The 72,089-nt window shown below is 34.2% G+C and overlaps 5 protein-coding genes across 6 annotated transcripts in view; 2 read left to right on the forward strand and 3 right to left on the reverse strand.

The window, feature by feature from the left end:
* The first annotated feature begins 2,765 nt into the window (after positions 1 to 2,765).
* Positions 2,766 to 41,551, forward strand: LOC129800422 (NADPH oxidase 5). The gene is made up of 10 exons (XM_055844775.1): positions 2,766 to 3,257; positions 23,334 to 23,894; positions 27,583 to 28,021; positions 33,393 to 34,419; positions 34,481 to 34,720; positions 34,784 to 35,007; positions 40,551 to 40,678; positions 40,735 to 40,810; positions 40,869 to 41,206; positions 41,267 to 41,551. Exons 1-10 carry the CDS (start codon positions 2,829 to 2,831, stop codon positions 41,462 to 41,464), a joined length of 3,660 nt encoding a protein of 1,219 aa, XP_055700750.1. The 5' UTR covers positions 2,766 to 2,828; the 3' UTR covers positions 41,465 to 41,551.
* LOC129800423 (U3 small nucleolar ribonucleoprotein protein MPP10) lies at positions 41,501 to 42,853 on the reverse strand. Its single transcript, XM_055844776.1, has 2 exons — positions 42,750 to 42,853; positions 41,501 to 42,685 (listed from the first exon to the last, which is right to left on the reverse strand). The coding sequence occupies exons 1-2, from the start codon at positions 42,821 to 42,823 to the stop codon at positions 41,548 to 41,550; spliced, it is 1,212 nt and encodes a 403-aa protein (XP_055700751.1). The 5' UTR covers positions 42,824 to 42,853; the 3' UTR covers positions 41,501 to 41,547.
* A 5,330-nt stretch (positions 42,854 to 48,183) lies between these two features.
* LOC129800424 (transcription factor grauzone-like) lies at positions 48,184 to 50,031 on the reverse strand. Its single transcript, XM_055844777.1, has 2 exons — positions 49,782 to 50,031; positions 48,184 to 49,719 (listed from the first exon to the last, which is right to left on the reverse strand). Exons 1-2 carry the CDS (start codon positions 49,953 to 49,955, stop codon positions 48,277 to 48,279), a joined length of 1,617 nt encoding a protein of 538 aa, XP_055700752.1. The 5' UTR covers positions 49,956 to 50,031; the 3' UTR covers positions 48,184 to 48,276.
* Positions 50,032 to 56,002: 5,971 nt separating this feature from the next.
* LOC129800425 (stress-activated map kinase-interacting protein 1) lies at positions 56,003 to 62,520 on the forward strand. Its single transcript, XM_055844779.1, has 2 exons — positions 56,003 to 56,912; positions 61,324 to 62,520. The coding sequence occupies exons 1-2, from the start codon at positions 56,301 to 56,303 to the stop codon at positions 62,152 to 62,154; spliced, it is 1,443 nt and encodes a 480-aa protein (XP_055700754.1). The 5' UTR covers positions 56,003 to 56,300; the 3' UTR covers positions 62,155 to 62,520.
* A 2,993-nt stretch (positions 62,521 to 65,513) lies between these two features.
* LOC129800426 (epidermal growth factor receptor) overlaps positions 65,514 to 72,089 on the reverse strand; it is a 197,486-nt gene continuing 190,910 nt past the window's right edge. For both annotated transcript variants that reach the window (XM_055844781.1, XM_055844780.1), the window contains exons 7-9: positions 70,208 to 70,686; positions 68,743 to 69,552; positions 65,514 to 68,681 (exon numbers count right to left, since the gene is read on the reverse strand). In XM_055844781.1, the coding sequence (XP_055700756.1) occupies positions 67,929 to 68,681; positions 68,743 to 69,552; positions 70,208 to 70,686 (2,042 nt within the window). In that variant the 3' untranslated portion in view covers positions 65,514 to 67,928. The remainder of the gene's footprint in view (positions 68,682 to 68,742; positions 69,553 to 70,207; positions 70,687 to 72,089) is intronic.

A 72,089-nucleotide genomic window follows, 5' to 3' on the forward strand; every position in this document is an offset into this window, starting at 1 on the left:
AAAGATATTGGAAGAATTCCCTAAGGGCAAAGAACTATGAGAATGAAGGTGGCCGAAATAGGGCACCAAAGCTATGTCTATATTTTTATTCATTTTAAAATGTATTAAGAATAATTTTAAAGTAAATAAAGACTTTAAACCCTTTACAAGGTTCCAAGCAACACTCTTTCAGAAGAAAGAATTAAAAAAACCAATTTGTATTTAAAATATTACATTTCCAACTTGAGACCTTGACGCTTGCATGCAACTATGCCGAAATTTGGCACTTTTACCCTATGTAATCAATTGGCAGTTAATAAATTGAGTTGTAAAGCCCCCGCTCTATAATGCAAATATTAGGTTCGAATTCCCCTTAGCTTTTGCACTGCATGATAAAGAAGGCCCGATGTACAAACCATTGAAGATGACCCATAATAAGATGAAAAAGTCCATTATGGGGTCCTCACCCTAAATCTTGCCATGTTACTTCTCGGATGCCAGAGATTTCAAAGAAGTTATTGTATTAACTTTCAGATTTCAGGTTTCAGGGTATTGTAATTTAAGGTCCCGGTCAAAATTCCCAAAGCCAAAAACCCGAAAATTCTAGAATCCCGAACGCCAAAATCCAGAATTCTTAAGAGTGTCATAACTACTCCTACGTTTGCACCCGATCTTGCTGGAGACAAAGGTAAATTTTCTGTGCTTTGGAAAATTACTCCAGACATTACTTTCCATGGAATATCATTCATTCCGGGATTTTGCCCATTCGGGATTTTTGATTTCAGGATTTTGGCTTTTCGAGATTTTGGTGTTCGAAATTTAGCTTTTCGGCATTTTGGTTTCCAGGATTCTGGCTTTTCGACATGTTGGCTTATTGAGAGTCTACCGTACAGGATTTTGGTGTTTGAAATTTTAGCTTCCAGGATTTTGGCTTTTTGAGATTTTGGGTTTTAGAAATTTTGGTGGTCAGAATTTAGAAATTTTCGGAATTTTGATCCATTCGAGAGAGATATCGGTCCATTCAGGATTTTCCTTTTCGGGATTTCAACTCAATCGGAATTTTGTTTCTTTAGTATTTTGGCTTTTCGGGATTTTGACCGGCACCCTTGAAATCCTTAAGATTAATTTTTAAATCGGTTTTTAAAAGGTGGTTCAGATTGTCCAATGATGATCCTCAAATTTTAAATTTTAAATTAAGTATAAAGTTTTGCAATAACTAAAGTGCAAAAGAAATATCGAAATTCTTAAAGTTTTCCTTTATTTTAAACATCGTGGTAATGGTTTTTCAAATATTCAAAAAGTAAAAAAGAGAGTAATTACTTTTTAACTCAGAATTATATATTTTTAATTTTAACACTAAATATTTAACTTAATTTTTCGATTTCTTTATCTTAGAATCGAGGGGTTAGGGCCCATTTAGAATTAGGGATTAGCCCGTAGACAGCTTAGTGTAATTAAAATCTTTATAATAATTTATTAAACTACATTTCCACAAGGGGTAACTCATATTGAGAAACCCTCGTCAATTGTCCGAGAAACGCTTCGCGAAACCCGAGAAACCCAAAAATTGCATCGCGAAACCCGAAAAACCAGAAACTCTTGTCAGAAAAAATGGGAATGAGTTACCCCTTGACATTTCCATTAATTTTCCGCTAAGTCGTTTCTCGATCCAAGACGTAGATTTACTTATGAGAGCACTGGTTACCTTTTTATTTAAAGATTTAAATAATTTTAAATGTGTGAAATTTAAATCTTTGTAGAAGAACTAAATCAAACCTTTATATAGAACTGAACATCCTTTAATTCTAAGGCTGAATCTTTTCAAATGATAAGTTCGATCTCTACTGTAAAAGCAGCAAGATTCGTGGCAAGCCTTAGTAGGGAATTCCGGAAGTTGTCGGGAAAGATCATTCACCCAGGGAAAGTACATCAACTTATTGACCTTTCCCGACAACTTATGGAATTCCATATTAAGGTATTAACTATACGTCCGTCGCTTAGTTCTTCCGTACAATTAGTGGCATAATTTGATCAAGGGGGTTGAAAGTAACGTTAAGACGGCGATGGAAGGCGCAAAGGATGGAAGAAACCAGTCATAAGAACTAAAACAGAAATGAAAAAATGACTCAAGCTCAATTTCCAAAAGCAAAACCTTTCACTAGTTCTTCTTTTAAGACTATAATGAAAATAAAATTATTGTTTGCAATTCCACGATATTTTGGGTTAAGAACATAAAAAAGTAGCTTTTCAAGAACTTATAGGTCATCGTTAAAGGGTTTACGTTGCAAAAAAGGTCACTGATACATCAAAGATTTTTTTTTAACATCTGACAAAGTTCTATTTTTAAATTTAAAAGAATATTAGGAATTTTCCAGACATGTTTTTTAAATAACAAGATTGATTAACAAATTTGCATAATGATAGAATTCTAAGAACTGCTCAAGAAGAATTAAGATCCAACTCAAAATCATTACAAAATTACAATGTTGCAATGTTTGAGATGATTGTAGGCTTGAGCGGATAATTCTTTCCTGCGAGCATCCCCTGGGGCACCATTGTACAAAGTTGACCCACTGGTTGAGCGCCTATTTGCAAGTATATCAAAGAGGTTGACTTGTCGATGTGTTGAATTTGGTGTCTTTCACTTTGGGATCACACTCTGGCGAGAACACCTGAGCTTCGAAAGGCACCCAGAGATCAAGAAAAAGTGAACGTTTGATTCTCTCACCTTGCCACCCAACCACTCAGTCTACATTGAGATCTCAGCCGTGTTAGGTAGGCTTAAAGATTCGATCGGAGCTCGTGACTGTCTTAAGTGTGGTCATCTTCGGGTGTTGGGGGCATTATATATGGAGAATCAGAATCAAGTGAAGAAGGTATCCTTTTCGGATGAACTGTGCAGTGATAGTGCCATGAGTGGACCAATGGACTTTGCCAGAAGGCAGAATCAGGCCTACATGAGTGCCATGCATAAATCGCCTGATCCTGCCCAAGTTGAGCTCCAGCGGAGCTCTTGTGGGGAAGGGAAGGCAGTGGATGTTGTGGATTCGAGGAGTGCTACAGTGAAACCCTTCAGTGACACGTACAAGACCTTCTTCTCATCACCCACGCACCCAGAGGAGGTCAAGAAAGACACCTCCTCCCCTCAAGAATGCAGTGTGATGGAGCTAGAGGTCAAAAGGGACAAACTCCGTTGGCTCCTCATATCTGAATGCAGTGTCCTGCTAGGTGAGGACAAGCTCACCTTCGAGGGCTTCCAGAAATGTTTCAAGAATCAGGTATGATGATTTCAGAGGCCCTCTCATCACCTGCCGAGCCCCCAAGAGAGATCAATTAGCACTGAACCATGTAATTTTTCGCACACTTCCAATAGAAGGGGCATAACTTGATATTTCAATAAATTTTTCTCTAGACGAAAGGGGACTTTTACAGTAGACTCTCGCTAATTCGGCTCTTTTAAGATCGGGCTACTTTTTAATTCGGGCAGCGGTTAAATTTGAAAAAAGTTTGTTGACATTTTTCAAGTTTGATTATGATTATCAAATGAATCAAATATAAGCAAATTTGGCATGGTTTGTCTAAGTTTTGATGTGATTTTGCATTATTGAGGGATTTTCATGCAATTTATGTTATATTTGAGTGTGTAAACTCAATATTTATATGCACATAAATAAAAAATCGTTGCATTTCAAAAAGTTTGTCGCCCGAATTTCTGTCTAATTCGGCTGACATTTCGATCCCATATGCCCGAATTTGAGAGAGTCTACTGTACCTTGCTATTGATAATGATTTATTTGAACGATTTGAACAATAAATGTTCTCATAAATCAAAATTCTACTGTAATTCGTTGTATAAAATGAGAAAATTGCGTTTTTTGCAATAACTAGGGAACAAAAACAAAATAAATTTAGTTTAGTTGGAATTCACGGTTTCTACAGTTTAAAAAATTGCTAAGTAAAATAAAATTTACGAAAACGCAAAATAAACAAACGTAGTCAAGCTCACTAAATACTTTCTAAACACCTTTAATGCCATACAATTTACATCGATAAGTATACTCTACCTTTTAACCCTTATTATTTGAGCCATTCTTACGTACAATTTTCAAATTACATTTGGTGCATTTTTAAATTACAAATTGCTTTTGGATTGACGAAAAGGAACGCTACCAATCTCTTTTGAAAAGAAGAAAAAATTCTAATATTGTATTTCTGAATTCAGAAAACTTGCTAAAAACAAAAGCTCGAACTTGAAGTAAAATTGAAATATTTCGATAATCATCTCAATTCGGAAATAAATTTTTAAGAGTTAAATATTTAAATCGGTCTTTAAACACTGATTCATACTCTCCAGTCAAGATTTTTATTTTTAAAATGTCAAATTTCTTTGAGCCTTTAAAATAAACACAAGGATCGGCTTAGGGATCAGCTTCAGTGTCGGATCTTTTATTCAAATCTCAAATTTTATTATTATAAATTTTATTATTATTATAAATCAATTATTATTATATATAAATTATTATAAATTTTATTCAAATTTTATGAAATTTTAAATATCAAATTGATTTGATATTTCCTTCAATATTTCTTAATGGTAAGGAATCTTCTTCGTTCAGAACATCACAGAACTACTGGGATTTCCTTGTTCATGAATGAAAACACATCCAAGATCAAAATCCAAGTCAGGACACATGTCTTCCTGCTGCTTCCTCCAGAAAATCCCAGATTCTTGGAATTTCGCTGTACATTTTGTCAAATTTTCCCAAGAACCCAGTTTGATTAGCACTTCTCACCTGCTTCCTCCAGGAAATCACAGACATTCCGGAATTTTCTTCTGTATTTTGTCAAGAACACCCAAAATACCCAAATTGGTCAGAAGATTTCTCCTAGTTCCTCCAGGAAATCACAGATCTTCTGGGATTTTCTTCTGCATTTTGTCAAGAACAACCAAAATACCCAAATTGGTCAGAAGATTTCTCCTAGTTCCTCCAGGAAATCACAGATCTTCTGGGATTTTCTTCTGCATTTTGTCAAGAACACCCAAAATACCCTAGTTGATCAGAAGATTTCTCCAACTTCTTCCAGAAGAAATTTTCTGACCAACCATTGTATTGAAAAAAACCGACGTTAGGGAAATTTACTAACTTGGGTATTTTGGATGTCCTTGACAAAATACAAAAGAAAATCTCAGAAGATCTGTGATTTCCTGGAGGCACCAGGAGAATCTTCTGACCAACATGAGTATTCCAGACATACTTGACAAAAGGTACTGCAAAATTCTAAAAGATTTGAGATTTACTGGAGGAAGTAGGGGGGAAGTCCTGACAAAGATGAGGTTCTGGGAAGAATTGAGCAGGATATACAGCAGAATATCTGGTGATGTCTACGATGATATTCTGAGATGTTTTCCTGTTCATAAACATGCTAATTCCAAGAGATGTTTTCGACATTTGAAAGGAACTGAATGACTAGAATAGTATTCTAATAAGTTGTAATATTGAAGTTTTAATATTGAAATCAATTTTTTCAGTGTGTAGGCAAATATTGAAATATTGGTTTCAATATTAAAGCTTTATTTCAATGCCACTTTGAAATGTTATTATTGCAATAATTTATCTAGTGTGTAGACTGCTTAAAGGTACATGGGAAAAATATGAAGTGTTCGAAGCCAGAGTGTGCCCTATTTCAATTTATAAAAGTCAGGATGTCTCTAGAAATTCCGTTAAGCCACTTCCCCTGCAACTGTGCGATATGAGCTTTCCACGCGCGCGTGCTCTAGCAAAAAAAGCTCTATCTCTGTCGTCTGTCCTGGAAAGCCTCCCCTGGACAGCGTGTACAATATATGTAAGAGTAGCATTACATTTAATCGCAATGTAATTTGCTGGCTGAACATTCTACTCTCGGCTCTTAATGTGTTTTTATTTGAATATTTTCCTTGACCCAGTTGCTGGCCATCAGTGCAAGCGATAGTTTTATGCCTCCTATAATATTAATAAGCAATAAGTGAGAGATGAAAAAGAATCAGAGAAAAAAGTCTGTCAGACAAAGAGATCATTGTACCGATAATTGGGGAGTTAATGTATAGAAATAAATAAAGTGTGAAAAGGTGAAAACAAGGAGAGTCTAATTATAAAAAAAGCTCCTTCCAATCGCACCTTTCAATTTGCAATACTTTTTTTTGAAAGGTGCTACTTGAGTCGCTTTTTTCCCACGGATTTTTTTTTAAAAATATTAATACACAATCTTGCTTCCAAGTTGCGAGATCAAAAGGAGCTTTTTTTGCACACAGCGGCATCTTCAAAATATTTATGCAACACCTCATCTTAAACTAATTATCCCAATGAAATTGAAAGTTTCGAATCTCACAAACGAGCTGTGATCTTCAACCCTCCGTTCAATAAAACCAGCAACATTTTTTTTTGCATTTTTTTTAAATAAACTATTTAACACTGAAATGCTTGTGCGAAATTTTGACGATAATTTGTCGCAATTAACATAATTAAAATCTTGTTTTAAAATTGCATTCATTCTTCTTGGAAATTTAATTTCTCGTTGAGTGGAATATTTATAAGATGAGCTCTGTAATTTATTAATAATAAATTGATCTTTTAACATAAGCGATATTTTACAGAAATTATAGGTCTGGTAAATTATATATTATTAGGTAGGTGCTTTATATGGAAAGATGATAGAAATACAAGGGTTTTTGTAAAATGTGTGATATTAATTCGACAAGATAATTGCAGGTCATGGTGTTAAATTAAAAAAAGAACTGACTTTGAAGGAATCAAACAAAAAACTATGTTGAAAACTTAATAATAGTATTAAAAAGTTCAGGAAAAAGAACTCAGAAAGAAGAGTTTTGTTGAAATTTCTTCTTCCGACAATGCAATGGAACTAATGAATGGAACACAATTACAAAAACTTTTCCTTCAAAATTTAAATAATAATTTAAATATTCTAAATAAATATTTTTCAAAAAGGTTGAAAATATTAAGTTTTGCATGAAATTAGCAGTTTAAGGCATAAGCGTGAAACAAGTAATTAACTGATTAAAGATATTTGCTCTAAAGCTCAGGTATATTCTTCAAAGAATCTCTGAAGTGTTTAGTTTTTGCACTTTTTTATTGAATGTCTGGTTAAATAAAAAATCTTTACTTGAAATGAAAGAGGGGAATCCATTCAAGTAATATTAAAGAAATAATCTTTTTTTTTTTATTAAATCAGTGATTTTCTGAAAGGATGACATAACTTAGCACCTTTAAAAAAAAATAGAAGAACGCAATTAGCGAGAAGATGTCTTGCTTTAAACAGATTAAAAGTAAACGGTATTTTTGAATGGATTAAAACTACTCTTTTTAAGGGATTTCGTGATTCTCTACACTTGAGAGAGAGAAATCCGAAAAAGTTAAAATAACATTCCGGAAATGTTAATTTTACCCTACAGTATTGATCTGAAATCGGTGTAATTATTATGCTTTTTAGGTGTATTAGGGGTTAAAGTTACCCTTTTCATGTTATTTTTACCCTTAAAAAGATGTAAAATCAACATTAAAAATGTTGATATATTTTTACACCGAAAAAGTGTTAAAGTTATGAGGAAAAAAAAAGTTAATCGCACCCCCGTTTTTTTCTCAGTGTAGGACTAAAAACCGAACTCAATTTCTCAAATTTCTATCAAAACAATAAAATTTTCTGCTCAAACTCCACAGAGATAGTAGAATTATAATCGAAAAATTTCCAACTCCTGGGAATCACTTTTCTCAACATTTCTTCGCGTTTTAGGTGATTTCTGAAAAGTTATATTACCCTTGCTTGTTTGTCTGATCCCTCTAGCAGTCAGTCTCTAGGTCTAGAGACCAAATGGTTAGAGATAAATTCTTCAGACCTTTAGAGGATCACCATCATAAGTCGATTTCCGCATTATTAACATATTCCCCAGGTCAAAGGTTAAAAAAGCTCTAGAGAACGAAGTCTGAGAAGTATACAGTAGAGTCTCGCTATAGGCCATCACTCTATAGTCCACAATTTATCGACCGTTGATTTCAAAACACTGATTTTAAGTTAGGTTATGTTTTTTAGTATGCGACATGTATAATTATTTTAATATTTTTGGCAAACTTTATTAAGTAGTTGTGATAATTGTGATCCATAATGAAGAGAGCGAGGACAAGTACCACAATCGCAAAGAAAGTGGAAGCCATCGAGCAATTTCAATACTAAAAATCGTTGATACTTTTAAAAAATTACATGGACTATAGTGCGACCCAAGTGTCAAATTTGAAACCAAATATGGACTATAGCGAGACTTTACTGTAGTTCAAATTTCAAGATTTCAATTCAATTTTCAATTGAAGATTTTTCAATTATTTAACAAACAAAAAATTTCCAACTTAAAATGAATCTCCTGAAAAGTTGTCATGCTGAGACAAGGTAGTATATGTAATTGAACCGGTGATAGTATTTATCACTTATGATAAGTGTATAAACCCGTTTCTGTTTGAAAATCACATGTATTATTTATAAATTATTTTTGGCGATCTTTTGAATGATTTTATAAATTGGTTCAAATCAGTTATGAGTTGATAAACGGTAGGGTAGAGTCAGCCCTTTTCGCCATGTAAGCACTTTATCGCCACCTAATATAAAACAACTAATTTAAGGCATTTATGAATAAGTAGCATTTCAACACTCATATGTTCTGTTCTAATATTCCAATACGTTATTACGTCTCTTAATTAATTGAAATTCGTTTTAAAACAGGTGGCGAAAAGTACTGAAACAAGCATAATTGGGAAAAATGCATATTTTTCAATGAGATTCTCTAAAATTCTCGAGACGTATCCTAGATGGGTCCCGGTCAAAATCTCGAACGTCAAAATCTCGAAAGCCAAAATCCCGAACGCCAAAATCCCGAAAGCCAAAATCCCGAATGCGCCAAAATCCCGAAAGCCAAAATCCCGAATTCTTAAAAGTGTCATAGCTACTCCCGCGATTTCACTCGCGCTTGCTGGAGGCAAAGGGAAATCTGTGTCTTAGGAAATTATTATAAACATTTTCCTCCATATAATTTCATTCCTTTCAGGATTTAGAAAATTCGGGATTTTGGCTTTCGGGATTTTGGCCTTTTCGGGATTTTGGCGTTCGGGATTTTGGCTTTCGGGATTTTGGCTTTCGGGATTTTGGCTGCCACCGATCCTAGATATAGATACACACAGAAAAATGGAAAATTCTTAAACAGAAACACCCAGGAATTTAATTTCAAATCCCATCCAATGAATGCCAATGCCCTAATTCTAAATCCTTGATCATTTAGTTTTAGTTGCAATTTGGAACTCCGTAGACATTTTGCATTTTACAGCTAATGCAGAACTTAAGTTCCCGATCTCTTAGCTTGAAAGAGATAGGGATTCTAGCCCATTTCTTTCGCTCAGAGCTTCTAAACTTAAACGCCTCGGGGATTCACATTCACGTCCAATTTAAGTTTCCAGGATGTTATATATTCTTAAATTTAGAGTCAAAATTTTTCTGTGTGTAGATATTGCTTCAAAGTATCTTTATACAAAAATTAATTTTAGTCTGACAAAAATATCACACCTTACGAGGCCCCTAAAGCTTAATGGTGGCGAAAAGTACCGACTCTACCCTAAATATTGCAAAAAATACCTTTAAGTTAATCGAGGTGGGGATTACGGAAATCTTCGGGAAAATGCAATTCATTCACGGAAAACTCATCAACTTTTTCCAGACCTTCAATTTAAAATATACCATCTTAAGTTACGATTTCGAGCATTTCGTAAAGCGTAGGACGCTTTGTCATTTTCTTAAATACAAAATCTTAAGGATAACAAAATATAACAATAGAAAAATATTTTTTTGAAATTTTCATTTGAAAATGTTAAAAATAGAGCTGTTGAACATTAAATTTTCGGATTCAGAGACCCTTTTCGGATTCAGAAGCTTAGGAAGAAGGAAAAGGGGTGCTTAACAATTTGACCGAAAGACAAACAAAAATTTAAAAATCAACTTTTGAAGTTTAGTCTCTGCGCTATAAAGAAAATAGTTTCCAATATCAAATTGGTATAAGCGCTGAAAGGGAGGTATATGGCTCTGGTGATTTAAACTCAAAATATTGCAGCTTTCCCCTATTAAACCATCAAAATCGAAAATAAGACGAAATCTTCTTGAAAGAAGGCAATACTGAGAGTTTTTTGGTACGAACGAGAATCGTTCAGTACGAGTTTCTCAAACAAAGTGATACTATTAATAAGGTTTTGCTACCGATCAATTTCGATTATGTAGGGTAAGTGTACCAAATTTCTGCCAGCTTGCAATTCCGGTCATATTTTTTGTTCCTCAAATTTCCATAAATTTTTAGTTTTTACATACTCTAGATATTATACAATGCAAAAAATAATAAAAAAAATCGCTTCGACGAGCAAGATAATCTGAAAAAGACATTGGAAGAATTCCGGAAGGGCAAGAAACTATGAGAATGAATGTGGCCGGCATAAGCCACCAATGATATGTCAACATTTTTATTCCTTTTAAAATATATAAGGAATGATTTTAGAGAAAATAAAGACGATAAACTGTCTACAAGGTTCCATACAACACTCCTTATAAAAAAGTAAGAAAAAATTCAATTTGTATTAAGAATATTACATTTCAAACTTGAGACTTTAGCGCTTTCTTGCAACTATGCCGAGATTTGGCACACTTATCCTATTGATCGAAAACTGATCAAAATCGGTTGAAAAACAGAAGCGCCCTGATATTACAACTTGACAATGTTTCGTGGCATTGCACTTTCATAGTCCACGGCAATATTAAAAGCTAAAATGGTGCTGCTACCTTTGGGGTATTCTTCAGACTTAGCTTCTTCCTATAACCCTATAACTAATTTCATTAATTAATTTCATTAATTCTTATATTTTTCTAGAAATTTTCCATTTTTCATTGGCAAAATTGTCTAAAAAAGTACCTGGTAGGGTAAAGTGATATAAGTTGGACATAGCGTTACAAGTTGGACAATTCGCCGGTACAAGTTGGACAGGGATTTTTCTTGATAAATACAGTATTCTTTTTTTAACCACAAGGAACCAAATTATAAGACTAAAGCATTAAAAATATACAAATAAAAATGAAGTACTAAATTTATTAAGAAAAAAACACTGTCCAACTTGTATCATTGTCCAACTTGTACCATGATCCAACTTGTACCACTTTACCCTATATGACTCTCTAATATTATTCATACAAAATATGAATCAATCAATTTATAAAATATCAATCGAGGAATAAAATTCCTTATGCCTGAAATATACTATAGATATTATATTTTTTATTAGGATTTTTCCATGTAAGATCTATCATACTTAAACCAAATTTTTGCGTACCACACTGTTCATGGAACTTGATAGATGAGATCTTTTACATTTTAATAAGCCTACCTTACGGCGTTATCACACTTGCACATTAAAATTTTAATGTGATTCACATTAATTGTCGCTTGTGAGCATCCAAATATGTTATTTGTGTCTTTGAGTAACTTAATATTTGGGGTTTTTCTATTTATTGATAAAGAAGTGGACTTAGCCTATAAAAATAAGTTTAAATTTACCTAAAGCATAAATATTTTTCACATTAAAAAATTAAAGAGAAAATCGCATTTTTCACATTAATGCTATAAATCAATTTATATCAAATTTTGCGGGCCAAGTCTACCTTTTTATCAACAAATAGATCAAATTTTGAATATAAAATGATTCAAACACACAAATTACACATTTGGACTCTCACTAGCGACAATTAATGTAAATCATATTAAAATTTTAATGTGCAAGTGTGATAACACAGTTATAGTGCTATTCCAATGAAAAACGGGGGAATCTTTCTTCTAAAAATCTTCTTTAGTACATGGCTTTCTTATGTGCTTTTGCATAATCGACTTTTTGTTACATTGGTACCTGTCTGGACTGTTTCCCCCAGTCTTGATCGTATTCCAAAAACCACCAAATGGGATCGTACGAAACATGGGAACTTTCCCCTAATAATTTTTCTTTTTTTATAGTTTAAATGAGCATATAATTAAGAATTCATTATGTTTAGAATGATATAGATTATCTTAATAGTTTGTAGATTTTAATCATGCTTTTGTTTGTCCTCAAACTAAATTTGGGACCTTTTGTATAGACCACAAAATTATCTACGATCATTTGTAGCAAAGCTCAAAATAATTGATTTTCTTTTAAAGGTGAAGGATGGGATCCCCATGTTTTCAATCGTGATTTACAAAAGTATAATTACATATTAAACACGTGCATTAGACTTTCAAATAAGAGGATCATCTAACACTTGAGTCATGAAGTTAATTTAGATCAGTTCTTGGATAAGCATTTATGCACAATTCAACTTTAAGAGGTGTTGAAGTTGCATCTTCATTGATATGTAAATAAGGAATGAGGTTTAAGCAATTGCCCTGGAAAGATTTGCAACTGGATTTTCGGATTCAAGATCTCCGGGTGGTTACTTTCACTTTTTTTTGTTATTTAATAAAAAACACAAATCGAGATCAACTCCAAAAGTCAGCTTTTGTCTCAAAATAATGTATATAAAATCTTACGCACAAATTAGAGATCTTTCGTGACTTTGAGTAACCTTTTTAATGATCAAATTGAATCATATGGAGTTTTTTTACGACACTGAGTCTGCATCGAATGTGTAATTACACTTTGCTTGAGCTAATTGGTACATTGGCAAGATCAGGCTTTGCGGGAGCGCGATCCTTTGAAAATATTGATCTCTTCGAGATTTATGAAATGTGTCACAGCCAAAGACCTTCCAGTTGGGTCATCGAGTGGGGAGAAAATCTGTTGAAAGAAATGAATTTATGCGAAACAATAATTTGTCTCACAATATTCCAAAGATTATTTCACTTTTTAAATGGCTGCCATTGAGATATTTTAAAATTGCAAGAAAAATTGAACGGTGCTTGAAATTATTCTAACGCTTGAGATCATCCTTGATCTCCACCATCTCGATGGATTCCTCCAAGCACTAAATCACGTATTTGTGACGAAAGATTAATTGGTAGTGAAAAATGTCAAATATTCCTCAAGTTAATGATTGAAACATTATTGAATGAATCATGAGGTATTTTTTTTTATTCGCCAATTATTCTCTCAACATGTCATCGATTTTTTTTTGTACAAAACTCACCTGGAAAAAACAACTTTTTCATGCATTCAATTGAATTTTCCATCACCCTCCAAATGCACAAATTATGAATTATTGCATTGACACATTCACAACATTCCACATTCTCTGCTATATTGAATTTTATCACCTGCACCCATGTACATTATTATTTGATTTTCGCACATTTTCTTGTTGGGCAGCAGCAGTAAAAAAAAAACTTGGCAAAAGTTGTATGAAAAATTAATTACACAATTATAATTACACGACTTTTTGTCATTTATTCACGCGCGCGCACGCACCTTTTTCTCATATCTCACCTGGAGCGTGAATTCTGTAAGATTCTTCACAATGAAAAAAATTCCAGAGTAACACATTATACAAATTGAGGTTTGTTTTAACACCAATTTCTAATTAGGAGGAATTTCACTGGATGCAATTCGAATACCTTTAACGCTAGAAAGATTCCTGCCCAAGCAGCAATTTTTTCTTAAAATAGTCTTGTAGAATTCTCTAAGTAAGGCACTATAGAACCAAAAATCTATTAATTTACTTATATCGCTCTTGCTTCCATCACTGAGATTACTATAAGTAAAGTGGCGCACTCTTAAGGATCTTAAGAGCTGCTATAGGAATTTCCACAGATAATTTTCATTTTAAATCTTTTAAAAGTGCACTAAAAGACTTGTATAATATACTTGGTTCTATAAGGCAGCTATTTTGCTTCTTGGGATGGTGTCCTAAAGAAGATTCGAACCCACGACACATTCATCATAGAGCGAGAGCTCTTCTAATTCACCCATTGAGTACCACTTCCTTTTTTCTGCTTGGGGGCACTGCTCTCTCCCGTGGGTGGCGCTGGCAACTGTTCTCAATTTTTAGTTTTCAAGCTTCTAATAGAAATTTTCTGGCTAAATTGAATAAGAATCTCCGTAAATTTAAACAAAGATTTTTGTTTTTGTATATGAAATCAACAATTTTCGCACAAATAAAAAAAATCCTATAGGGTGGCGGCATTACTTATGGCCAGTCTATACTTGTGGCCACTTCGCAGATATCTTCAATTTTTTCCCCCAAATTAATTTCGAAGAACCACAAAATTAGGAATATTTGATGTGCTATCATTAAATGAAACTTTTAAACTGATTTAGGGTAAGTGTACCAAATTCCGGCCAGCTTGCAATTTCGGCCACATTTTTGTTCCTCGAATTTTCATGAATTTTTAGTTTTTGCATACTCTAGAGATTATACAATGCAAAAGAATAACAAAAAATGTAGCTTCGACAAACCAGATGACGTGAAAAAGACATTAAGAATTTTAATTATTTTGTGGGAATTATTTCACTGATGCGGCAGACAGTCAAATATACGTCAAATCGTTAAGAAAGTTACAAACGATCTCACAATTTTCAATGACTAAATTTTATATCTTCAATTAAAAATATTTAGTACTATTTTTCAAAATTTGTTTTCTTAGTAACTATATTTTCATTTACCACTTGATTTTGATGATTTTTTAAACAAAAAATGTAAAATAAAGACATGGCCATAAGTTATGACCTATTTGATAAGATTATTAACTTATGGCCACAGAATTTGACGTGTGGCGCCCTCAAAGATATTTGGTCTAGCGAGTTGACAGTTGTGTTATTTTGATTCAGTGAATTTGAGTTTTCTAGCAAAAATTTAATAAAATTTAAGGTAAGTGTTGAAATTATAACATAAAATTGATTATAAAAGAGTAGTGTGTATGATCTTGTTGATTTTTTCAATAAACCTGCATTTTGTTGTAAGTAACCTAACTTTTTCTCTTATATCCCTCTTAAAACAATGCAAAATACGAAAAAAAAAACCCTATTATTGGACTCAAAGGATGCAAGAAGTATTGAGAAGCATTGAGAATGGAGTGATCACGACAAATATTCCAGTCATTTCAGCTGTACCCCAATCCCCACACAAATTCTGCATTAAAATCTCCGGAAACTCTCCGGGAGAAACATTTTATCACGGATGCTTTCATAGTGAGCAAAAGAGAACAAACAGAGGAGGATATTCTGAGGTGGGTTCTTCATGCAACCAAACGTGGCTTTTCCATCACGAAAGACAGGTTGGATTACTGGTCACTGTGCGCAGAATCAATGTTAGTAGTCTGCTACTATTGTGAGTAAAATGTTTGAAAAACTATGAAAAACTTGTTAAGAAAAATAATAAAAACCTATGAAATTGCGTAAAATGTTTTTCTTTTTCTTTTGTATTAAAATTATTTTATTACAAAGTTTGTTTTATATCATATGAAATTGTGGCCATAAGTTATTCCACGAGTGGCCATAAGTTCGTAAAAGCGGCCACAAGTTATGAATTTTATATATGGTTGGGAAAATCACATATTTTCCGGGGTTTGAGGGATTTTCCTAGTAAAATCATTTGAATATATCGAAAGCAACTCTATGAAAGAAATTACTCTTAAAATTTTTCTTTAATTGGTCAAAAAGATCAACAGCTATAAGGAGATATGTCCTTAATGTGGCCATAAGTGATGCCTGAACCCTATCTTTAATTAAGCATCGTTTACTTACGGGTCTCAGGGTATTCCGATTCAAAATCTCCTTTTTGCATTATAAATTCTCCATTAATTCATTTCTGTTCAATTTTGCCTGCTTTTCTACACGTATACAATACAGTAGGCTCTCTCAAATCCGGGTATTTATGACCGAAATGCTATCCGAACTATGAAAAAATTCAGGTATGAAGTTATTTAAAGAAATAGGTATGGTATGAGTATTAAGTTTACGATAAAACATACTCTATTGTTGTTCAGTAGATGAATAGATATTAGAATTATTAACATATAATACTACGAATGTAATACTATATAATATCATATGTATTAAGAGTATAATAAAATTTAGTAGTAATAAGATTTATATTGCAAGATCAAGAAATAAAGCATAAGGCATAAGACCAAAATATAATTGTGATATTAATTAATGGCTAATTTATATTAATGTAAATAGTATAAATTCCGGCAATATCTAAGATTTCCCCACAATTTTCCCAATATTTCCAATTTCCCCTCAATAATCAAATTGTTAGTCAAAATAAATCAAAATCCATTTATATTGTTTGTTATGGCTCCAGCACGCCTTTTATGCCCAACGCACAATAACTTTTGTTTAGTAAACATGTTTTTGACATTTCAATGGGAGTGAGTGAGATCTAGATCTAGTCATCTCGCTCATTCTCATGAGAAATTTTGAAAACATGTTTACAAACAAAAGTTATTGTGCGCTGGTCATTAGATCAGGAAAATTTCATAAAATTTAAATACACATCACTACTACACTACTGAACGAAACTTAGAAAATTAATGGCTTTTTAATTTAAAGGTAAAAGACCGAGTGACGTCGAAAGCATTCAGTGAAAACATTGGTAAACAGGAAAATAAATTTGAATCTAATCACGATTCTAATGATAACAATTTTTGATGTTTCTAAATATTTCTACAGCAAGAATTTCATTTTAAAAATGAACTTAAAAATAAAAGCAGTTCTATCAATTTTTGTATTGCATATCACGGCAATACAAGCTGAGGTAATGCAAAATATCTCATATTTTCATTAAGTTTACTTGTGTAACAATTACTTTGTTTTAGTTGATGTACGATGGGATAGTGAAAAGAGGCGAGTGTTATGAACTAGTTGAGAACTACGTCAATATTTCCTGTTCGGTCAAATTGATAAATCGCACAACTACTTTTGGTCAAATAAATTTTGTTTCTTATTATGATATCGTAAATCCCATTGCAAGAATTACCGTATTTTACCGATATACAATCTACAGACCATTTTTAGTTGACGTAACTGAAAATCCTTGTAATTTGTTGAAGACTGCAAAATACACACCTGTAATGAATTTAATTTCGAATAAATTGCAGAATCATACCAACTTTCTTAGTGAAGGATGCCCAATACGAAAGGTAATGGTGTAAACACGTATAGTAATGGATAATATTTTGTGTAAGGTCTAAAGAACTATTTAAATGTAATTCTTTAACACAGGGAAAACTATATTATGTAAAGGACTACAATATGGAATTCTCTAATTTTCCTCCTGGATTACCAAATGGTGACTATCGCATTGATATCAAAGCAAAAGAAGACAGTCCACATCAGAAATGGCTAGTGTTATTTAAGATTTATTTAACACTAAACCGAAAACCATTGGCAGACATTTTGTGGAGCCGAAAATATTAATTCATAACTTTTCTCCGTTCTATTCTGGAGGATGGTCACCAACGATAAGACGGCGGTGGCCTCTATTACTCAAATGGCTTTCGGTAAAACCTGTATCTGTCAAATTTGCCTCCTACAGTAGACTCTCTCTCAATCGAGCATTTGGGGAAAAATGTCATCCATATTATCGATAGATTTGGTTGTCAAAGTCATTGTAAATTCCATAAAAAGCGCTCAATTATTATAAAGACTCATGATAAAATAAGAGGAACTAAAGCGAATTTGAGAAAATTTGCTTCACCGCGTTGTCACATATAAGATTAATATTAATATTAAGAAAAGCCGGAGAGAGATGTATATAGTATTCAAAATTTCAAATGGAATATCACGTGTGTTAGAAAGAGTACACTCTAGTGGAATAATACGTTGAGTAAGATATTACTGTTCGTATTAATTGCTTTCTGAACCGTATTACAGGCAATTCGACCAATTTTCCATGCGTGCCAACTGTGATTCGGTCAGTTTTCGAGCGAAGCGCGAGAGAGAGGCATGATAAAACACTTTCTATCTTTTTTTGGCATTCTCGGAGTTCAGAAAGTATTAATCTTAATATTAATCTTATATGTGACATTGTCATCATAATTGAACGTGAAAATTACTAACAAAATTTTTCACCCGATTGAAAAAGAGCCGATTGTACGAGAATCTACTACTGTATAGCATTAACTCAAAAGCAGTATTGTTGATATTAAAAATTATTGGATTATGATGGAAATTGGAATTAAAATAAAAACACGTTTCTCATGGAAAATGAGATTCAAGATACAGTGCTGTCTCGCTATATGCACAGTTTGGGTACTTTTTTTGACAGTTCTCTCTCTGAATATGCACAACTTTTTTGAAATTCCCAACGGTTTTTTTCTTTCTTTTAAAACATTATTATTTTTTTATTGTTCTAGAATTTCCCGTGTTATTTTAACTATAATATGAGACAGAAAAAATAAAATTAAGATAATTAAAAACGAGAAAAATTAGTTACCAAGAAAATAATTGTCTTTATTACTTTGTCAAAATGTAAACAAATTTATTTTGAATGCAACCGACACAAAAGCTGTGCATATAGAGAGTGTGCATATAAAGAGACAGAACTGTACTTAAAGGCAGTTTTGATGATATTTGGTAATCATTTGAAGAGGTTCGTTGTAGATATCAGGTTGGTAAGTCATACTGTTTCATCTATTAGGATCAATTATGGTCAGATGACACATTATTGTACAAAACATTTTAAACTCATCTCTAACTCTTAACCCTAAAAAAAGTTAACTGAGTTAAAATAATGAAATATAAATTCAAAAAAGATTTTTAATAATTTTTTCGAAAATACACTTTTGGCAAAAAAAATTAATATGGTAGGCTCTCCGAAATTTTGCTGATAGAGACCGAAAATGACACACAAAAACCCATGCAAGAAGGGGGATTTTTGACTTCTCGTAGTGTCTTTGACAGCTGTCACCCGAATATCGAAAAGCCGAATCAAAGAGCCAAATATCGGAGAGCTCTGTGTTTATACACAAACTAAACGTGAAAACCGATACAGTAGAGTCTCCTAAATTCGAACGCTCGGGGGGTATTTTTGACATTTCTCACCTCCCAAATTCGAACGATTTTTTCAAAACTAACGAAATTTGTGTGAGATTGAATTGTACTTTGAATCAAATTCCCGTACTTTCTCGCAAGTCTTAGTGGTAACATACTTCCTTTTCATTTTACACGACCATAAACATTCAGGAAGAAGCACATAAATATGATTTTCATTCACCAAGAATACGAACTTTCTAACATAACCTCGCAATTGAAATTTTGAATCCAAACGGCGTTCGAATTTGAGAGATTCAGATTTGAGAGACTCTACTGTACAATGGTATTCGTCTGCCTCTCGAAATGCATTTTCTATCCCAGGCCAATCCCAATTGGCTGAATCTCCCAAAAGTCATTTCAACACTTATTTTAAACTTCACGCCACCCAATCTCTTTCTCTCAGTGCACCTTTCTCACTTCCTTCGCAATTGATCACGTTTTGCTCTATTGTACGTGGACGTCTGATCAACCCATTCATGAGCACACCTGTTCATTTCACTTTCATTGACACGACGAGAGGCATGAATTCCAAGTCTTTGGTGCACGAGTAAATATTTGTGTGGCCAAAAGAGATTGATTATTTGCATTATCGCTAAAGTACGATCAAAAGAACTTGGTGATATTCCAGTCGGAGATTGACCATAAATCACCATGCAAAAACATAATATTTTCCCATCATCTTCCATGTTAAACAAGCAATTAACTACTGCCACAATCCAATTTATCATCTTCTCAATGTAGCTGATGGATAACTATTAAGACGCTCAATTGATTGTTGATTGTGATTTTTGCATTGATCTTAAACCATCTCGACTTTGATGGGAAATCACGATCAAGGCTGAAACACTTGGCACATCACTCGAAATCACGATTAATGCGTTTGATGATTCTATTTTAGAAAGTTCGTTTGTGATTGTTTGGTCTATTACAATATTAGTTAATACAATATAAATACGACAAGTACACTTAAAAAAAAACAATTATTGTATTTTTTCTTCAAAATTTACTTTCTCCGTGTTTTAACAAACTTAGAGAACAAACGGTAGTGGATTTCTTACATAATATTATTTAATTTCTTAATTTAATTCAACTAGACCCGATACAAACAACATCATTACTACTATATCCTCTCATTGAATTTCCAAAATTGAACCAATATTGATCGGTCTAAATATTTTGGTCATGTGTTTCGTGCAACTCCCTGGCAAGTTGCCTGAAATTTGAAGCCAATTTCTCATATTTCGATTTAAATTTATATGGGATTTTTTTTGCACTCAGGACCGTTACGCTAAATATCTAAAAAGTGAGAAGCTTTTCCGTATTATAAGATACCTTTCCGTATAGAAGGATAAATATACTAAATTTTTGTTTAAAAACATTTTTTCCTCGGAACGCTGTGAGCTGAGTCCGAGATCAATTTAGGAATTGGCTTCAAATAGCTCCATATAAAAAGGCCAACTTGCCAGGCGCTTGGTTTAGCGTTTCAATCTTGAAATTGAATTAAAAAACGGAAAGAAAATTGGATTTTTCCACTGAAAAATCTCTCAAGACAACGCGACTGATAACGCAAACATTTTTTTAAGAGTAGGAATCTCATCATAACCATAACCTCAATGTGTGTAGGCAGTGAGAAAAGATGGGGAAAGTTCCCTTTAATGGCTTCTACACATTGGGAACAATTTTTGTCAAAAATTGCATTTTTGACAGCATTTTGATGTTTTTACCTAGAGCGGTGCAGACAATTCCCTTCAAAAAAGCAATTTTTGACCCCCAAAATTCAACTCGCATTCGAATTTTCACGCATTTCGAGTTGAAAGCAGTTTTGAGGTCACCTGTAAAGAATCTCAACTACCATAAGCTTATTATCTGGGCTTATCTCTGGTTTCTGGATTTTCGTCACATTTTCCGGTGAGGACGCCTCTTTAGGGCGATCAATGCGTTGATCATCATTCAAGCTTCAATCAAAGGAGCAGAGTTCCCTTATAAAGTAGAATCCAGTAGGGGAATTTCATAATTTTCGTGGCATTGTCACGCGTGAGTTCGAAACCTGACAATGCCATTCGAGCTTTTTACGTTATATCATGAGTTCGAAAATTCAATTCATTGAATTTTTAATGATTTACTTGATGATTTTATGAAAATACAGTACGCCTTGGTTAATTTTTTTAACTAAATTTATTGTCATTTGAATTGCCAGAAATCTCAAAGATGTGACTTCTGACAATGCCACGTGAGCTGAAATGGCAATATCATGGCTACAGAATCGCATTTTCGAAAAAGCTCTCCTGAAGTTCAAATACAATTTGTCATATGGCATTTCCAGAACTTTACCGAATTCCCCTCCAGTAGGGGAATTCTGTAATTTTCGTGGCATTATCACGCGTGAATTCTAAACCTGACAATCCTATTCGGGCTTTTTTGTCATATCATATGACTTCGAAAATGCAATTCATTGAATTTTTAATGAAATCACTTTACTTGATGATTTTAGGAAAATACAGTAACGTCTTAGTTGATTTTTTTTAACAAAATTCATTGTCATTTGAATTGCCATAAATCTCAAAGATGTGACTTCTGACAATGCCACGTGAGCTGAAATGGTAATATCACGGCTACAGAATTGCATTTTCGAAAAAACTCTCCTGAGGTTCAAACCCAATTTGTCATATGGCATTTCCAGAGCTTTACCGAATTCCCCTCCAGGTCGGCTTTAATATTGAGTGTCTTAAGACCTTTCATAAACAGGTACTGGATCACGTGACGATGGCTCATTTCTTCCATGTTTAATTTTTTTCTGAGCATACTTTCAACAGCTCTCAGAGAAGAAACTAAGCAACGCATTGCCGCCAACTTGAAATTTAATCTTTATAATGTTGGTACTTTGGAAAAAAGTTACTGGTCAAAATCTAAAAACCCCATCTATACACAAGGCCAGGGACTTCTGGGACTGCCCTCGCGATTAGCGTTTTGATTCAAACTGTTTTTCGATTTGTGTCTCTCATGAGACATAAACACAGTTACGACATTTTTACAACTTCTTTATGACATTGTCACAATGTAATCATTAAATTCCTTGTCGAAACTTCTTTTTTATGGATCTGGCCCATCTTTTAAATCGGGAAAATTTCACGAAATCGAAATTCAGATCGATTTATTTCTGAAAGACACTGTTTCGCACTCTTCTTCTTCTTTTAAACGTCATAACAAATTCAATTTAGTTCAATTTAGGCATGTGCAAAGCATTTGAGGAAGAAAGGGATATGAATTTTGATTTCATGAAATTTAACCGATCTAAGGAATGTACTGAAAGTTTTAGCTTTATTCTTTTTATTATCTCTAACTCTCTAACTTTAAATTTTCTTTAAATTTAGCTTAAGGCAAAGTGCCCTCGCTCGATCGGTTTCTCGTCTCGACCGGTAGATTTATTTATTCAATTTATTTATATTTGCTATAATATTTTGCGTATGATCTAACATTAATAGGTCAATTAATCCATGAATAATACGAACCAGTGACAAATTCATAGAAATTGATGAAATTGACCATCAAACACTCAAAAATTGATCCACCGGTCGAATCGAGGAACCCGGTCGAGTCAGAGTACTTTACCTTACAAAGAAATTTCTAGATTTGAGTAAAATTCAACTATAGCTTCATAAATCAATTAAAAATGCCTTTTATTCTCAATTTAATCTTGTTCCGAATAAAAACGCAAAATTGAGCAACAATACTGTTAATTTATACAAACTGATAGAAAAAAATAATTCAGGAAATATTGCAAAATCCGATTTGTTTTTCCGCTATCATCCATACGGGAGTAAAAAAAAATATTATTCATCGCGCGCGAACTCCCAAATGAATTACATTCATTGATTGAAATCTCTTCGGAGAAAATTAATAAACCTTGGGGGTATATTTTTGCGCGAGATAATAAAATCAACAAGCTTGTTCAGAGCTTGTTCATAAGCAATATTGAACGCATTTCACCAGCTTTATTGTTTTATTATTAACCGTCTGCACGATCACCAAGATCAACCAATGAAGATCACTGGTGGCCACTATAAATGTCTCTCTGGATTATTATGAAAGCTCGTTATATGTTGTGTTCCTGGCTAAAATTGATTCTCTTATCGTACAAAATCACATTGAGACGCCTAAATGAGTCTGTTGCGATTTTTATGGTCATCTCAATCATGCCCAAGATCTGCCATAAACTCCTCAATGGCTCTTTATGCGTCAAGATTGTGATCAAAATTAAATTAATTGCGTTGATTTTTTTTTTTGCAGAAATTTCTGCGGAATTTCTTTAGGCTGTTTGATCTGGAAAATGAGGATACACTGTGCCAGGAAAAGTGGATTGAGCACCTCAAAGGTAGGCTCACAGAAGAGAAGCAAATTGACTTTGCTGAACAGCTGGAATCTGTGGCTTATGTCCTCTGTGGCGAGGGAAAGATCTCTTTTGAGAAATTCTGCGAGATCTGGCATGCCAAGGGGATTCTGGACAAACTCTATCGATTGATCGATACGGATTCCCTGCATCAGGTGTCTACGCATCAGATCATGGAATTCATATCAAATCTCACGAATGCACGGCCCAAGACGGGCTTCGATAAGAGCTCTCTGGATCGCCTTGAACATCTCTTCCGGAAAACTGTCGGTAATGAACGGGAAATTCGACGGGAAGACTTCAAGAAAATCGTCACGTCGAAGAATCCCTTCTTCACGGAACGTGTCTTCCAGATTTTTGACAAGGACAATTCAGGATCCATTTCCCTGCAGGAATTCATTGATGCCATGCATCAATTTGCCGGACAGTCGCCAGAGGATAAGATCAAGTTTCTCTTCAAGGTAATACTTAACGTTCTCTAAACGTTCACTCAATCAGATATCATATCAAAATTCAAATTAAAATCGGAATGATTCATAGAGGGATCCTCGTCTATTGAAGTAATTAATCAACATAAGTCCAAGTAGTGTAGACATAGGAACCTAATGTTTACAACTATCCCATGTTTACCAGTGCCCCAGTTACCCCTAACCACCAATTCGAAAATGAAAAAATTATCACAGACTTTTTACCATTTTAAAATAAATTATTTACCATTTTACAATTATTTTAAGATTTTAAAATCTTGAAAAAATGACTTAGGGTAAATGTCGTAATTCAAAACCATTTCCAGACGCTTTAACTTTGACAGAAGATTCAACGCAATAAGTTCATATTTTTTCTGAAGAAAATTACATAAATTTGCTTCTTGACTCTTCTAGAATGTTACTGTTTAATGGAGATTCTTTAGATATAATTTGAATACTTCTTAAATACAAGAAAAATACGCGAGCGTGAAATGCTTCTATTGGAAACATATTAATCCAAATGGAGACAAGGGAAAGTTTCTAATTGGAGACAAACTGTGTAACTAAAACCGCGACGAAAGGCTTCCAAAACCTTGTTGAATTGCTCTTGAATGCAGGATTTGTTCTCATTCCTGATCTTTTCTCCTTTCCCATATAAAATAATAAAAAAATCTCTCCAAAAAAATCATATTTTCGGGATTTCCTATTGAAGCATTTGCAGACACTTCAGGAAAACCCTTTTTGTTCACGAAATAGGTAATTATTTCATTTGAAAACTTCACGTACCGTTAACAATAAAGATTAGCACTTAATTTAACTAAAATTAGCCAGAAATATGACATAAATGTTAAACGAAACGAATAAACAACAGTCACCTCATTGTGTTTTTCATTGGAAAACATGGTCGATCAATGAAAAATTCGATAGTGAAAAAGTACACTTTTAATTTTTTTTTGAGAAATTTATAAACTCAAATTTGTGAATATCAATGGATTTTCGCTTTATTTGGAACAAAATTAATTAAATAATGAAACTGTGGCATAGAAAATATATAAATATAATAATTTAGTACCTCATTTATCATAAAAACAATGACGTTTCCATTTGGAGTAGCGAAAAATTTCCATTTGGAGCAGGTCTTGAATTAGTTTAGTTTACCCTATGAACAAAAAGAAAACTCACAAATTACAAAAATAACTTTTAATAGTTAAAAAAAATATATTAAGGATTATGAGTGACCTAACCTCGAATAAAGGTTATGTTGTAACCGAAAATTTTCAAATTTTCCTTTACTTAACTCTGAAAAGTCTGAAGTGACATTTACCGCCAATTTATTTTTTATACATTAGTACAGCAAAAAAACCTTTGGATATTTATCAAATTTTATTTAGAGGTTATGTGCAGAGATTTTATTTAGCTTTATTAAAGGAAAATTAAATTATTTTCACATCTTTTCATTTAATTATGAAATAGTGAAAAAAACAAAGAGCGATTTCTCTGTCAGATTTTTAAGTTAGAATTTTTTGAAAAAGACAGAAACATGTTATATAACCACGATTTGTTATGTTTTCTAAGGTTAGAATTTGATAAAATTCAAAAACAAAATATTTAAGGTCTCTTCTTAGTGGTGAGTTTAATAAATAAATAATTTAAGAAGAAATCATTTTAGATTAAAAATCAGAAAATTTTCCGCCAAAAAAATGTAGAAAATCTGAGGTTAGGTAGGACATAACCTAAATTAAAAAAATAACCTATTCGCCAAATAAAGAAAATGAGCCCATTTTCCAATTCTACGTTTGAAAATACGAAATAAAGGCGCTAGCATGGCTATCATTCTTGAAAAAAAATTCAAATCTTCAATTTTTTTTATATTTCTTGAAGAAGTTTCTGTTTAACCTTAAATTTTATGGAATTATATTTTTTAATACGCTTTCTGTATTGGAATCGCATGTTATCTGACAGTATATTGTTTTCTATTGATAAAAACTCATTTAAAATCTAAAATGATTTTTTAAATAATTTGCAATTTATATTAATATAATTATTATATTAATATAATTAAGCCGAACTGCGAATGGAAATGAGCAAGATGATCGTAACTGACCATTCTATCTTATACTTTATATTTTTTTAATATAAGTTTTTCATACTAATAATAAATTGTAATAATTTTGACAAAAATAAAAATTTTCTATTCATTTTGAAAAAGTCTTGTGAATTTTAATAATATTGTTCACATATGGCTAACTTCATTTTAATACTAAATATTTTTATGAATTTCTAAATACTATTAATAATATTATTATTAATAAATAATAATAATAAATATAATATAATATTAATAATGTTAATAAATAATAATAATAATAATAATAATATTATTAATAATATTTAGAAATTCATAAAAATATTTAGTATTAAAATGAAATTAGCCATATGTGAACAATATTATTAAAATTCACAAAACTTTTTAAAAATGAATAGAAAATTTTTATTTTTGTCAAAATTGTTACAATTATTATTATTAGTATGAAAAAATTATATTAAAAAAATATAAAGTATAAGATAGAATGGTCAAGTTACAATCATCTTGCTCATTTCCATTCGCAGTTCGGCTTTCGAATACATAGTTGCAAAACAAATTTTGTACTAAGATTATTTTATTAGCCAATACACCCACCATAAAAGCTAGTTGTCTATGCTAAAGCAAAATATTTGTGACATTCTCCATGGATGTTCATTGTTTTTATTGAAAAAATAATAGAAAAATAAAAAAAGAACGCTAGGAAAATCAAATTTTAAATAAATTCAGAAATAAAAAATGCGTTTCTGCTATTTTATTAATGTTAATGGGTCTTGCAGACTATTTGGTTTGTGTCCTAGATAATAAGCCGTGGTTAAACTAGCCTTCAGGTTAGATTTTCTCCGGCAATTTTTTGTAATTTTGAAGATAATTCAGCTTTATCTAATCAGAAATGAAAGTGTCTTGGATAAGAAGAGACGGTGCGTCATACGAGATAATTGGTATTATGTCCAGGGTAAAATGGTATGGAATCAAATCTAATTCGAAACTTTGAGATTTCCTAACAGTTTTAGATGGCAAAACTCTACTGTACTCTTGAATATAAAGTCTTGTACTTCTTCGTGATTTTCATTTTGTCTTTGACCATCTGTTTCTTACTGTTTCAGATGGTCAAAGACAAAATGAAAATCACGAAGAAGTACAAGACTTTATATTTAAGAGTACATCTTTATAGTTTTGTCCCTTTGCCATCTAAAACTGTTAGGAAATCTCAAAGTTCCGAATTAGATTTGATTCCAAATTACACCATTTTACCCTAGACATAATACCAATTATCTCGTATGACGCACCATCTCTTCTTATCCAAGACACTTTTATTTCTGATCAGATAAAGCTGAATTATCTTCAAAATCTTCAAACAGTGAGAAAATCTCAAAATTCCACAAGAGACATGATTTCGAATTACGCCATCTTACCCAATGATTAAATTTCTGTCTACAACAAATAAATAAAATTAATAAAATAATGAACTTCATTTGAATTCCAAATCGAACAAAAATGTAATGAAAATAAAATCCATCAGCAAACTGTAACAAATACGGCTACAGATTTTTTTAAGAGTATTTTTCATTATCTCATTAATAATTTTTTGTGGTGAAGGTGTACGACCTCGACGGAGACGGCTTGATTCAACACCGTGAGTTGCAGCATGTGATGCGAGCATGTATGGATGAGAATGGGATGAAGTTCTCCCAGGAGCAAGTTGAGGATCTGACTATGGCGATGTTTGAGGATGCTGATCCCTACAATCGCGGTGCCATTACCTATGAAGCCCTCAAGAATCAACTGGAGAAGCATGGTGGTCTCCTTGAGAATCTCAGTATCAGCATTGACCGATGGCTCGTGCCATTGCCTCAGGAGACAACGCGAAAGGTCAAAAAACCACTGCCTCATCAGCTGACAACTCCCTATCTCAAGAACAACTACGTCTACCTGAGCTTCCTCTGTCTCTTCGTGGCCATCAACATAGGATTGTTCATCTCCCGAGCCATTCAGTACCGCGAGAGCAATGGATTCGTGATTCTGGCCAGAGCCTGTGGTAAGTGAAATCGAGAATGCCCGCAGAATACTTAATAAAATAGTATTTGCTTTCGCCGTGGGAGAGTTTTTTTTTAATGAGACCACGCGATCGGAATAATTGATAGACTCCCAGCCAGAGTTGTTGTCTAATACTAATCTTAATGCCAGATTAGAGACTGGAGATTAAGTTAAGAATTGCTAATAGCCATTTAGTTAAGTACCCCGAGGTATTAACTCTAATACGACTTTGTAACTTTGTCTAATCCTTCTAAAGACCCTCCATCGCGTTTAATCTTCAAACTACAGAATTCCCCAATCGGAACCCTTTCCTCCAAACCCGTTCAATTGGATTGAGTCGTCTGACCAACTTCCGATCAAGTTCAGTCCAAGATAGGCGACTTGGCGGCAAAAAAGCCATGTCTTGGAGGTTTATCGTGAGTTCTCTTGGGAATTTTTTCCCCATCAATTCTCGCTAATTTGCTGTAATTTCTCAATCAGTGGTTCCACGTGCTCCTTCTCCTGGCCTCTGTGAGTCACATTTGTGCCACTGTGGATCTCACCAATGTCAATCTGCACACCTTCAAATACTTCAAGCACCCTCAATTGGGTCCAGTGCAGAAAGTTCAATCAATCTTTGTGTACTTCACCCTTTTGCTCTTTGGTCATCCACATCAATCCCAGACCTTTCGGCTCAACTTTGACCCAGACGCAGGGAAACGCTGGAGACCACATTTTCAAAGACAATTTGGACGCCACGGAGAGAATCTCATAGCTCTCCTTGGTAGTGGCAAAACGAGAAGGGATCTTATTCATTATGGAGCAATTCCCAGGAATTTTCCCCGGTTTTAAGATAAAATAATTAATTAAAAAAAGTTATGAAAGTGAATAAATGGTTTTATTATAAAAAAATCATTATTTAGTGTCCTAATTGATAAAAAAATACTATTGTGCTTATTAGTTCGTGCATTGAGGACAGAAAAGCATTAGGGGAAAGTACTCTCCCTTCGAACGTTCATGCCTTCGAATAATGTGAATTTCTTTTATTTTTCCTAAGAGACTTACACACAATTACCACAAAATTATTAACAATTGTTAAAAAGCTAACTAATATTTGATAGAAATATGTAAGTTTCTTGGGATAAATAAAAGAAAATTCACATTATTCGAAGGCATGAACGTTCGAAGGGAGAGTACTTTCCCCTATTGGTTTATAAAAAAAATACTTGTTTTAACCGCTTAAAATCGTTTTTGACTCTTTAGAAATTCCAAGATTTTTCAAATTAGTCAATAATTGCACAAATCGGTTGAGAAATACGTTTTCTAAAACTAGTTAATCTTTGCCCTTGAAAGATCTTCATTAGGAATTTTTCAAATATAGTTTCGTATAGACGAAAAATCAGCCTAGGTTATCCCCATAATAAAATGTCATGCGATTGATTTTAGAAGTCCCAAATTCCTATCTTCAACCGTTTGATATCTAATCTAGACTAGAAGCTCTTGTAGTATTAGATCAACTGACCGGCTGAACGAACAACTCGACTTAACGTTGAGGGTCAACCAATAGGATACGGTACGATGTCAAATTTGGAATATCGGTGTTAAATTTCTTATGAAAACAACTGCTTATAAAGAAACAACAAAAAGTATCGTGTGAAGCTGATAGTACAGTAGAGTCTCGCTATAGTCCATATTTGGTTTCAAATTTGACACTTGGGTCGCACTATAGTCCATGTAATTTTTTAAAATTATCAACGATTTTTAGTATTGAAATTGCTCGACGGCTTCCACTTTCTTTGCGATTGTGGTACTTGTCCTTGCTCTCTTCATTATGGATCACAATTATCACAACTACTTAATAAAGTTTGCCAAAAATATTAAAATAATTATGTATGTCGCATACTAAAAAACATAACCTAACTGAAAATCAGTGTTTTGAAATCAACGGTCGATAAATTGTGAACTATAGAGCGATGGCCTATAGCGAGACTCTACTGTAATGAAATTTATGTCACAATTGTACTCCCTATTTTTGGTGCCTTGAGGAAGATCCCAACCAAGGACCGAAACGTAGGCTAGTAAAAACTGATTGCAGAACAATAAATCTAAGACGGATAATAGCAGGGACATGACGTTTCCTATGCTTCCCATATGTTTGTGGCGAGCCGAAAAAACTTTTGAGTTTATTAGCTGTTTTCTGTCATTGTAGAATGAATTAGCAAAAACTACAAATACAAAATAAAAGCCAATTTAATAACGATGAGGCAACCGAAAACTCCAAATTGGCAATCTACGTAATTTTGGAGATATCTCGTGAAATGTGTACGAAAACAGAGAAAAATTTACACTAAAACCGGTCGCATTTTTCAGAGCTAATGTCACCCCCTGGATAATAGGATATACCGAATTTGACATTATGAATAGCATGACCAATATATTATCTGAATTGTATCATTCTGTTTTCCCTTTGGATAAATAAATTATTCTGGAGAGCTAAAAAGCGCTCTTCTTTTACAGACCATGATAAATAAATCAAGAAATCAAGTTGAAATTTCTATTTAAAATTTTATATCACCTTTACTACAGAATCATGGTCAAACGAGTTTTGGTAAACCGGGATGTTTTAGAAAAAAATATAATACATACATTCATCCTAAATACTTTTTGGAATAAAAAGATTTTGTGATTCTTCTTCAAAATTGTAAACATCGGGAGGCTACTCGCTATCGTTTTATGTATACACAGCTACTTGTAGTAAAGTATAAGTTACTAAACGAAATTTTGTTACCCTGCCGAAGGAATGCTTATGAAACTCTATAATGCGGAGATAAATACGGTTCTTGTGGAATTTTCCCCTACTCGTATACTTCATGTGAGCAACACATATGCGTTAGTCACATATAAGAAGTTAGTCGTAGATACGCTTTTGAATAAGTAATGATGTATTATATACACAGTAAAAAATTGTGTGAGAAATAAAGTTGTGTATTTGAAAAGTTGTGTAAATTCACAAGCAATATGGTTGTAAATTGTAAAATTACTATCATAGTGGTGGTACGATACTAACATAATGCTAGTAAAATTATGTATTGTGTAAGGAAATTTGTGTATTGGAAAATTTGTGTGAGAACTGTCAAAATTCCATTGTTTACTATTGCAATTTTTCTAAGATTTCACATAGATTTTGCATTTTTAACTGCCTAATTGACTTCTGGAATCATTCATTGGATTCTTAAAATATGCCTCAGTCGTGAAAAATTAGGAATAATTATGTAATAACAGAAAACAGAGAAAGCATCATGTAAATTAGAAAAATTGACGATGCAACTCTTGGCCATTTGCTGAAGAGAAGTAAGCAAGTCGGTAGCGCAGGCAGAAAACACGAGACCATCAACGCAAAGATTATGCGTTCAAGTCTCAGACTCTCTCTTATTTTTTTTCCTTTTTTTTCTTTTTTTTCTTATGGCCTCTACACATTAGAGCAATTTATGTCCATATTGAAGCAAATTCCCTGTACTTGTGTAGGTAAAACTCTTCAATATGGACATAATTTTCTCTAGTGTGTAGAGGCCATTAGTTTAATATCGAGACATATCACAGATAATACAAATAAACCGAACAAAATTGCTCTACAATCAAAATTATAGACAGGAAGCCATTTTATAAAATTGAAAATACACAACTTTGCCAATACACAACATTTCCAATACACAAAATTTACAACCATAGCGCTCGTGCAAAAATTACCAATCGTAGTGGTTGTAAATTTTTTTACTGTGTAGTTTGAGTCACGACTTAGGAAAATTACAAATGCCGAGCGTATTAATTGGCCCATCTCCTCAACGTATGAAGAGGTGTTTAAGAAAAAGTTAAAAAAGAAAATGCTGGCAGAAAGTAAATTCCAAGGATCTTCAACAACTTTTAAATCGAACTATCTTGTCAACAGTTGGCTTTTCCGACCGAAGCTACTAAAACCGAGCGGTTTCCTTACCGTATTACAAATGCGGATGAATACTTTAGTAGGTAATCGTTTGGCACTAAGCAGATTTCACCTTGCAATATGTGTGATAACATACAGGCGAAGAGAAGATTGGCAAAAGGCTTAAGTGTCTCACTGCAGATACAGCAAGGAGCAACGTGATTCTGCCTTCCATATTCGATGCCTGATGAAGAGGATATTTATCTTCGAAATATTATTATTTATTTATTTTGATGTACCGGCGGGTTTTTTCCATTTTGTACATTTTTTGGTTTACAAATTTTTATTCTGATTACATTGTGTATGAGAAATATGTCCATTCAGATGCTTCAGTCCGATGGGATGTAGCGTGTAGCAGAGAATTAACGAAAACACTAGACCTCTCTTAATTTTTCTAATTTTATTCTTTATGACATCATCGAAATATCATAAAGAATAAAATTAGAAAAATTAAGAAAGGTCTAGTGTTTCCGTGCATTCACTGCTACACCCCAACGAAACGAATAATGTTAAGCAAAGACTTGCCCCTACTGAGAGATGCTATTGAGAGTAAGTGGATGTTTTGTTTGTTTGGTTTATACAGTACTGCAGCGGGACAGACATAGAAGAATTGAAAGAAACTCTGAAAATTCTGAATGAATTCTTGGCGACCAAGATGTTCATTCCTCAAGTGCGCCTTAAGAGCTTGGTTTATTTTTTCATGATATCTCCTGTGATCTCTGTGATCACATTATTCCTAATAAAAGTACATGCTTGTTGGATGCAACTTGTTATCCTTAGTTCAGATAGATGAACTTCTCCTTTTGCCCAGTCTAATTATATGATCGATTTATGAATCCCAATTTGATATCTTCAACTGTTTGACTTCTAAGTTAGGAGTTCTAGCAGTATATCAGGACGCTAAGTTTCCAGAAAATGCTTGGCTTTCCTCTAAAAAAAAGAGGGCCGACAGGATTCAATGGTTTATTGTACCTAGGGCGGAGCAAAAATCGTTTGACCGATTGTACCTAACTTTGCTTGCTAGAGAATTCCTTCTGTGTAAAATATTTGATCCGCTACGGGAAATTTAAGACATTTTCAGTCCTGTTATGATTGCCAAGCTTCTTTTTTTCACTAAATCTTTCTGTAGCTTCTATGATAATGTTCTTCATTTTTGCTAATCTGGGTTTAAGACTGGTTTTCTTGAGGAGAAACATAAGTAACTTAGTGAGTAGCCCCCTTATTTATAAAATTTAAATAAAAAACCACTCAACAATGCTGAAATGGAAAAAAGATTCAGAAAATAAAAGAAGAATCCGCAATAAAAAATTTATCATTCAAATGTTATTCAAATATTGAAATATTGAAATATTTTTTGTTCTATAAATATTCAACGCTATGATAACTGATTGATTTACGCTTTCTAAATTCCTAGGACAATGCTTGAACTTCAATTGCGCTTGGGTTCTTGTTCTTATGCTTCGTCATACGATCACTTTTCTGAGAACCAGAGGATTCGGAGCTTTAATTCCTCTGGATCATCATATTTATCTACATAAGCTCACGGGAGTCCTAATTGCTGGCTTCAGTCTCGTCCACACGATCATGCATCTCTTCAACTTTACGTTACTCGTCGTGAACGATCCGGTGGTCAACCATGGAAATTATTCATCAGCCACTTGGATCTTCACATCAAAACCTGGACTATTTGGCCTTATTCCTGGCTATGCTAACCCCACTGGGATAGCTTTAGTCTTTATTCTGGCCGTTATGTTCATCTGCTCTCAACCCTTTGTCCGTAGAGGCGGAAGCTTTGAAATCTTCTACTGGACCCATCTTCTCTATTTGCCCTTCTGGTTTCTTGTCCTAATTCATGGACCGAACTTTTGGAAGTGGTTTATCCTACCAGGACTCATCTACACCTTCGAGAGGGCTCTCAGATTGATTTGGATGCGATCTCAGCGAGGGAAAACCTACATCTCATCTGGATTGCTTCTTCCTTCCAAAGTTACTCATTTGGTCATCAAACGTCCTCCTCATTTCTACTTTCGTCCTGGAGATTACGTTTTTGTCAACATCCCAGCCATTGCCAAATACGAATGGCATCCTTTTACCCTAAGTAGCGCTCCTGAACAGGAAGACTACATGTGGCTGCATATCCGAGCGGTTGGAGAGTGGACAAATCGCCTCTACAGTTACTTCGAAAAAGAACAGAATCGTCTGCATAGCGGAGAAATCCCACCATCGACATCTCAAGACATCCTCCGAAATGCCCCTAAGAAGACTACCAACATGACCGTAATGGAGAAAGTCAGTGAATCAATGGAACCCAATGGAGAGACTTCTGAAGAGAAAGTTACCAAAAATCTCCCTGGAACTTCCAAATTAGCCCTGGATAACTCAAAACCTGTGAAATTCGAACGACAGATCTCTGAAAGGACTGCTATTAAAAAGATCCAAGCGTAAGTTCGTCAAAAACGGATCTTCTCGATTTTAGATAACGCTTTTCTGTCTTATTCAAAGATCAATCCAGAGGACCTTTTCCAATGCCGAGAAACAGAAGAATGCACAAAATGGCGAATACTGGAATGAAGGATTCACAATGAAACCAGAAGCTGAACCAGCCAGACCTGCCGTTCCCAGAAAACTAACACCTGAGAAGAATTTGAGGATGCTCCTGTTCAACAACAAGGCTCCACTTGAAAAGTCCCTCTCGATGCCGGACGTCAACAATCGGGTTAAGAAACGAGAGAGATTGATGGTGTAAGTAGACTAGGATCCAAATAAAGGTTCAGGAATATTTTTTATAAATTTTATCGGTTACAGATTAAGAGAATACATGCGATCAGAATCCGAGAGATCTTTCGACGAAGGACAAATTCGCAAGGCTCGATTGCAATCCCTAGGGTTAGCTTATCTAAGTCCTCAGAATAAATCTCTGGCCCAGAGCTTCAGATACATGCGTAATAAGCCTACAATCATTGCCTTCAAGACGCCCAGTTTGGAGAGCTGCGAACAGAGGCAGTCAACAAACTCAATCGGATCTATGAGTAAGTTTACATTATCGAGGTTTTTATCGAATTACTAAAGTCATGGAAAAACCTCAGTTGTTCTGAAAGAAATGCAGATTTCTATACTTGACCAACGCTTAGAGCAGAGATGAGCAAGAACCGTTTGAAACCGAACAAACGTCAAATCGTTCAAACGTTTTGACGTTTTTTCGGTTTCAAACGGTTCTTGCTCACCTCTGCTAGAGATTATAATTTAGAATTTCAGGTTGTTTTAAACATAACCTCAAAATCTAAGGAAGGATTGTATAGCCCGCATAGCCAATTGTATTAGATTTTGCCTTCGGATGTAAAATTTTTATCAATTATTCCGAAAAAGAATCCTGACTTATTTGCGGTAAAGGTTTGTGAAATTCCTGTAGTTAGAATCGAAATTTGGAGGTTTTTTAATTATAAATTTAGTGGTTAGAATTCGTTGGACTAGACTTCCCATAGTAAAATTAAATAAATGAATAGAATTGATCATTTTCTTTTCATTGCAAATATTAAAAAAAAAAAATACAGTCGAGTTCCTCAAATTTGAACTTCTCAAATATGAACGACGGTTGAATTCAAAGTGTAAAATTTGAGGTTATGTGGAGGATATTTTGCGTGGAGTCTGAATTACAACCATTTTTCTCTGGTGTTTCCTCAATATTATCGTATTATATTATTCCATTCCTTTAAAAATTGTTAAATTTAGAGCAAAGGCATGCAAGAACCGTTAAAATCCAATAAACGTCAAATGAAACATGTACATCAATGGTCAAAACGCTACCATAACCAACTTATTTTGACGTTTATTCGATTTCAACAGTTCATGCACACTTCTGCTTTAGAAAACATATCAATGTAATTTACTTATATTTTACATTGATTAATTAATGTAATTTATTAATAAATTACATTGATATATTCTCTAAAGTTATCTTTCTTAATTTAGGGAAAGTGCATTTTATATGATTTCCGCTACGTGTTTGAAAATATTGTACAAATTTGTGGAACTCTACCTAAATATAAATTTCTCGAAAGTTAGACATTTTTACTTCAAAATAAATTTTTGAGGTTGGATCAATCATAACCTTTAAAATTAAATGTTATAATGTTATACAACAAGAGAAGTAATATCTACAAGCTATTATTTTAATAAATTTTAATAAATTTAAAAGCAAAGTAAATAAAAAGGCAATTTTCCAATGTTCAATCATTTGTAATTTCAGTTAAAAGTCTTTATAGACGTCTAAATCTAAATTCAAAGATAGTAAAATAACTACAATAATTTTGAATGATAGATAATGGGCCTTATTCTCTTATTTAATGAAGAGGCTATGTTAGAAATTGAGGTTATATATGTGACCTAACCTTCTAAAAAAGACTCTCTGAATTTTGGACGTTTGTGACCGATACGTAATGCGAATTATTGAGAAATTCTTACGCAAAACTGTTTGAAATACAAGGATTTTTTGTTCATTGACACACGCATATTAAGTTCACACCCTCAGTTAATGTAAAAATTCCACAAAAAGCCCTGAATAATGAAAATAATATTATAACACAAATATAAAACCACAGTTAATATGAGTTTGTGTACTCAGAACACTCTAAAAGCCTAAAAGTTACTATTGTTAGGTTATGTAATATAACCTTAAAACTTTGTATTTTTGAGATTGAATGATATCTTACAAAAATCCATCTATTTGAGAGACAAAAATAGAATGATTTTAAATATAAATTCCGATATTTTTTTTAGTTTTACTTTAAGTTCTTAAAACATAACCTAATACACTTTAGTTTAGGATCTTTTTTTTCAAGTTGAGATTTTTTAAATTTAAAATTGGAAAATAATTTTAGACCAGTAGTTTTCGTTTGTTTTTGAAAAATTGTTGATCATACCATAAATTCCTCTTCATGGCAGATTAAGTTATTGTCCCACGTTAAATAAGCTTCGGTTTTTTGGGGTTAGGTTCATCATAACCAAAAACTACTAGAATTAACCAGTTAGCCAAATAAAGAAATGAGTCCCAATATATCAATAAAATTTAAGCAGATGCTTCAGGGTTGGGTACACTATTAGAGTTGAAAACGAAATAGAATAAAGTTGTATTGCAATTCAACTACAACTCTGCATACAATTTTTAACTTCTTTTCGCAAAATTAGAAAACCTTATCACATTACTTAGTTTCATATTTTTAATGTATATAGGGGAAGTGCTTATAATTTTGGACAGTCTGCTTATAAGCATCGAAGTTCCAACTTTGAATTGCGATATTTTCTATACTAATTGACATTTCTTGTTACTCTCTTTTCAGAAGGGTTGTTTAGAAACTTAGCAAGCTATTTATCGTCTTATTTTTATTAAAATTAGTTTTAATACGTTTAAAAATGAATTGATATGTAGAGGTGAATTTGACTCTTATTTTGGACAACTTGATTATTAATTTTTATAACTTGTCTGTAAATTTGGACAGCTAATCCGCCTCAATAGGATGCCCATTGTTCTTCATTTGATGAACCAATCTTATCAAGTCCTCTTCCTGTTCATGTAAGGGAAACGTAGAATGTCACAGAAGCCCGGAAACTTTCCATATCATTCATTAAAGTGAGTTGACTTCGATACTCCAAGTACGTGCAGATTCGCTCATTCCCTGACCTTTCCGGGAGCCTTTCAAGGCATTTCTCGCTACATCTCTTTCGTAGAGATGATGCTCCTTTGTTTCTCCAGGCATTTGTCCAACCTAGTCGTCACAAAAGCTAAAACTTCACGAAATTTCGTGAGAAAAACACCTGTCCAAAATAAGAATCATCACCTCACTGGTGAATGTCTTAAAAAATTTCCCATTTTTCACACGAAAAATATAATTCACAAGGCAAATCTCACTTCAGGTCAAATGTACAAATCATCAGTAACGTGAATCAACACAATATTCAATGAATATTCAATAATATCACTCAAAAACAGCGAACAAACTTTGTTAGTACTTCACCAAAACTAAATAAGACTGAAGTAAACACGAAGTTCTGTCATATTTCTCGTAAGCAATTGCTCACACTGAATTTTCAACAAAGCAATTTCAACTCAAATCATATTCAAAATTTAACGTATTTAGTGTCAAAATCTTCCAAAAAGAACAAATATTTAGATAGAATTCATTTTTCATCAAATATTGGAATAAAAATCCATCATTTTAATCAATTTATTTTTAGTGTCCAATTTTACCCTCAAAGTGTCCAAATTTAGAAACTGTCCAAAATTATGAGCACTTACCCTATTTCATTTTGATTTTTCAGGAGTTTTTTTTTGTTTATCAAGTCTATCTTTACTAATTTACAAAGTTATTTTGCATTTTTAATTATGAGACGTTAAAGTTAGCATAACCTTAAAGAGCAACTCTCAAATGGATAAAACTTCAAAATTCTCCCTATTATGCAATTGTTCATAAATTGATCATTTTAGAGACGAACAATATATAGAACAGCGATTGTTATAATTGTTTTCCTTCCTTAACGTATAGAAAAAAAAAACAATTTTTCGCCTTAGGGTAAGTGTGCCAAATTTCGGCCAGCTTCTAATTTCGGCCACTTTGAGTGTAATTTCGGCCATGCAAATAAATTAATTAAAATTATGTATGTAATCTTCGATTAGTCAATGAATTCATTTTGCTTTCAAATATTTATTCATTTTAGGATGTATTAACACAAAGACAGTTAAATTTTAGGTATAATTTGAATTTAAATTGCGTTGTAAGAACTCGGTGTGGAAAGAGTCTTACAAAAAATGTGACAGATCGATTGTGTCTCTAGGAGTGTTGTGATTTGTGGTGAAGTGCAGAAGGTTTTCCTTCGGTGTTTTTCATGAAAATTGATTAGTTTTCATTAAAGATTGTTTCTGTTTATGTTAATAGTGAATCAATCTTTAAATTTCGGGTAAAATTTCCCAGCTGAATCCTGTATTTCGCGTAAAAAAGTATATACTTTTTGAGCGTCTCTCCGGTGAGGTAGTGTTGCCTATTCCGGCAACATCTTTTGCTTTCCTAAATTTCTTATTCATTTTATGTTTTCTTTTTGAATTTCTGAATTCTACAATGTCCAGAGAAAAAAACTATCGCTTCTATGAAAATAATGATGTGGAAAAGGCCTTGAAAGAGTTCATGAAGGGCAAATTGCTACGGGAATCTGCGCGTAAATTTGAGATGTTACTCTTCAGGTGTTTAGGACAAATTACACGGAAGATCTCAGGGCTAGTGAGTCATATAAACGTATTAAATTAAATATTAAAGTCGTTCCGTTTGACGTTTTGAAATTTTCTATCCGTTGCGTCACAAAATGTGGTCAGAAAAAAGGTGGCCGAAATTTCACACAAAGTGGCCGAAATACTACCCAAAGCAATGCCCATATTTTTATTATTTTTTCAATATTTTAGGAAGTGATTTAAAGAAAATAAAAATGATAAACTAGTCATCAAGGTTCCACACAACCCTCCCGAAAAGGAAGTAACAAAAAATATCAATATGAATTAAAAATATTGCATTTCAAACTTAGGACTTCGGTGCTTACATGCAACTATGCCGAAATTTGGCACACTTACCCTAAATGGCGTCTACACACTAGTAGATTTTTTTTTAAAAAATGCATTTTTAAAGAAAATTTCCCCTATCCTTATTTTATAGGAAGAAATGTCACAATTTAAAAAAAAAAAAACATTTTTAAAAAAAAATTTCTACTAATGTGTAGACGACATAAGGCTATAATTCTTTAACCCTTTAAGGACGATTAGAACATACAGGCATACATACAGGCCATACATACATCGTTCATATATACAGGCACAAAATATGTATACCGAATCAGACTCTATTGGACTTTCCAAGGTTAGATGTAAGAATTATCATTGATTATGTTTCCCAATTTAATTTTTATTGTTGATTTTCAGCCCGTAAAAAGTGTCTCGTCGTTAAAGGGTTAACGTATAGAAAAAAACAATTTTTCGCCTTAAGGCTATAATTCTTTAAGGCAACACATATGCATTTCCAAAGAGAATGAAGTAGGGGAAAGTTCTCTCCCTTCGCATGTTCATGCCTTCGAATAATGTGATTTTTCTTCATTTTTTCCTAAGAGACTTACACGTAATTATGACGTAATTATCAATTTAAAAAGCTAGCTAATTTTTAACAAAAATGTATTTGTAAAATGAATCATGTGGCCCTAGATAGGGAAGAAATAAGAAATGCACTCTTTCAATAAAAATGTAAAGACGCAGTTGTGCGTTTCCAAAAGAAAAGAGCGGAAGTTTAGAACGGGGGCATAACTGAAATTTTCTGTAAATTTTCATACAGATTCCCTACTATTTCAGCCTAAATTTCTATTTCTCTGAATGACCGAAATTTTATGCTAAGTTTGCAAAGGAAGTTCCGTGCTTTTTGATTAAGCCGAATCCGGAATAGGATAATATTTGAAAAAATTATCGTTAGGCAGCCATTTTTGATGCTAATACTTCAGAAACTTTTTACCTAGAGAAACCAACCATTAATGTGTTTTTTTTTTGCAGTTGTCTCTCCCGGAATGTACACCCAAAAGGAAGCAGAGGAGGGCAAGATCCTAAGACGCCTTGGAAATGAAGAATCTGGCGAGCGAGGTCCTCGAGCAGTGAACTATCCCGTCGGAAAGCCTCTTGAAGTAAGCTTTATCGATTTCCTAATTTGTCCTTTCCTCAATTTCTTCATCTTTGCCAGATCTTTATTGATGGACCGTATGGAGCACCATCGAGTCACATCTTCCGAGCTCAGCATGCAATCCTCATTGCCACAGGTAAGCTAAATGATCTATAGGACGTCATTTTGAGAGGATAAATGGAGGATATTTGCAGGAATCGGAGTCACTCCCTTCGCTTCCATCCTCCAATCTATCATGCATCGCTACTGGAAGGCTCGACACTCCTGCCCACGCTGCAACTTCCAGTGGTCCAGTGAGATTCCGCAGAGTGTCATGAATCTGCGAAAAGTGGACTTTTTCTGGATAAATCGCGATCAGAGGTCCTTTGAGTGGTTCGTGAATCTCCTGTCGCAGCTGGAGATTGAGCAGGCTGAACTTGGTGGTGCCATGGAGCGCTTCCTGGACATGCACATGTACATCACGAGTGCTCTCCAGAAGACAGACATGAAGGCAGTTGGTCTTCAGTTGGCTCTTGATCTTCTGCACCAGAAGGTATTTGTTTTAGGATTGGAAAGGGATAGCTAGGATTTCAATGGATAATTTGTCTTACAGGAAAAACGAGATTTGATCACTGGCCTGAAGACCCGTACAAATGCCGGACGTCCCAATTGGGACAAAGTTTTCAAGCAAATCCAGGATCAGCAGCGTGGAAAGGTCACAGTCTTCTACTGTGGACCTCCTCAATTGGGCAAGACCCTTCGCTACAAATGCGATCAATATGGATTCTCCTTCCGGAAGGAGATCTTCTAGGCCCCCCAAAAGCTGCCCCCGTAGAAAAAAACGAGATTTTTGTACGATTTTTCTTTGTTATTTATTTGAAATAAAAAAATAAACTACTTAAACTTCTTCTTCTTGCCGGCTCTCAGGGCATCTTCCAGGGGAACCAAATCTGTGATTTTTCGCTTCTTCAGCTTGTCTTCCTTCAATCTCTGGAACTTTCCGGTCTCTGTGTTGGGTTTCTTGAATACTTTTCTCTTCTTTTTCCTCTTGGTATCTGCAGTTTCTTCGGGAGGAGCCATTAGCTGGGCATCATTGGCAGATTCTGGAACCAGGCAATCCTCCGCTGCCACAGGATCATTGGACACAATCTTCAGCTCCTTTCCATCGCGATTGAGCGTATGGTAGAAGCTGGAGAGGGCATCGAGCTTGGAAAATAAGGAATTCAGCATCTTGGTGATTTCCTTTTTAACTGGAGCTTGTTTGTCCTCCTCCTCAGCTTCCGCTCCTCCAGAAACCTGCTTCAGATAGGATTTCTCGTACAATTCACTCAAGGGAACTGAACTTTTGTTGTGATCCAGAACCAATTCCTTCGAGAATTTTGTGGTATCTTCCATCCGGACCTTCCGGACGACATTGTCATAGCACTTTGACTGGATTCTTTGGAGGATAATGTCCTCCAGGCTCTTGGACGTCTTTTCTGTGATTTGTGGCTGCGGCCGTGCTCCCAAGTCGAATTCCAGAACTTCCTCCAAGAGATTATTTTTCTCTCGTTTTGATCCTGTAATTTCTCCCTTCATCTGCCATGACCTGCCTTGAATAGCTTCTTCCTCGAGCTCTGAAATCTTATCCTTGAGCTTTCTGGACACTTCCTCAAACGTAGACTTGGGACCAGATTGGTTCTCATCTCCTGATTTTTCTTCAATTTCCTGCTGAGTTTCCTCCTCTTCAGATCCTTCCTCATCTTCCTCAGGTCCCTCTTCTACCTCTTCCTCTTTGTCTGACTCTTCTTCTCCTGAAACTTCCTCAGATTCTGCCTCATCTTCCTGACTTACCAGAGATTTCCTCAGAATTCTTCCGCATTTCTCAACAAAATCAGGGATCACAGCTTCATTATTGATATCTATCTGCTGGAAGATTTGTTCCTGGTCCAGATTTTCCACCACCAGACTCAGTAATTTTCCCCCTTCAATGGATAAATCCGTCAAATCCTTCACAGAGCTCAGCAATTTATCGTAATCTTGCTGTTTTCCTCTGAAATTTCAATTAATTCTTAGTGATTTTCTTAGAAAAGCAGAAGGAGTTTTTATTTACTCACTTGATAAAATTAGATTTGTTTTTAGTGATTTTATCGAGGATTTTTAAAAGATTTTCCACTCCTTCTAAATCCATTGCACGTGTTTTTATTTTGGATGCGCGAGGTGAACTGTCACTTTCTACACTGTTAAAAAACACACAATCCCTATAACAAAACGTGTATGACAACCCCATAGCAAAAGCGAAAAATTCCTCGGAGTTTTCCAGTATTTTTCCTGGAAAAAATCTATGGAAATTTTCCATAATAGGTTCCAAGGAAAATTTGATGGATTTATGCTGGATTTTTTCTGTAGAATATATCCATGGAATCTTCGTGGAATTTATGTGGATTTTTCCACCTAAATAAAATGGAGAAAAAATGAAGCTGTCACATGCACCTCGTGATTTTACTTCCGATCTTCCGAATATTAAGGAAATGGCAAAAATCACGGGGATTTTAACCTTTTAAGGACGAGAAGCTTTCCGCTGAGCAAACTTCAACGAAATCAATTTTCCCTCGATATTTCAGCTTAAATAAGAGATTTATGGTTAAAAAGAAATTTTCCCATCCCTAGGAGTCCTGGAAAACTATGGGTCATATATGACCCAATCGTCCTTAAAGGTAAAAAAGCACAAAATTTTCCAGACGACTAGTTTACTCGTTTGCTCTGTTATTTTTGAAGGATAAATAACTTGAATATATTTGTGGTAATAAACAAAATGTTTAGAGTACGAGTAAAAATTAAAACGATCAAAAATTAATTTTAAAAAATCTCATTCAATTTTTGGTCTCAAAGAATCTTGAAGAAAACAATAATTTTTATGAAAAAATGTATAATTGTTTACTTCATTTTTAATTTTCATGATATTCATCGAAACAAATTTCGCATACTGGTAAAGTACAGAGATAAATGTCGCATGCCTCACAAATACAATTGGTCTTGTCTTATAATCCTTTTTTTCCGATAGCACCATGTGCACCTCAGTTTTCTTCGAAACATGTTTGATGGTAATGGTTAGGTGCAATGTTGTTTGTCTCTGGGAATTTAAGACGTACAGTTTCACATTGCTGTGGATCCGGGAGTTCTTCCAGAGTTGATGCGTTTTCGATGAAGACTTCAAAGTCCACTTCATCCACGTCTTGTTCCAAATATATTATATCGCTTTCGTTCAGGACAAGATTGTCGGCATCATCGCTATCTTCCGGGCATAATAGTGGATGACTTCGGGTTCATTGATCATGAATTTTTTTCCATTTTTGAAGTCATCTACAAGAGTAAAAAGTTATAAATTTAAAACATATACGCAGAAGTATCTTATAAATTATCAATATATTACCTTCTTCAGTCAGTATTGTACTGGGAAATCTCAGCTAATTGATATATCACACAATATTACACGAATAATTAACTATTTTGCGCACACATAAACAAAACCATGAAACAGTAACCTCAAATATTCGAAAAACCACTAGAGACAGATTCGGTGTTTTTTTACCTTTAGGGACGATTGGGTCATATATGGCCCATGAAAATTATGAAGTTTTCCTGAAAATACCAATAAACTGAATAAACTATAATTTTTACTTTGTTAAGGAATATTATGTATAGTTATTATAGTTTCTTGTCCCAAGAGGTTTTTGCTTAAAAAAAAATTAGAAATACTAAAAATATTAAAATTCAAGCACGAATGTGTAAAATTGAAAATTCGTCATTTTTGAGCTCAAATATTTTTTATAAAGCAAATAGCTGGACATTTGCAAAAAAATATCCTAGATTCCTACATCTTTCTATTTTGTGACTATGTACAAACATTAGAAAGAAAGAAATTCAGGTAGTCAAGAAAAATTATTTTCTCTATGGGTCACGGGTGACCCAATCCTCCTTAAAGGGTTAATAAGTTTTATTGCACCAGCGATAACGAATTACCACTTCAGAGAATAAAAACTGTATTACAAAAAAAATATTTTTTTCATAAAATAGATATTATATGATATAAAAACAGTTTTATTTTAGGTTGGCGACCTATTTAATGTAATCACTTCACTATTATGTACACGAAATACAGTGTCGCATAATTAATTATATTATAATTCGTCGCAGGAATCACTAAAAATGTTTGCGAAAGGTTTGGAATAAATTATCCACGTTGTCACAACACCATTTTATTTGTTTGACATTCGAGAAAAAAAGTGGAAAAAACCATATATAAAACCTTATGATAGTGGAAATTTGCATATGATTTTTTCAGCTTATCCCGCGGATGTTTCGCGTATGAGTTTCCATATAAATCTTCCGCGGAACACCACGGAATTCAACGCTGGAATTCCAGTGGATCGTATTTGAAATTCCACAGAGAGCTATGATTCCAATGGAATTTCCGGCTCCAAATTCCACGGAAAACTTAGTGGAATTTTTGCGTCAAATTACGCGGATTTTTGCAATTTGGACGCTAGTTTTCCACTGGAATTTCTTCGGAATTTTGCTATGGGGAAATCATGCCTAGAGCTAGAGCCACATAAAAATCCTCCTGAAGGAAATTTCACCAGGTACCAAAGGAATTTTCCTCCACAAGTCTCCAAAATTATCCATCCATGGGACTTCTAGTGGAATTGCTCGAGAAAACCCATCTGACTGAGAGTGGAAATTTCCCAAGTAGATCGTGGAACCAAGGGTTTCCATTGGAATTTTCTTCTTTCGGAAAACATAATAACTTTCTAGAGAATTTTAATTTTAATAGAATTCCTAGAGAAATTTCTATGTGCAATTTCCATTATTGTTCTCTAGGATTTCTCACCGAAATTTCGATATTCCTTAGAATAAACCATGGAGAATTTCCGTGGAATTTGCCAAGGAAAAATACTGGAAAATTCCTAAGGTTTTTTCTATTGTGATTCCTTATTCCGCTTCCTTTTGCTATGGGGTACTTGCTCTAAGGGGTGTCCTGTGTTCGAATCCTGTTTAGATCTCTAGTTCGGGGAGTGAATTCTGTAGGGGAAATCTATAACAGTCCGAAGTGAATAAATAAAATGTGAAAGTACCGAAAAATTTTAGGAAAACTCAATGAATTCCTAGATGAAAGAATACCAGGGAATATCACTTTGTTCTGTGAATTTCTCAAATTTGAATTAGTGAAGGCACTTGTCAAGTCAGATAGAATTAATATTCATAGATTCTATGTTCATTATTGCAACTGCAATAATGGACATAGAATAGGGGAAAAAGGCTCAAAAGAAGCTCATTAAGCTCAGGAGTAGATGCGTGATAAGAGTGAAGAGTTAAATTAGTGAAAAAGGGATATAAAATACAAAAGAAGTAAGTTATTTTTTTTAGAGAGAAATTAAATGAAATGTAAGAGATTTAATTTTTATAGAAATAAAAAAGACAGAGAGGAAAGGATAGTAATTAGGTGTAAATAAAAGTTCAAGGTCTTAAAGGAGACTGTAAGTGCCTGTAGCCATAGTTTTTTGAATTTTGTTTAATATTAGAAAATGTTTTATATTTTATATTTAATTCTATCAGGAAAAACATTGCCTCAACCTTTGTTTCTACTATTATTATAAACTAGTTAGTTTATAATAAAACTACACCTGAAAATCATACCCCAATTACCCTGAAACTCCCTGGAATTCTCAAATAAATTAAAACCCAAAAGCTATCGAAAAGTAATCAAATTTAAATCAAAATCTCTGCCATTGAAAATTTAAAAAAATCCCACTTCCACGCACATCACTGCTGTTCTTCGTTGGATCATTATACGGGCTTCAGATATATGGCTTAGCCATAAGGCTTAACTTCTCTAGATACATATCAGTCAAAAATTTTTGGAAAATTTTGACTTAGAAATGCACTATTAAGGGGAATTTATCTATTTGAATCAAAAACACAAATTAAATTGGTTGTTATTTAGGATTTTGAGTCCTTTGAAAACTAGGCTAAACCACTGGTCTGAAGACGGTCTTAGGGGCCTCAGTGGATCAGTGCATAGAGTAGTAGCTTTATGACTGTGAGGTCTCGAGTTCGACACTGGGCAGCTACAGATATTGCAACTGTTGTATTAGTTTCGAATTCCTAAAGTGAATGGATTGGAAAGTAATGTTCAATGCATTAGCAATGAACCGCCTCAAAGGGAGATTGGTATAGAGGAATGTTGGCATGGTTCGCACAGAATGAACCTTTAAACAATGCAAATTTTCTCTTTGTTTGCGAAGAGCTAGTTCACTTTGTGCGAACCATGCCTACATTCGGAAATAAGAAGAATTTCGGTTCGACAGCCAGTCGAATGGTGAACATCACGGATCAAGTTGTGATCAAAGTTCAAGTGCAGTGCAACAATTCCCAGCTGTACGTGATTTTCCCTGCCACATTCGATACCTGATGAAGAGGACATCTATCCTCGAAAAGTCGTAGAGAATAAAATTGTGAAAATCAAGAAAGGTTCAGTGTCTCCGTCTATTTCCTGCTTCGGAAATAAGTTTCGACATGCAGAGTTCAGTCGAATACAAAACTGTTATTTGTGAAATATCTTGAGAAATCTGTTGGCAAGCAGGAATTTGGTATCTTTTTTACCACTTCCTGGACGTTCCAGAAAATACTGATCAATAATTCTTCTTGTTTTAATGTTCAACATCGTAAAGGAGTCCTTTGAGTCGGAAAAATAATTCACAAACTTGATAATATTGACTTTGGAAAAGTTGAAGTTTGTCCCCTTTCGTTCTTTTGGGGACGAAAGTACCCATGAGTTTTCCAATTTCCCAGAGAAGGAACAAATTCTTTCTCTCCAAAAGTATCATTTTTGACAAATAAGACTTACAATAAAGTAAGTTTTACTGAAATTTGTTCGCTGGATATGATGCACTGAGAAAAAAGGGGGTGCGATTAACTTTTTTTCCTCATAACTTTAACACTTTTTAGGTGTAAAAATATATCAACATTTTTTAATGTTAATTTTACACATTTTTAAGTATAAAATTAACATGAAAAGGGGTAACTTTAACACCGAATGCACCTGAAAATAATCAATAATCAATAATGCAGGGTAAAATTAACATTTCCGGAATGTTACCCAGAAAGCTTACCCAGAAAGAATTAATTATAAAGTCATATGACATAGTCATACTGTTACAGAATACCCCTACGAGACACCCCAGCGAGCACCAAATGCTAACCGATTGCAATTCAGCTGAAAACATATGTATTTTCAGCTGAATTCTGCTAACCTTGAAACAAAATTGGCGATTCAGTGCCATTTCCATATATTTGGTTAGCACTTTTTGTTCGACAACTGCTGATCAGTCAGCAAATTTTTGCTAGTCGATTCATCAAAAATATGCTGAAAATGCTACTTTTTTCAGCTAAGTGTGCTCGCTGGGACCAAGAAATTCGAAGATACCAATCATCTGAAATCACTCAGAAAAGTATTCCTTTTGTTGCACAGTGCAATAAAAGTTGAATCTCCTTGTTATATTCTCCCCTTTCAATTTTATTTAATTAAAAGTATTTCGCAATTTTAAATTATTTCACGGATCATTTCATTTCTGGAACAGCTCCCTATGAATTTTTCTTCTGCTTCATCGCCTCATATTCCACAGGATGTTTCCTCTTCTGATGAACGTACTTATTGGCATTGCTGTTGAATTGTTTGGGGCAGAAGAGGCAGGTGTATAAAACTTGGCTTGAGGAATGAGTGGCCATATGTTCCTTTAATCCTAAAGGTGTTTTAAAAGCACTGCTGCACAGATTGCATTCGTACTTCCTGACTTTCAGGTGACTATACTGGATATGCCGTTTGAGAGCAAATCGGTTAGGTGCTTCTTTTCCACACATATTACACTTGAAAATTTCACCAGATTCATTGTGTCGCTCCACATGAAGCTGCAGCAATCTTTTTCTCTTGAACAACTTTCCACACGTAGGACAGCAAAATTTTCCTGCTCCTCCGTCCAAATGGTTATTCATGTGAATTTGATAGGTGTACTTTGCTTTGAAAACTTTAGCACAAATTTCACAAACATGTTTGTTGTATCCATCGTGGGAATTTCGTACATGCTGCTGCATGATGGAATTCAGTGCGAATGCCTTATCACATTTTGGACATTTAAATTTCTTTTCTTTGTCATCTAAATGGGAAATCTGGTGGCTCTTGAGGCGAGATGCTGTCATAAAAGTCCTTGGACACTTTGTGCATTTGTACTTGTGTAATTCTGGTGGAGCATGTGTATTCAATATGTGTAAGTTCAATCCATTGGCCGTAAGGAAACCCTTGGAATCGCACTTTGTGCATTTGAATACATTGGGATTTATGTGACTGTTGAGATGATTGACGAGTCTTGTACGATTTTTCAACTTCCTGTCACAGCATATCACGTAAGCTTCTTCATTGTGAATATGTAATGTGTGAGCTTTAAACTTCTTAAAAGTCTCAAATGATTCTGAACAAATATCACACTGAAGTTTAAAGAATTTTCTTATTCTTTCATCCTCTTCTTTCAAATCAATCAATTTGCGACGAGTTTTCTTTGAATTTTCATCCTGTGGCGCTTCCTTAGCATCCGGTGGAGTAGGTGGTCCATCCTGAGTTTCACTAAAATCTCTTTTCTTGCTCTGCCCTCTGGTTTTATTTGGAATCGTCTTGCTCATGTCTGTATCTTGAATCTCTTCAATGGAAGACTCTACAGGCTTTTTTCTAGGTCTACCTCGTTTTCTAGGCATTGGCTTTGGTGATTCTGCCAAAGCATTGCAAGATGATTCACTGAAATTTTGCTCAAAATTACAATCTACTGATTCATTATCCGAAGGCATGTCTTTAACTTCAATCATTTCAATATCAGGCTTGATCCCAATCGCAACTTCAGCAATTTCCATTGGGTCCCCATACAGATTCCGGAGAGTAATCTCTGAGTTCCGGACGGTTGTCATAAAATTTAAACATATTGCAACAGTTTCTGAGCACTTACTGCAAATAACTTTTGGCCAGTTGTCTGTCTCTTCCACCTAGAATTTTTAAATAAAATTGTAGATTTTGGACATAAAAAACATTAAATTATTTTACTCACAGTTATTCCAAGATATAAGGTTAAAGATTTGTGGAGGTTTTCCTCGAGAATTGAAGAGTACTGGGTAACTCTTTGAACACAAAATCTACATAGTTCTTCTTCCTTTTTTTCTTCATAAGTCACAATTTCTGTTTTTACTTCACACTTATAGTCGATATCATTTAAAAGGGACATTTTAACAAAATATCAGAATTTGTTTCGTGTTTATACTTTTTGACATATCCTATCCATTTATAGATGAAAGAGATGGCAAATATAATCACCGCCTTCTGTCTCCTTTCCTCTTCATCTGTCAGATGTCTTGTGCATGTCCCAAAAATTTTTATTTTGTCTTCCCGGACGCCAATCTAAAGATAGAATCAAAACATTGCAGTGCATTGCAGTTTTATTGGAATTTCCAAGCCAAAATGACTCTCACGAGAGTCACAAGTAAACTGTTCTTGTCGATCGAAATGGATTAAATTTGCTCGACGCGATTCTTTACCTCCAAAATTCAACTCACAATCGAATTTTCACGCATTCCAAGTTGCAAGCACCCTGAGTTGCACGCATTTTGAGGTCACCTGTAAAGAATCTCAGCTACCATAAGCTTATCTGGGCTTATCACTAGTCATTTTCTATTTTAAATAGTCTGAGTGGGGAAGACCAACAAAAGAATAAAAAGTTCATTGAAATCGGTTAATAAACATTAGATATAGAATCTGGTTCATTTGAATATAGTAAGGGTCCGGGTACAGTGGGTTGGTGTAGGAACGGATGGGACCCGCAGTTAGAAAGATCTGGATCTCAGATACAATACATACCTACAAAAATTTCATCGAAATCGCACCATAAAAACCGAAAATACAGTCCGGTCAAGAAATTTTTGATTATAGCTCGGGTCAGGGAACATAGAGTGAGGAGTGCAACCCACCGCTGGAAAAGTCTCGACCTCAGCTACAACATACTAAAATTTAAAGAAAAATTGGCTAGTTTTCTAAAATAGATTTTTCGATTAAACGGAGGTTCGATTAAATCGGATGAAATTGGGTTGTTATAAGGGTTGTAGTAATCCATGAGAGCTTTCCAAAAGACAATTTTTTTTTAAATTGGAGCCAGAGATATGGTCATTTGAGAATTGAATTTTTCACTTCTTCTAGCTCGTGTCAGGGGGGTCTGGAGAGGGGCTTAAATTTTTGTAGGCCCAGCTATAACATACATAGATCGATCATCGATGCCATAGGGGCTGAGTAATGGAGAAAACAAAATTTGGTGTTCCAAAATGGCGGATGGGGGAGGAGGAGGTAGATCTGACATCATCAACTTCTAGCCACCTATCGACATTTAATCTTTGCCGAAAACCGCTTGTCGATATCTCTTTCCGTTCTCTCCCAGAAGCATTTCGCTCCTTGGAAATTACAAGGGGCCAACTCAATCTGAGCCATTTTTCAGGAGACAGCATGAAAGATTCAATTTTGCATAAATAATTATCTCTATTAAGTATGTTAATGAAAACAATTTAATTCTTTTCTATTTGTATGAGCATTATTATAAGCACCGAAACATACATAATTTTTACCTTTAAAAATATGTTTTTTTATTAGTTAGCTCTTTGTCATTCTAAATGATGCGCAAATTTTCATAAAATTAGATTGACACGGGATCAACTTGCTTGAGTTAGTCCCTTGTTTCACAAAAAATTGCACGATAAATCTATTTTGTGCCCTTGACTTCAAACAAAACCGCGCAAGCAATCATAAAGAGTAAAATTTTGAAAATATTTTATAATTACGAAATTTAATGATTCACATCATCTGAAATTTTATTAAATTCTCTGTCTGAGTGCATTAAAACCTCAAAATCGCCAAAAAGTGAGTTGGCTCCTTGTAATTTCCAAGGAGCGATTTGTACTCCGATGAGTGTCAAAACGTGTAAATCCAAAATTTGGGCTCGATCCGACGAGGTTGGATTTCACCTGTAATCACCTGAGATTGTAAAGAATCTCAGCTAGAAAATGATTACCTTGTAATACAATATCTCGATATGTTTAATAATAATAAACATAGCAAAGGTGTAACTACGCCTACAAGGGACCCATTATCCTCTTCTCCAGCTATAGCGAAAGCTGGGGTGACATGATAACTTATTTTCGATAGTATCGACTGTCGATTCTGAAAACTTTAAGCGATATCTGCACTTTCTGTAAGTGATATAGATATTTATTAGCTGTCACATTCTTTTAAAAATGTCACTATGAATGACTTAACAATGCGTAAAAAGTCGGCATTCGCTTTATCTAACAGATATAGCTTTATCGATACTGTCGATTCGATAGTGTCCAAAAGTTATCATTCCACCCCTGGCTTTTCTGGCTTTCTTGGCTCATTGCCGCTCTGAATATGGATAGGGAAGTGAGCGTCAAATGGACTCCCGATATTTTACTTCAAAAATGGGGCTTAAAGTTATTAAATGGGGCTTCGAAATCGATAAAACTTCGTTCTGTGATTCATGTGCAAGTAGTCTTCACTGATTTTTACTCGAAATTTAGTCAATTTTTACTAGTTTTAACGCAATCAAAATACATCAATAACTTCCTGATAGTTAACTCCCGGATGGACTTTATGCAAGAATGGGGCCTCATTTGTTTAGTGGATCGTCAATAAATGTTAGAAAAGTGATTCTTTCGATCATCGAAAATAGGTTTTCAGTAATTTTAACGAGAAATTAAGTGATTTTTGTGTAGTTTTGAATGACACAAAATACGTGAATAACTCCCGGATAGTTCATTCCATGAAGTTTTTTCTGCAAGATTGAAACTCAGTTGCACAGTTAACCGTGATTAAATGTTAGAAAAGTAAGTCTCTGGATAACCTAAGACGATTTTTAGTGATAAAAACCAGAAATTCAGTGATTTTTTTGTAGTTTTGAATGACTCAAAATACGGGAATAACTCCAGAAAATCCAACTCCCGGAATAACCTTTTTTAAACAAAAATATAACCTAGGGTATGTATATTTGTTTTTAAATATTTTCAGTATTTATTTTACTTGTTTTATTTTTCTTTGGCCATGAGTACTATTTTATATGACATGTGATACTTTTCCCAATAACTCCTTAATTAAGTACTTAAATATTCAAACTTAACTTTGTGTCTTAAAGAAAAAAATTGTTAGCAAAGTGGTTCAGTTACAATTTTTTGTCATTATGTTTATTATTAAAGAAATAATAAATATTGTTTAAGCAAGCGTTAAAATTAAAATCGTTCAAAAAATAATTTAAAGATTTCTTTTCGTTGAAATTTTTTTCGTTAGAGTATCAGTAATTCAAAATTTAATTTATAACACTCAATGAAATTTCATAAATGTTTCACTCGCGTTTCATCTCAACAAATTAATACGATTTATGCATGATTCGTTTTTTGTGTTAATTGCCTAATAAAGCATATACTTCTTATCAAAACAAGCCGGTACGTCAAGTGGAGACAAAGAAAGTCGAATAAATTTGAGTTCCCCAGTAAAAATACTAATTTTCAGTGATTCTACTTTATTTAAAAATCTTTGATGTGATATTCTGTGATCTAGTGATCCAGTGAGGCACCTAAGAGGGATTTTTGAGCTGTTCGACATTCGCGAAGCCAGAAATATTCTGTGAATTCCGACTGTGACTGTTTATTTTGGACAAACTCCAAAGGAATTATCGCCTTATCGCCAAGCCCTGATTGAAGGTTTTCTAGCCAATAAATTCAGGTCAGAATGGTTTTAGGAAAAGTCTGAGAACATCAGATTTGACTATAGCGAGATATTTATCAATTTTATACAGGTGGGAAGATAGAAAGGAGGAACTGGGATACCTTAAATAACAACAATAACAATAACAAATCAAATAACAATACCTTAAATGCAGTGATAGAAGTTACATTAGAAAGTGTTCGGTCGGAAGGTTTTGTAACTGATATTGAACAATTATGCCCAGTATGTGGAGTTGTCAGTGAAAATATTTTTAAGATGACTTTAAAACCGATGGCGAACTTACTTTTAAATAATTACACAAAAAACGTGAACTCCCGATTGGACGATAAAATCTCTGACAAAGATAGAAAGTCTACCGTTTTTATAAAACGCCAATAATTTGTTAAAATAAAATTTGATTTCATCTCTACTCAGGTTTTTCAATATCTCCATTTTGCATTTCTTTTACAACGTTTAATCAATTTTTGATATCTACTAATAGAATTTAATTGAACTAATGCTTAAAATATTTAATTGATTAAATATTCAATTAGATAATAAAAATATAATACTAAAGAAAAAAATATCTAAATTTTAATTTTAAGCAAATTCCAACGACGACGAACGCATTGTGCTGCTGCACTGAACACCTCAGAGTGGCAATGTGTGCGAGTACGTATGTGTTAGTGTGATTTTGGTATCAGCAGGCTGTCATACACGCTGAGTTCCCTCTCTACATTCAGAGCGGCAATGGTACGAATATACTCATTGCCGCTCTGAATATGGATAGGGAAATGAGGTTATATTTTTGTTTAAAAAAGGTTCTTCCGGGAGTTGGATTTTCTATAGTTATTCCCGTATTTTGAGTCATTCAAAACTACAAAAAATCACTGAATTTCTGGTTTTCATCACTAAAAATCGTCTTAGGTTATCCAGAGACTTACTTTTCTAACATTTAATCACGGTTAACTGTGCAACTGAGCCACGATTTTGTAGAAGAAAAACGTCAGGGAATGAACTCTCCGGGAGTTATTCACGTAATTTGTGTCATTCAAAACTACACAAAAGTCACTTAATTTCTGGATAAAATTACTAAGCACCTATTTTAGATGATCGAAAGAATCACTTTTCTAACATTTATTGGCAATCCACTAAACAAATGAGGCCCCATTCTTGCATGAAGTCCGTCCGGGAGTTAACTATCTGGGTGTTATTGGTGTATTTTGATTGCGTTAAAACTATTAAAAATTAACTTAATTTCGAGTAAAAATCACTGAAGGCTACTTGCACATGAATCATAGAACCAAGATTTACCGATTTTTAAGCCCCATTTAATAACTTAGACCCCATTTTCGAAGTAAAATATCGGAGTCCATTTGACACTTCAAAATTTAGGTTATGTTTCGTTCTTTTAGCGATTTTAAACATTTCTTGGACTGTTTTCATTCGTTTTTCATCACAATATGTTAAAAAGCCACTTGTTTTAAGTAATTTGAATGTTATTTTTTCACAAAAACTTAAGAAAATAGGGAAAAACTAAGAAAATGTGGGAGTATCTCGCATGCAAACAATTGAGCATTCTAAAACTCGCACACTAACTCAAAATCTCATCAGCAGGCTGTCATACACTCTCATTTCCCTATCCATATTCAGAGCGGCAATGATATACTTTATGATAATACAAATCGGACTCAGATTTTTGTCAGACTAATATCATGGAAATATGTTATAGCTCCGATTTTGTTCCGGCCGGGTATTCATTCCACGTTTCTGCATACGAAAAAATATTTAGACCTAGCTTAATTTTAACTCTAGATTAACGCTAATCTGAGGTTCAACTGAAGTTATTCTTCGTTTCAACATTCAGCTGTAAATATTTTTTTCTGAGATTAAAATCACATTGGATTTTTTTATCCATTTGTTCTATCTATCTATCTATTTTTTCATCGATTTTGACGATTTCTACCGATTTAAATAAATGTACAAAAACCTTCTCGTGGATCTGAATCCAAAATCATTAAGTTGAGCATTCTGAGAAGTCTTTAGTCTTTGCATCATTTAATTCCCCTTCTTTGTTTTCCCCTCTTCATTTCCCCTTTTTTCAGTCATATTTTTCTTTTAATTAACAATTAAAACCTACTACATTTTAACAATTTTTACCATACTAATTTATATAATATTTATTATTTTATTTTTTTTATACTTAATAATTTTCTCTTTTTTATGGAATTCATGAGATTTCGAACAAGTTTCCATGCGTCGCCGTGAGTTGCGCTACCATCGACTTTGGAGCGGGGTTGAAAAATTGTTCAAAAGTTTATAATTTCATTCAAGTTTTAAGAAAATATGAAAACTTTAGAAAAATAATGATGTGAAATTAATGTAATGAACGTTATGAATAGAATTTTGTTAAATTCAGTACCCAAAACCCTGTAAAAATTCAAAAATATTTTATTTTTCGCACTTGACCCAATAAAAGCGGTTTTTCGAGCATAGGAAATGTCTGGTAAGTTTCGGGTGGAAGTGTCCAGTGATATTCCTATTGGAATTTGTTTGTCAAAAACGCGTTGCGAAAAAGGAAAACAAGCAAGAATTTCCCAGAAAATAGTGCGAAATAGTGTTCTTTGACCGTGATTTGGGGCATCTTATGCTGACTTTCTATGTTTTCGCTCGATGGCCGTTGGAGAATTGTGTAAAAGCCAAAGTAGACAGTTGGTGGCTCTGAAAGAGACTTCTTCACATTCCTCTCCCGATTGCTAGTGGAATCTTGGGCAAAGGAGAGCGTAGGAGGAAGAGGATTAGCTTTTCCCCCATGGCCACATACAATAATCCCCACTGGCTGCTGTGTCACATCCGCAACTCCTTCATCTCCACGGATGACACGGGGATGTGTGAAGCTGTGATGGTGAGTGAGGATCTGCCCAGTCAGTTTGCCCAGATGCACACAAGGCGCCCAGAAACTGGACACAATGGCTTCGAGGACACGCAGGACTTTGTCTGCTACCCAGGCCTCGATCAAAGTGACGACGAGGATGGGGATCTTCTGTCCCAGTCTTATGACATCCATGCAGATCCTGACATTGGACTCCATCGGCAGCGCTCCAATACAGCCCAGAATCTCGAGCGAATGGAGCTGGCCAGGCAGAAAGCTGCCAAAATCAGGCGTGTCAAGTGCGATGACAGCCTCGTGAGCCTTACAGATGCCGACAGGGATGCCCTATTTGTCCGGCGTGATGTCATTCCGGCCAAACCAAAGCCAGTGTCCCTACTAACTGAGAAACTGCTCCACTGCCCCAAGCAGACTCAGAACAAATTCCTCGAATACGCGCGATTCGACGGCACGGCCCAGACGGGAGTGTCCACGCGCACCCTCAAGATTTTCCTCACGATGCTGCCGGAGAAACAGCGCAATTACCCAATTCAGGTCAGTAGAACACTGCCTCGCAATGTGACGCCTTTTGCGCCACATTTTTTGCGCCTCGTCGCCACATTGTATTTTACTACCGAATGGGGTGGTATTCTCTTAAAAGATTCCTAAAAGATTTTGGATAATTGGGAATATCGTTAAAGATTTTTATTTTATTGGACATTTTCAACTATTTGACTCATTTGACTTATATGAAATGTGGGTTTTATTTTATAAAAAACTTAAGACTTGTAATGATAATTTTTAAATTAAAAATATGGAAATTTAATGATTCTATTGAACAATTTGCTAAAACTTATCTGAACGAAGGGCATTTTAATTTTATCCAAAATTAAAAAAAAAAAATGATAAAAGATTTTTAAGCGGTGTAACATTTTTATCCAAACAATTTGGAATTATCTAAATTCATTTTTTTTATGTTTTATTTAATGATTTACTACAATTTTGTCTGAATAAGAACATAAAAAGTATATTTTTTTGTTACCCAAGATTGAAGAATTTGGATAAAAAAGACATCGTATGCGAAATGGCATTTTTATCCCAAAAATTTGTTATATTAAGGACTACATTTTTATAATGAATTATCTCATTTATTTTTTTTTAAGTTCTATTTAATGATTTAATGAAACACAAAATCAATTTTATGTTATCCAATATTATAAGATTTTGGATAATTTTTTTCAAACTGTAACATTTTTATACAAAGAATTTAGAATTATTTAAATTCTTTTTTAAAATGTTTTTTATTTAATATTTGCTAAAACTTTTGTCTGAACAAGAATACAAAGTTTATTTTTATGTTATCCAAGATTGAATAACTTCAATAAAAATATTTTTAAATTTTCATCCAAAGTATTTTGTTCACGAACGATAATAATTTTTATATAAAAAAATATCTTATTTATTTTTATCAAGTTCTCTTTAACGATATGCTGAAAAATTTATCTGAACAAAATCACATCATTTTTTTTATTTTATCCAAGATTAGAAAAACATTTCCATCGAGAAATAAGAGCCACAAAATTAATAAATGCTGAAGTCTATGTACAAATAATTTGACATTTTTATCCAAAGAATTACGAGAAGCAAGATTTGCTAAAACTTTAAACATACTCCAATTTAAAAGTCTTTGATAAAAAGTAAAATATAAAAGGAAAGAATGGAGGACAATATCTGTTATTGGATAATCGCTATGACATCGAACATGATCAAATATCGCTATTAAGCTATGTTTGAGTAATAGCGACCACCGCTGTCTTAACATTGGCAATCAATCTTCAGAGTAAAATGGTGGAAATCTCCTTCATAGGTTTTATGAATCATTTGTATTATCCAGAAATAGTTTACGTAACAAGAAGCAAGCTCGGATATCGAAAAGGTTTGGATAAGCCGATGTTTCTTCTGAGAAGTCGTGAAAAATTCTATTTTGATAAAATAAAAAATCTTATTTTCATGATAATTGGGATAATGTAATATTTATTAAATTGGGCTACATAACATTAAAAAAATCATGAAATGATACTGTTAATTTCCCTTTCACCAACTTCAAATATTAAAGATAACTCTTTTATCCCAGTCTTTTTTTTATGATTTTCTACAATAAAATACAATTGTTATCTGCTTTTCAGAAGGATAATCCATGGAAAAGCTTTACGTTTTGGGATAACTTCGTTATCTGTGTTTATCAAATTATTTAAAAATTTTTAATTGATAGTCGGAAAGATGTTAATTTTTTGGATCTTTTATAGTCCATGGATATCATTAAGAAAATTTTACTGTTATGTCTAACTCTTCAATCTTGGATAAAATCGAAAAAAAAGGTTTGAGTGTTCATCCAGATAAAAGTACTAGTCACGAATAACAAACGAGAATTTAATAAGAAGAAATATGTTTTATCATACAGTTTTAGATAAAATAATTTATATGGATAAGAAAAGGTCCTTCATATACATACACCATTTTTTGGATACAAATTTTGTATATAATTTAGCAAAATTTCATAGATGGCTCTGTGAGGATATCCACATTTTTGAACTTTTTCGCATCTATGGAAATTATAAGAATTCACTATAAGTACTATAATTTATCTAGATAATAAAAACGTTATCCTTAAAGTATATCATTTTTCTGGATAAAAATGATGTATTACTTGAAAATTCATGGTTGATGTCTTAAAATATTATTTTGCTTTCTTAGATTTCGACTCGACAAAAATCATTAGGAGAATTTTGCTTTTTATCCTAAGTCTTCAAATTTGGATAAAATAAATATATACAGTGGCGACAAGATGAATAGCACAGTTTCGAACACTGCAATGTGTGCTTTGTTTTTCGAAAAATAATGCTTTTAAGTGATAAAAGTAGTAATAATATATGAACTTGTATATAAATACATTTTGAATATTAAGAAAAAACCTGAAAGTTCTATCAAGAAATTTAGAACGATCAAAAAATTCTTGAAATGGCACATATTAAGAGGACAATATAAATAGCACACCCTATAAGAAGTGATAGTTTTCGGCTTCTACTGCAATTTACAACTTACGAATTCTATTTGAAAATTAAATTTGGATTAGTTAGTACTTAGTTAAGTAACTTTTCGAAAAAAATGAGTGCTTGACAGCGAAGGATCATTAAGGAAATCAGGATTTGATACTATTATAATGTTATTGTATTTAATGTAGTGTGGATATTTACTTAAAACTATCTCAAATTAGTCACATTCGAGAGATTTATCTTGCGGTCAATCTTACGCTTTAAATTCAACAGGATTGAGGCCCTTAGACTGTCCCGGCCATTCCAAAAGGTCAATTTTGTTATTATTGAACCACTTTTACAAACGCTTGGCAGTGTGTTTGGGATTATTAGCTTGATCAGCTTGATTAAAACTTAAAAAGTAAAAGCAAATCCTTTTGGATTTTGTAGTACATGAGTACATCTTGTCCAAAGATATCCTTGTAAACAAATTGGTTTATATTGCCTGATATTCCATATACAGACCATACACCACTTGACAAAAAGTAGCCCCTTACTATAAAATTACCACCGCTAAGTTTTATGTTCTTAATTATGTATCAAAGGCAAAATTCTTCACTTTTTGGACATCTAATATTTTATTATATCATATCCTGTGATATTAAACAGGAATACATCGGATCAAAGAATATTCTTCCAGAATTACAGGTCCTTATGCATGTGCTCTTTAACAAAAATCAAACAACAGATACGGTTTCGTTTGAATACTAACTCTGTATGTCCGGCAACATTTTTAAACCGGATATTTTTACATAATTGGCTTTCAGTAGTGCTCACATCAGTTACTTTTTCATATTTTGTTCAATTTGTTCCTTTATTTTCGGCACGGCGGCAAATAAATTCAGTTTTACTATAAGAACAATGGCAGAATCTTCTCTAGAAATCGTAATTCTTGTATGCTTAATCATAAAAAAATATTGAATTGATGGTTATCTTCCATGAACAATATAATTTATAAAAAAAGAAATCTTAGTTATCCTAAACTCTTTTACGTAAGGCCTGGAAATCTGCACCAAATGCTCCATTTACATGATTTCTCAGTTCTTATAACTTTATTTTATAAAAATTTATGGCATTAATGCCTATAAATGGTCAACAATACAGAAATATAATAAATTTTGAAATAAAAGTAAATTTCAGGAAATATTTTTAAAGAAAATGAAATTGTGCTATTTAAATTGGCCGCAGGAATTATACCTAAACTCATAAAATGACAAAAACACATGGTTTTTAACAGATACAAATATTAAATAAATATCATTTTTATTTATAATGGGCATTATATTTTCTAAAAAATAAAGTATTATCAGGTATAAAGATGGATATTGTATTATAAAACATCAAAATGGGAAAATCGCTGAAGGTGTGCTATTTATCTTGTCGCCACTGTATGATTAGTACTCTTATTAAGATAAAAACTCAAGTCGATCAGAAGACAGAACATAATAATAGTAACTTTGGATAATTCCCCATGCAGTTCAATTTGTAAAATAATTTATCTAGATAGCTTTTTTGATAGTGAACTTCGGGTCTCTGGATAATTGAAAACAGCGATTTTATCGTTTTTTTCTTTACGTTTTAATTGAATTACCTTGAAATATTCCCTTCAGGACTCTTTGAAAGCCATTCCTTTGGACCTCTCCACGATACGTATTTCTTATCCGACTTGGATAAACTAGTATTTATTTGAGAAGCAATATCAGTGAAAATAATAATAATAAATTATTTGGTATTCTGGGCTTTGAAGGGTTAAATGGGTTAAATATAGTGAAATATTTCCGGATAAACATTTTTCTCCTCGGTGGAATCATTTGCCAAGAATAGCCCTCTTCATTTAGATTTAGAGAGAGGTAGTAAAATGTTTTGTCTGGCAGGTTTGTGTGCTGTCCACTGCCAAGATTCACGAGTTCATCGGACTCATCTGCTACAAGTGCTCCATCGCCAATCCGGACGTCGCCCTCAAGTCCGTTCGCAACTACGGTCTCTACATCACGGAAGAAGATGGCGAGGTGGATGCTGACTTCCCTCCTCTCGATGGCAGAGAACCCTGCTCCAAGTTCTGCTTCAGCCATTTGGCGTTGGTGGAGAGGAAAGCCACAGTGGGCCGGATAGACCAAAGGACGATGTCAGTGACGTCGGAAGTGGATGCAGGAGGGGGGTTCCTGCTGGAGGATCCGAAAGTGGTGAGTGCACAGGCGAATGAGGATATGGCCAGGATGTTAGGGCATACGACGATGATGGAAGCACCGATGTATCGATCGTATCGACTGCACATGCTCCAGATGCCCTTCATCCGGACAGAGATCCAGCTGGGAATATCCGGTGAGAAGGTGGAAATTGATCCTGTGCAGCAGAAAAACCCCAAAATCTGGCCAAAGCAACGAGCTATCAGCCATGCAATGAACAGTGTGGCCATGTGTGAGATTGTGGGCAGCAAACCCCATCGGGCAATCTTCCGGATTGTCTACAGAGTGCCGAGATCGGGTGCTGAGGAGGCTTCGACGTCCTTTGGGGAAGCCTCACCACAAACCAGTTCCTCCACCTTCAAGCACTACAACTTCGAAACAGACCCACAAACTGCCAAGGAGATTGTCGAAAAAATTCGAAATATCCTAGAAGTAAGGAGCAGCGCCACCCGGCGGGAGTTCCTGAGCTTCCGTGAGAGACGAAGAGGACATGGGAAGAAGTCCTTTTCGCTCACTTAACCTCAAATTCAGGCCCGAATATTCTCAAGAGACTTCCGTAAAACAAAAAACAAAACAAAAAAAAACAAACAAACACAGCCAACCCAACCAGAAAGTGTTCCCGGAGAGTTTTCTCACCAGAGAATTACTCCTTTTACCTGCAATTTCTCAATCCACCAGCAAAACAGCTCTTTTATTTTAGGGATTTTTTTTCCTTTTTTTTAGAATATATTGAATGTACTTTTGTTGTTTTTTATTTCTTTCGTAGTTGAATGAGTTTCTGCCTCTTTCGTATGTTGACGCGTTTATCTATGATTGTGATATGAAAGTGAAATCTTTACTACTTGTGTAAATATGTTGCAGAGTGAATAAATTGAACTGAGCATATATTTTGAGTTGATTTCTGCATTCAAAATTTATTAAAAAAAGCATCAGTTTTAAATTTTTTGCGCTTTTCAGCCAAGACGCAATTTGGAGAGTTGGGATTCATCGATTAATCGATTGTTCGACTATTGGCTTTTGGTAGATTTTTCTTTCAAGGGTGTCAAAAAGAATCGCAAGTGAGCATCACACGCATTTGGAATGAGAGGTTTTCTTGAATAATTTGTAAAATTTAGTGTGTGACAGATACATTTTTGATCCTTCGAGCCGTTTTTAATTGTGTTTAATCTGTTAGATTATCAAACAACGTGGAAATATTAAGTAAGTAGAAGGACTTCTCTTTTAGACATTTATAGGTTCTAGTCAAAGGTTTCCTGCAAGATGCTGTCCATTTTTACACTGAGAGAAATCTACAATATGTAAACATGAATTTGGCCCATTGTAATATACAGTAGACTCTCGCTAATTCGGTTCATTTAAGTTAGGGCTACTTTTTATTTCGGGCAGCGATTACATTTGAAAAAAGTTTGTTGTGATTTTTCAAGTTTGATTCTGACTATCAAATGAAGCAAAAATGCTCAAATTTGGCATGGTTTGTCGTAGTTTTGATGTGATTTTGCATTATTGAGAGGTTTTCATGAAACTTACCATAAATCGTCGATTCCGAAGAAGACTATTGTAAGTCTACTTAAAGTATAGTATAAAAAGATGGTATCATTGGATGCAGAAACCTTAAATCTATACATCCCCACAAAATTTTATGTTGATTAATTTCTTCCTGCAAAAGTTACTAAAAAAACTAAAAATAGTTCGGAGCATTTTTTGAATCTATTCCAAACAATATTATTGGTAAATCAGTAACAATTGTATTCACCGGAAAATATTTAATCATTAGTATGGTAAAATAGTTTACAATACTCTAATTTGTAAAAAAATCAATTAAGAAATTTTAGGTATTGTAACTCGTTTTATAATAGGAAAAATCAGGAAAATTTCCGATTTACAATAATTCTGCGCGGAAATTTTGATGAATTTCGTATTGCAAAACGAGTTACAATACTATAACTTGGAGTTTTATAGAGTAAAATCCGAGCGTTTGCATGGCAATACTATTGTAAGTCATAATTTCATGTAAACAAGAGATTATAAATTTAACGCGAAGTCAATAGTCAATTTGCAATTATCAAAATAGTCAGAAAGTTTAAAAAAAATTGAAGCAAATTTGTATGCAAAAATTAATTAAATTTGACCATATAATAATGATAATTTCACAAAAATTAGTAGATAACAATTTTACCTGTGAATTCAAAAAATTGGAAAAGAGCGCAATAATAATGTAAACATGTGGTCCTTATGTGATAGACAAATCAAATTTACATGAGGTTTATAAATGAAATTTGTACACTTGAATTCAGTTCTTTGTATTAAATATTATTAAATTATTTTCTCCAACTATCTTTCTAAAAAATGAAAAGTATTAAGATTTCTGGATATTTGACTTTTGTTGACTTTACTTTTCTTTCGATTTAACTTTTTTCTCAGGGAAATTTTAATATGTATTTTAAAAGCGCCTGGCAAGTTGACCTTTTTTATATGGAGCCATTTGAAGCCAATTTCCTAAATTAATCTCGGAATCTGCTCACAGTGCTCCGAGTATTTAGTAATTTAGTATACTTATCCTTCCATACGGAAAGGTATCTTATAATACGGAAAAACTTCTCACTTTTTGGATATTTAGCGTAACGGTCGCGAGTACAAAAAAAATCCAAAAAATCCCATACAATCTTAAGTGGGAGTATGAGAAAGTGGCTTCAAATTTCAGGAAACTTGAGGGTCTAGGTTTTAAATCATACTTAACAAGAACTTTATCAATCATTCGTATTGCTGCCAGAAGATTTAAACTAAATGGATCTATTTTTAAACGAAATGGAAAAAATCCGAATTGAAAAACCATTGTGAGGCTAAATTACATTATAATACGCCTTAATTTCTTTTAAAAGCAGATTTAAAAATTCCATTTTAAAAGGTAGCCCAGTTTCAAAGGTGCCTCACTTCCTCCTACAACTGGTTTTTGTTTCTGAAATTAAGTTTAAAGTAAAGATTTGATTAATTTAGAATTAAATATTTCAAATTAACTTTTAAATTGAATTGAGTATTAAGACTTAAAACTAATTAAATTTATTACAATCATAAGGCGAGTTCTTTCTTTTTTTTTGATTTTTTTTTCAATTTGTTATTTCTTCACTTATTTTACCTTTATTAACTTCTTTAATTTAATTTGCTTTTTAATTCTTTCTCTCTGATCTTGATGACCTTAATTGCGAAATACTTACACCTTGTGCATGCATTTTCACGAAAGATTCCAAAGCAAATTTCTATTTGACTAGATGGTCTGATGCTTCGTTGTGGAAACGGAGTCGATAAGCCCTGATTATACCTCTGAGGAATTGAACATTATATTCTATATGATTTATTACAACGAAATTCATCTCGACTGAAGTATACATATCTCTAAATCGAAAACACTTAAGCATATACTTCAGCCGAGATGAAATTTTACATTGAAATTGATGAACAGTGAAGTGCTGTACTGCATTTTGCTTCAGTGAAGTATTCATGGAACACTCACTACATGAGTGTTTATAGCACGAGTTTTTATGCAACACTCATGAGTATCTATGGAACATTCGATAAACATTTATTTGAATCAGACATTGAATGAATTAAACAATATACCAAAATTCAATAATTTTTGATGGAGAGGTTGAGTTTGTCAAAAATTGAATTGTGATGCTCAGAAAAGTTGTAGAATTTTACAAAGCCTTTTATTTGCAGTATTGATGATAAAGATGATGAAGTTCAGTTGAAACAGGAACTAAGAAGAGGATGAAGAGGAATAGATGTCCAAGAGTAAAAAAAAATCAATTTTAAATGGCTATCGGTTTAAACGGCAAAACATTTGGCAGACAATCCTGTTTTTTTTTTTAAATTAAAACAAGTTTTTTTTATTTATTTTTAATTTATTATCACTATTTATTTTTACACCATTAGATAAGTTTAAATCAGTAAAAATGTGCCATTTCCACCTTACAATGTTCACGGTATATTTTCCTTTCTCCATTCTGAGAAATTTACCTTTCAGTTCACATTTAAGACAAATTAAAAATGTACAATCTAAATAAAAAGTTCCTTATCATCAAATGGCACAGTATTATTCTCTCATAACACATTTTTTCTTTTATCAACTTTTCTTTTTTTTACTATTGAAGTATTTACAAATGTTCTTGAAGTCTCTCACAAATGTTTAACTTTCCAATTATTTTTTTTTTCTTATTAAAATGATGATTTTGTAAAGTTTTAAAATGAATATTTTTTGTAGTTTAGGCAAGTTAGGTGCACTTTATGTGAGAATCTGTATGAAAATTTCGTTGCATTGATTAGATAAAAGTATTTTGTAGTATTTTGATCCTAAAGGCGCTCCATGCACGATCTTTGTCGATGAGATCGCTCTAATGTGCACAGAGCAATTTGTAAGTAGAAATAGTAAGAGATGTTTTCTTTTTAACCCTTTTCAACTCTTAGAATCCTAGGAAACTTTACAAATTAATCAGGATGGGGGAAAATATTAAATTACTCAATTTTTTATACACTTATATCACAGATTGTTTTCCTACGTAAGTTGCTCTAAGTATTAAAAAAAAATGAACTGTTGTAAAAATAGCTGCTTATACATTGCATAGATTTTTTTCTTTAATTATATAAAAAAAAATATTATTAAAATTGTTAGAAGTAGTTAAAATACATTTGAACTAAACGTTTTTCACTTTTGTTGCAAAAATATTGGGCAAAACGTAACGTTGCTTTTAAGATATTGTTTTTTTTTCCTTTTTTTTTTTTGAATATAGCAAATAGTTCTTTTCGTGTTCTTTCCCACCGTGTCCTCACATTTGTTCAGAACAAAATTTACCGGTTGAGGAAATTGTGCTTCTCGACTACGAAATAAATTATTAACTTGTAGTTTCTTAAGGCCTTAAGTACTAGTTATGAATGTCATTCAGAGTACAGTCTCGTGGTGGAAATAATGCGACAATGCTCTCTTAAATTTTAAAATATTTAAATATGTTGTAGAAACTAAAAAATGTTCTTAATTCAGATTTTTAAAAATAATTATAGATTGAAAATAAAAACGGTTTCCGTTTTCGGATTTAGATGTCAAAATTGGTTTCTAGATTCCGTTTGCGAAAGTGACTTTCGAAAACTTTTACTATTTTCGAAAATGCCATTGAGTCCAGAATTATCGAAGACCTTTCCTGTCATTGAAAAGATCTCTATAAAGCACTTTTGAAAACATTTTGAGTAGTCGTTTGAGATCCTTATGGATAATTTTCGAAAACGTTTCGTGTTTTTGAAAAGATCATTGATATCTTAATTGGATGCTTTCAAATATGCTGACTTCTTTCGAAAACAGCATTCAGATGCTTAGAGCCTTTCGAAAACGTTAACTGCTTTCGATCTGATCTGATCTTTTTGAAAACGTTTTCAGCCTTCGAAAAGATCTTTCAGATCCTTGAAGCATTTCGAAGACACTTATTGCTTTCGAAAAGATCATTGAAATCATTCGATCCTTTCGAAAATGTTTTTTGCCTCTGAAAAGATCATTGCGATCTCCATTGAATCCTTTCGAAATCAATTACTTCCTTTCGAAAAGATCATTGAGCTCACTGAATCCTTTCGAAAACGTTAACTGCTTTCGAATGCTGAAAATCCATTGATCTTTTTGAAAACGTTTTCAGTCTTCGAAAAGATCATTCAGATCCTTGAAGCATTTCGAAAACACTTATTGCTTTCGAAAAGATCATTGATATCATTCGATCCTTTCGGAAATGTTCTTTGCCTCTGAAAAGATCATTGCGATCTCTATTGAATCCTTTCGAAACCAATTACTTCCTTTCGAAAAAGATCATTGAGATCCCTGAATCCTTTCGAAAACGTTATCAACTTTCGAATGCTGAAAATCCATTGATCTTTTTGAAAAAGTTTTTAGCCTTCGAAAGGATCTTTCAGATCCTTGAAGCATTTCGAAAACACATATTGCTTTCGAGAAGATCATTGAAATCCTTCGATCCTTTCGAAAATATTTTTTGCCTCTGAAAAGATCATTGCGATCTCCATTGAATCCTTTCGAAACCAATTACTTCCTTTCAAAAACGTTAACAGCTTTCGAAAAGATCACTGAAGGTCCTGAACCTGTAAAAACAACTCTGAATAAAATTACCTACTGGAGAGCAATGCCTTCTTCCCGGAGTCTCAACTTTTGACTATTGATTCGATTCAAGATCTCTTATACCACGAGACTGTGGGGCAGGCACTTGGGTTAAAAGGCACTTGGGAAGCGGCTGAGCCGCTGCTGAGGCTCATACAGTCGTCTCACTCCTGTGTAGCGGCTGCAGTTCGCGTTGGAGGTCGTTGTAGTACTCATGGTCAGACGCAGCCTCGACCTCAGTCGGTGCCACTGGAATCCCAATGGTTTGCGTAGGAGCAGGATTTGCAGCGGGTGGCGTTGCAGCAGCTGCAGCTGCAGCACCCATGAGATACTCAGGATTATCCACACTGCTGGGTGGCACATTGATGAGATCCATGTAGCCAGGAGCTGCAGCAGCTCCATTCTGGCACGTGGGCATAAGGTAGTCATCCTCATCGAGTGGTAAATCGAGGCGCAAATTCCCGACTCCTACTTCACGCGTATGGGAATCAGTTTCGTCATCTCCTGATGAATTCTTCAAAGGTTCACTGCAGTATCTCAGTGTTGACGGAGCCTCTTCGGCTGGTTCGACAGTGGGGAAGAGAACTGAAGGTCGGGTCTTAGGTTGTAAGTACTCCTCAGCTTCGACGATGGGCTCAGGACCATCCATGGCAGGTGCGAGGGTTTGGATAAGATTGCGTTCATCCTGACTCATATACGAAGGCAGGCGCATGAATTTGTCCCCGTCGATGCTGAGGTAGCGTCCAGGATCTCGAGCCTTGTCTGCAAAGTCCTGCACGAGATCCTTGAAATGAGGCCGTGCTTCGGCATTGACGTCCCAGCATCGCAGGAGAATGACGTAGATGTCCAAGGAACAGTGGTCAGGTTGTTTCAGTCGGTATCCCTCCTCAATGGCTTCTGGAACCTGGAAAACAAGAGGAAATTAAAGATCTTGTTCTTCTTCTTGTTCAAAGATGGAAACCTACCTCCTTAGCTGAGTACTCTTCATATGGACGAGCTCCAAATGTCAGAAGTTCCCAGATTGTCACTCCAAAGGCCCATACATCACTTTTGCTTGTAAAAACTCGATTCCTTATGCATTCCAGCGCTAGCCACTTGATGGGCATCTTTCCTCCGGAAGCCTTGTACTCATCGGTTCCAACGTCCAGAAGTTTGGCTAGTCCAAAGTCTGTGATCTTGACACAAGATGGAGTTTGCACGAGGACATTTCTTGCTGCAAGATCCCTGTGAACAATGCTACGTTCCTCCAGATAGGCCATTCCCCTGGCGATTTGTGTTGACCAGTTCAGTAGGGCCTTCGAGCCGATTTTATCCTTATTGGTCCTTACATAGTCCAAGAGACAACCCAGGGGCATCAGCTGAGTGATCAGCATCATCTGAGATGTCATACAGACAGCTAGGAGCTTCAGTAAATTCGGATGCTCAACAGACGCCATAATGTAAGCTTCATCAAGAAATTCCTTGCTACTCTCTGATCCGGACATCTCTGTCAAGACTTTAATGGCGACAGGAATCTTGACACTTTCATTCTCTGGTATCCAGACACCTTTAAACACCCGTCCGAAAGCACCCATTCCCAAAATGCCACCACGACGCAGTTCAGCCTCCTTAACAATCCTCAACTTGGCGAGATTTGGTCCAACATTGGATGGTCTCAAGGGCTCACTGTCTTCACAGCCGGCCAGAACCATTGTCATCTTCACTGTCTCCTCCTTGGCCTTCTGCTTCTGGCAACAACGCCAAACACAGCCTACAGCTATCAGCACCGTGATGGCCTGCAAGAGTCATTTCATTGAGTACAAATCCCATTGATAAGGCACACCCTCCACTTTATCTGAGAGAATTTAAATTGAGTTACTTAATAATTATCAAAGCACAGTGAGGGGATTTTGCGCAATAGTTCCACTGGAATTATGCGAAAAATGTGGAAAATTGCATGTTGTTGCAATCAGAGATCGGTGCTTAAGATTGGACGCAACAAAATCATCTTTTATTGATTTCTACGTGTCAGTTGGTTTTCCATTGAGAGAAATCTCAAGAATTTTCCACTTTAGAGCATCTGGAGTCAGAAACAATGGATGAGTCACATGTGGAATTTTTGCCAAGAGATTGAGGATTGGCTATTCTTGGATTAAGGCAATTAAGACTGAGAGATTGAATTAAGCAAGAGGAATGGTTTGTGCTGTTTCTTCAGATAAGAAAGTATAATTCATAGAGTAGCTCATGGAAATTATTATTCAATGATGATCAATGAAAGTAATTCCAGAGATAACTGTAATTGGGAAGAATAATTAGATTCAAGGAACGGAGTTCTTCAAGACTTTGCTGAGATTTTTCGAATATCTGTAGTTCTATCGCTTAAGAAGGTCAAACGAATCAAAATGGAGCAGAAAATTGATTTGTAAGATTTTGTCTAATAATGAAACTCACCAGAATAACAATTCCAACGAAGGACAGGATCTTCTTCATGAACTCATCATCAGACAATTGATAGACATTGCTGGCCGAGCAGTATGGCCCAAAGTCAAACATTTGATAGGGGAAGTCACTTGGGCAGGCAGCTGTACAGTTGAAAGCGGTGGCATTGTTTGCTGGATCTCCATTTCCGAACAATTTGTAGTTGCGACAGTCTGAGCAGTGTGCCTCAGTCGGTCCAGTGCAGCCTCGACACTCCAGATGGCACGGGAAGCACTCCCGCGTGGCCTCGTCAACGTAGTGATCCGTTGGGCATTCATCTTCGCACTGTTCTCCACGTTTGTAGCCAGCGCATTCCTGGCACACATGCTCGTGGAAGCCATATCCGGAGCACTTCTTGCACCGCGGATGGCATCGACGGCAGATGGGCTTGTTGGCCAGCAGACGCAGAGGTCCTTGCTCCTGAGACATGACCCATTCGGAGAAATAGCCCTCTGAAAGATGAAATTATATCGATTTTTTCAGTTGCTATAAAAATTTGAATTTATTGCTAACTTCACTGCGTAGAAGTGACGCCACGGTGCGTGAAATATTGGAATTAGAAGATTTTCATTCTTTGACAAGTCAATTGAATAGGAGTTCTGACTGAACAAGGCGACGGGACGGGGAAAGAACAGAGTACCTTGTGGGCAGCAACCGTTGCAAAATGCGACAGTTTGCTAATCTTCTAATCGGACACTGTCTAACAAACCTGTACAGGAAGGGTATACAATGTTGCACAATCTGTAGGTGTTGTAAGAACACTGAGGAAACTATCTTACACTACGTATGTGACTATCACAGTGTCTACAACACAAGACGAGTATTGCTATGTGAGGCGGTGCTCACCTAGAAAGAACTACCAGAACAGAAATCGGCTTGTATAATGGAATTTATCCCGAAGACTGACTGGCTCAGTACATAAAGCGTGTCCCGGATTTAAATTTAAGTTTTCGACATGAAGTTAGTCACAATAGAAATTGAGTTTTGCTTTGATTTTTTTTGACGTTTCAAGAGAATTTCTTCAGCTTTAAATTTATGAAAAAAATATTGAAAAAGGTTGTGTTTTGGCTGAGAAAAGTGATAACAATGGAGAACCTGCGCAAATTGATCGTGGACACGTACCTAAAGAATCCAAAAGTGAGCTATTCTGAAATCGGAAGGATCACCGGAAAGTGTCCATCCACGGTGCGAAGGGTTATATTACGCTTTAAGGAACTCAAGACTGTAGTTCGCAATCCAGGATGTGGCAGAAAACTTAGAGCTGTAGACAAGAGGATGGAGAAGAGAGTGTTGGCGCTTTTCCAGAAGCAACCTTGCCTTTCAGTCAGAGATGTGGGCAAAAAGCTGGGTATCTCCAAGAGCTTAGTGCAGAGAATCAAAGAGAATAACGGATTGATAACGTACAAAGATCAAGCTACTCCCCATCACACGGACAAGCAGAGGCAAAGTGCCAAAACGAGGTCGAGAAATCTGAGTAATCGAGTTTTGAAAGGCTTTCAAGGATGCATTTTGATGGACGACGAAACTGTCGTAAAAGGTGAATTTACTCAGTTGCCCGGCCAACAGTTTTACACGGTGAAGACTCGTACGGGTGTAGCCAGCAAGTACAGGTTCAAAGAGTACGACAAGTTCTCGAAAAAATATGTGGTTTGGATGGCAATCTGCTCTTGTGGACGTCGCAGAAGAATCTTTCATGACAGGGGCGATGAACGCGGATATCTACATTAAAGAGTATCTCCAAAAACGGCTTTTGCCACTGTATCAAAGCCACGACATCCCTCCTCTATTTTGGCCTGATTTGGCATCATGTCATTACGCGAAAGCCACCCTGGAATGGTTTGCCAACAACAGTGTC

Source organism: Phlebotomus papatasi, chromosome 2, assembly GCF_024763615.1.
Source record: "Phlebotomus papatasi isolate M1 chromosome 2, Ppap_2.1, whole genome shotgun sequence".
Classification (NCBI taxonomy): Eukaryota; Metazoa; Arthropoda; class Insecta; order Diptera; family Psychodidae; genus Phlebotomus; species Phlebotomus papatasi.

Coding starts and splice junctions, on each gene's coding strand:
- LOC129800425 (XM_055844779.1), top strand. CDS start 56,301: ATGGCCACATACAATAATCCCCACTGGCTGCTGTGTCACATCCGCAAC. Junction 56,913..61,323: donor AGCGCAATTACCCAATTCAG/GTCAGTAGAACA, acceptor TTTGTCTGGCAG/GTTTGTGTGCTGTCCACTGC.
- LOC129800422 (XM_055844775.1), top strand. CDS start 2,829: ATGGAGAATCAGAATCAAGTGAAGAAGGTATCCTTTTCGGATGAACTG. Junction 34,721..34,783: donor AAACGAGAGAGATTGATGGT/GTAAGTAGACTA, acceptor TATCGGTTACAG/ATTAAGAGAATACATGCGAT. Junction 40,811..40,868: donor TGCAATCCTCATTGCCACAG/GTAAGCTAAATG, acceptor GGATATTTGCAG/GAATCGGAGTCACTCCCTTC.
- LOC129800423 (XM_055844776.1), bottom strand. CDS start 42,823: ATGGATTTAGAAGGAGTGGAAAATCTTTTAAAAATCCTCGATAAAATC. Junction 42,686..42,749: donor AACAAATCTAATTTTATCAA/GTGAGTAAATAA, acceptor TTGAAATTTCAG/AGGAAAACAGCAAGATTACG.
- LOC129800424 (XM_055844777.1), bottom strand. CDS start 49,955: ATGTCCCTTTTAAATGATATCGACTATAAGTGTGAAGTAAAAACAGAA. Junction 49,720..49,781: donor CCTTATATCTTGGAATAACT/GTGAGTAAAATA, acceptor TAAAAATTCTAG/GTGGAAGAGACAGACAACTG.